This window comes from Oncorhynchus nerka, linkage group LG11 (assembly GCF_034236695.1).
Source record: "Oncorhynchus nerka isolate Pitt River linkage group LG11, Oner_Uvic_2.0, whole genome shotgun sequence".
Classification (NCBI taxonomy): Eukaryota; Metazoa; Chordata; class Actinopteri; order Salmoniformes; family Salmonidae; genus Oncorhynchus; species Oncorhynchus nerka.
The window spans coordinates 26,181,881-26,253,969 of NC_088406.1; the positions used below are offsets into that span (position 1 = coordinate 26,181,881).

At 45.0% G+C, this 72,089-nt stretch overlaps 1 pseudogene; it reads left to right on the forward strand.

Moving 5' to 3' along the window:
- Positions 1-6,729: 6,729 nt before the first annotated feature.
- Positions 6,730-28,227, forward strand: LOC115119986 (uncharacterized; annotated as a pseudogene).
- The last annotated feature ends 43,862 nt before the right edge of the window (positions 28,228-72,089 follow it).

A 72,089-nucleotide genomic window follows, 5' to 3' on the forward strand; every position in this document is an offset into this window, starting at 1 on the left:
TAACTAATCACACAGAATTACATATACACAGATTGAATCATACCTTGATTACAAATTATGTCATAAAGGAAAACGTCCCTAGCGGATGGAACAGATATGACAGCTGGTTACACAAAGAAAAGGGGTCTGAGTTTGAGTGAAAGAGCGGGAAGACTGAAGAACAAAGGGAGAAGCGATGTCTCTATTGGGCCGTAGGCAGCTACTCTATCGTAAATGCAGAATCTTATGCATTCTATATTACCGCCTATTTGGAAAAGGAAAATGCAATAAGTATTTACTCTGAGCTGCGCTTCAATAGGTTGGTGGTAGATGGAAGGCCATGTTGCCCAACAGAGTCATTTGTCCTTTGAAGAGTGTCTCTGGTGGTGAACGGGAAACGTTGTAGTGTCGTCGTTGTGTGGTAGACGGGATACTCTGTCTGTCCTCTCCTAGCCCACGTTTACAGCTGCCTCAGCTAACTCAACGGCTAGGAGGTATCACTTCTGTAGCGAATAAGTGTTCAAAGTTCATACCATTCGCAACCAAAGCTCACGCTGAGGTTGGCTTCGTTCTGTAGTTATTATCTGAATCCTTCTGACATCGGACTGTAGTCCTAATGTACCCGGAACAGATGTTACATTTTCATCAAGGGAGATGAGATATATAGTGGAGGGAAGGGTGTGTTTCATAGTTTATAACCAATGTCTCTTCACAGGGGCGGTCCACTGATTGAGCAGAGCCCTAACCTTATGAAAACCCAAATCTCTCATTTGGAAGCTAAAATTACATTTAATCTTTTCACAAATAATTTTATATTTAAACATTTGAATTGCACAACAATTCCATGTGAATCTGATAACTATAATGTGTATACTTTCCCAGATACAGATTAGGTCGTCCTGTCATCAATCATAATGTCTCAGATGACAACCGAACTGACATCATATTCATTAAGTACCAACGCATATTTTCAACTGGTTCTATTACCGAAATATGGATCCTTTCCCTCCACTTATTTGATGTTCCCAGACTCTCTATGTGTAACAAAGGCTATTCAAGAGTCCCTCTGTAGAGTCAAGAGAGAGGGAAGGGAGAAAGGTATTTATGGGGAGGGTCATAAACCTTACCCACAGGCCAACATGATGACATTGTACAACCTTCAATGTTATATCATAATTTCTTAAAATTCTGGCAAATTAGTTCGCAACGAGCCAGGCAGCCCAAACTGTTGCATATACCCTGACTCTGCGTGCAATGAACGCAAGAGAAGTGGCACAATTTCACCTGGTTAATATTGCCTGATAACCTGGATTTCTTTTAGCTAAATATGCAGGTTTAAAAATATATACTTCTGTGTATTGATTTTAAGAAAGGCATTGATGTTTATGGTTAGGTACAGTCGTGCAACGATTGTGCTTTTTTCGCAAATATGCTTTTGTTAAATCATCCCCCGTTTAGCGAAGTTGGCTGTCTTTGTTAGGAAGAAATAGTCTTCACACAGTTCGCAACGAGCCAGGCGGCCCAAACTGCTGCATATACTCTGACTCTGTTGCAAGAGAAGTGACACAATTTACCTAGTTAAAATAAATTCATGTTAGCAGGCAATATTAACTAAATATGCAGGTTTAAAAATATATAGTAGTGTATTGATTTTTAGAAAGGCATTGATGTTTATGGTTAGGTACACGTTGGAGCAACAGTCCTTTTTCACAAATGCGCACCGCATCGATTATATGCAATGCAGGACACACTAGATAAACTAGTAATATCATCAACCATGTGTAGTAACTAGTGATTATGATTGATTGATTGTTTTTTATAAGATAAGTTTAATGCTAGCTAGCAACTTACCTTGGCTTCTTACTGAATTCGCGTAACAGGCAGTCTCCTCGTGGAGTGCAATGAGAGGCAGGTGGTTAGAGCATTGGACTAGTTAACTGTAAGGTTGCAAGATTGAATCCCCGAGCTGACAAGGTAAAAATCTGTCGTTGTGCCCCTGAACAAGGCAGTTAACCCACCGTTCCTAGGCCGTCATTGAAAATAATAATGTGTTCTTAACTGACTTGCCTAGTTAATAAAGGTGTAAATATATATATATATATATATATATATATATATATATATATATAAAATAAAATAAATCAGCCAAATCGGTGTCCAAAAATACAGATTTCCGATTGTTATGAAAACTTGAAATCGGCACTAATTAATCGCCCATTCCGATTAATCGGTCGACCTCTATATGACAAAGTGAGTAATCAGTTGTAAAAGGGTTCATTTTGGAAATGATAGGACCAGAGTTTTTCTAACCAGGTCACATAGTAATAAAAAAACTCCTGAAAAAACTCCTGGCCCTAGGGAGAGTGAAAACTCTGTCTGAACTACTTGATGTACTTGTTCATATGTATAACATTTTAAAACAAGACTAACAGGGGTTTCCATTACACAGACACAACTGCGATTAGACAATAGAACTAACAGGGCTGCATCATAGGCCTATATAAATCTGTAATAAAACAATTACTGGTGCATTAACACAGTTTAATCTACTGTACCAGTCAAAAGTTTGGACACACCTACTCATTCCAGGGTTTTTCTTTATTCTTACTATTTTCTAAATTGTAGAATAATAGTGAAGACAAAACTATGAAATAACACATATGGAATCATGTAGTAACCAAAAAAGGGTTCAACAAATCAAAATATATTTTAGATTTGAGATTCTTCAAAGTAGCCTCCCTTTGCCTTGATAACAGATTTGCACACACTTGGCATTCTCTCAAGCAGCTTCATGAGGTTTTCACCTGGAATTGGGAGGTGAGAATTGTCTGTTAATTGAATGATTAGAATATTCCGCCCTGAAACATATAATTGTATGGAATTGATTAGAATGTATAAAATCATAATCAATAAATGTGTAGTCCTAGTCAGAATTAGGGTAAAACAATATGCCTTTATGGTATTTTAAACAGACTGTCTGAGCTTGGTGCCGACCTGACTAGAGATTTGGGAGAGAACGGGGAGTACGTCTCAAGGACAAAGTCCCTATCTCTGTCGGCTGGGAAGTGAGACAGACAGTGTGTGCGTAGCAGGACATGTGTGTGTGTCTGTTTGTGTGCATGTGTGTGTGGGTATGTGTGTATGTGCATCTGTTTGTGTGTGTGTGTGTGCGTATGGCTGTGTGAATGTGTGGGCGTGAGAAGTCAGTATAAAATGAATTGTTTTGTATTCTTGACTTCAGAACGTTCCGTGAATAAACCTTTTTGACTATTTAGCTGGGCCTCCGTCTGTTTCATTCAACCTGTATCTTACAAATTCTGGTTTGCAGACTGAGAGTAATATAATTACATTTGGTGCTGTACCCGGAGAACATAATTCTCTTATTAGGAATACATTTCAATTAACAGGTGTATCTTGTTAAAAGTTAATTTGTGGAATTGCTTTCCTTCTTAATGCATTTGAGCCAATCAGTTGTGTTGTGACATGGTAGGGTTGGTTAACAGAATATAGCCCTATTTGGTAAAAGACCAAGTCCATATTATGGCAAGAACAGCTCAAATAAGCAAAGAGAAACTACAGTCCATCATTACTTTAAGACATGAAGGTCAGTCAATGCGGAACGTTTCAAGAACTTTGAAAGTTTCTTGAAGTGCAGGTGCAAAAACCACAAAGCACTATGATGAAACTGTCTCTCATAAGGACGGCCACAGGGATGGAAGACACAGAGTTACCTCTGCTGCAGAGCATAAGTTAATTTGAGTTTTCAACCTCAGAAATTGCAGCCCAAATAAATGCTTTACAGAGTTCTGGTAACAGACACATCTCATCATCAACTGTTAAGAGGAGACTGAATAAATCAGGCCTTTGTGGTCAAATTGCTGCAAAGAAACCGCTACTAAAGGACACCAATAATAAGAAGAGACTTGCTTCGGCAAAGAAACACAAGCAATGGACATTAGACAGGTGGAAATCTGTCATTTGGTCGGATGAGTTTATTTTTCCAACCGCCGTGTCTTTGTGGGATGCAGAGTAGGTGAACGGACAATCTCTGCATGTGTGGTTCCCACTGTGAATCATGGAGGAAGAGGTGTGATGGTGTGGGAGTGCTTTGCTGGTGACACATTCATTTAGAATTTAAGGCACACTTAAGCAGCATGGCTACCACAGCATTCTTCAGTGATACGCCATTCCATCTGGTTTGCGCTTAGTGGGACTATCATTTATTTTTCAACAGGACAATGACCCAACACACCTCCTTGACTGGTACTGTATGTCATCACTTTTAGTTGATTTAATTTTTCCTGTCAATCATTTTTGATTGAAAAGGCCTAGGTAGCCTAGCCAACCAAAGTTTGAATGCAATACAATGCACACGCATATAGTCGGACAGGAATTCGACCATAGGCCATAGGCTACTAATTGTGCGCACGTTGACCAATCACGAGGCAACATGTTTGCTACCCCATCGTGGATTTGAGTGAAAGTGGTCAGGTGCTTCAGTCAAGTTGCGGTACAGAAACTTGGAGCTGTGTTCATGGGTTCTTGTCAAACAATTGGCTTTTTTCTGAGTTGGTTTGGTCTAAAGCCTGCTGTACTTTCACCTTTTCTGTTGGTTTCTCCTACAGGTTCTCTGCTGCTGTTGGTGAATAACTATGGCAGCTCTCCTGACAAAGACTTCATCCCACATACTGCACTGGGGGTGCTGCTGCTCATCATCGCTTCCCTTTTGGCATACTCTGGTAGCCTACCTACTGTTTATTACTCATATAAATGTTAACCATACTCTGTTACCCTTTCTATGTGCACTATTTCTATGCTTCCATTTCTTGAGTTTTGTTGTTGCGTCTCTTTCTTTCGGTTTTGTTCACCAGCGTCAAACAGCTTTAAATGCAATATATATTCACAGTGGTTTAGATGGTACAATGATTCTCTACACTATACATTTCTTGTTTTGTCATATAAACAAATATTAGGTGAACAATTTGAATTCTAGCATCCAGGAAATGGCGGAGCACCATTAACTATGCGAACGTGGACTAAGACATGCATTCATGATTTCATTGTATTGACTTTGTGTTTGAACGTGGTATCAGCCAGAGATCAATAAATGTTTTTCCCTCCCTCCCTCCCTCCCTCCCTCCCTCCCTCCCTCCCTCCCTCCCTCCCTCCCTCCCTCCCACTAGGGGTGCGTCGCAGCCTGTCCCAGTCCCAGTTGTTCTCCAGTGTGTGTCTGACCGTGTCAGCCTTGTGGTGTGGGTCTGGACTGGTCTACCTGCTCGTTGGGGAGGGGTTGGTGGGGACTACAGAGCTGAGGTCCTCTTTGGTCCCTGGCCTAGCAGCCTTCACCCTGGCCTTCCTCATACTGGCTACAGTATCTGTCCTCCAGAGAGAGGTGTGTGTAATTATCTACAGTATCTATCGTATCTATCTACATATATATCTACAGATGTACACTCTTAATTTGACCAGTTTTGTTGCAGGGAAATAATTCTGCAGCAACAGGATTTGAACATTTAGTCCATTTAAACAATTCCGCCGATGTACTGTTCCTCTATCGGTGGTTAGGCTATTAGCTGGCCAACATTAGGCTGCATGAAAAGTGCATTATTGTTTGTTTTTCTCAATCGCTTTGGCTCATTTTTTTAAACAGTCTTAAAATTCTCTGAACTCTAAGTGCAATTGTCACCACTGTTTTATGGGACATCACAACTCTATTGCATGTCTGCAAAATGTAGTAACTCACCCAAAATATTTAACTCATGCTTCAAAACCTAGTTATTGTGACAGTGAATTGACCAATGCCACCAAAATTAAAAGTTTTGTCATTGTGTGAGCCGTACTGGTCAAAATGTTTCAATATTTTTTCACCATAGCAGTCAACCCTGGAAACGTTTGTTATGTACAAATTTCAGTTTTGTTCAACTTTTTGGTTGACACTGACTGCTTACTGTGCTATACCAGAAGGTCAGTTTCGTCTAGCTGAATGCTATTGTGTATCACACTGAGCGTTTTAGATATCAATTTCAACAGTAAGGAAAAGTTTACTGGGAAAAGTCAAAACTGTACAATACTGTAGTACACAGAAAAAGGATATACACATTTGTATGTAAACAGTACATTTTTGTAACAGAAAATTCACATTTCTTACATGTAAAGTCATATATAGTGAACAGCAAATTAGCCACAAAATGACCACCCCCCCAAAAAAAACCTGCAACAATGAAAAAACCTGCTGTACTGTACCTCCTCACAGTATGTAACACTACAAGTACCTATCTTCTTGGTGGACATCCTGTCACTCTTGTTGGTCTGGCCAGAGATTTTCGTCAACATCACATCTGATGTTTTCCCTTGTGATGCACCGGGGGAAAAGTCTCCTTGCGTGGCTCAACCATCCTCTGCAAAGATCGCCTGTGATGTCCTCAGAAGCAGCATTCATGGCATCTAACAGAGACATCTGATCTTGTGCCCGATAGGCATATACTTTCCACCTCCACGCTGAACAAAACTCTTCTATTGGATTCAGGAATGGGGAGTACGGTGGAAGAACTCCATTGTTATCCTTTCATGCGCAGCAAACCTTTCCCTAACAATGTTGGTTCGATGGAAGCTGACATTATTCCACACAATTACATAATTTGGCAAATCTGGTCTAGCTAAACCTCTTTCGTGTTCTGGTATTAGGTCTCTGTAAAGTGTATTTAGGAAGGCCAGGAGAAGTTGGGTGTGATAGGGCCCAATGTGTGGAATATGTGTGCTCTCACCATTCTCAGAAATGGCAGCACACATTGTAATATTGCCCCCACTTTGGCCTGGTGTGGCAATTGTGGCTCGGTGTCCAATGAGATTGCGGCCACGTCTCCTGCCTTTGGCCAGATTGAACCCAGCTTCGTTCACAAAAACAAGAATGTGGGTCATTTCATGCCCTTCCAGCTCCATTATGCTCTATATAGTAACACAGAAACTAAATATAAAGTTAGTTTTACATAGCCTATTCTACAATCAGACAGTTTATTAAAGTATCATTTTTTTCTGTTCTTATGGGTATCTACAAATTTCAAGAAGTATATACAGGCATCATTGAAGTACAGTAAAACTTTCTGTACAGTATACCATGTGCAACCCAATGGTTTACCTGGACATACTTCACTCTGTCACTGTTCCTTTCAAATGGCATCTTGTAGAGTTGTTTCATAGTCATTTTACTTTTTTCCAAAACGGTCTATAGTGGAAATGCTGACAGAATTGATATTTGCGAAGATATTGTTGTCATTTATGATTGCACTTTAGATCTCTTAGCCTGATGGAATTGTTGACTATGACCATGTTGCAAATTTCTTGTTCTTGCTGATGACTGAATACTGCTGCTCTGTCATCAACATGAGGTTGTTGTGCAGTCCTATATATGACATGTAGAGGTCGTTGTGCAGTCCTATATATGACATGTAGAGCTGCTCTGTCATCAACATGAGGTCGTTGTGCAGTCCTATATATGACATGTAGAGGTCGTTGTGCAGTCCTATATATGACATGTAGAGCTGCTCTGCCACCAGCAAGAGGTCATTGTGCAGTCCTATATATGACATGTAGAGGTCGTTGTGCAGTCCTATATATGACAAGTAGAGCTGCTCTGTCATCAACATGAGGTCGTTGTGCAGTCCTATATATGACATGTAGAGCTGCTCTGTCATCAACATGAGGTCGTTGTGCAGTCCTATATATGACATGTAGAGGTCGTTGTGCAGTCCTATATATGACATGTAGAGCTGCTCTGCCACCAGCAAGAGGTCATTGTGCAGTCCTATATATGACATGTAGAGGTCGTTGTGCAGTCCTATATGACAAGTAGAGCTGCTCTGTCATCAACATGAGGTCGTTGTGCAGTCCTATATATGACATGTAGAGCTGCTCTGTCATCAACATGAGGTCGTTGTGCAGTCCTATATATGACATGTAGAGGTCGTTGTGCAGTCCTATATATGACATGTAGAGCTGCTCTGTCATCAACATGTTGTGCAGTCCTATATATGACATGTACATGCAGTCCTATATATGACATGTAGAGGTCGTTGTGCAGTCCTATATATGACATGTAGAGGTCGTTGTGCAGTCCTATATATGACATGTAGAGGTCGTTGTGCAGTCCTATATATGACATGTAGAGGTCGTTGTGCAGTCCTATATATGACATGTAGAGGTCGTTGTGCAGTCCTATATATGACATGTAGGGGTCGTTGTGCAGTCCTATATATGACATGTAGAGGTCGTTGTGTAGTCCTATATATGACATGTAGAGGTCGTTGTGCAGTCCTATATATGACATGTAGAGGTCGTTGTGCAGTCCTATATATGACATGTAGAGCTGCTCTGTCATCAACATGAGGTCGTTGTGCAGTCCTATATACGACATGTAGAGGTCGTTGTGCAGTCCTATATATGACATGTAGAGCTGCTCTGTCATCAACATGAGGTCGTTGTGCAGTCCTATATATGACATAGTTGTCTTTGCTGTCTTCGTATCCAAGATAATTGTGTAGTTTAGAGTGTGTAGTTTTAGAGTGATTATCTTAATTTACCGAGGTTAGCTAGCCAGCTATTTGTCGTCCTTAACGTAGGAGACACTGCTAGCTAGCCAACAGCTAGCCAACGTCTACCGAATAGAACTCAACAACCCGGTCGCATTCCGCCTCGCTCCACAGGTAGTATCACATTTTCATTTCATTTCATTACAGTACAACGGTTTGATTTGTTTGATCGTAGCTAGCTACATAGCTAGCTACATAGCCGTCTCTGTATCAAAGATAATTGTGTAGTCCAGAGCGATTTTCTAGGTTACCTAGCCAGCTATTGTCGTTCTTTTAACGCAACGTAACGTAATCAACACTGCTAGCTAGCCAGCTAGCCCCCGAATCAACAACGCAGCCACTGCCAGCTAGCCTACAAAGTCAACAACGCAGCCACTGCCAGCTAGCCTACTTCAGCAGTACTGTATCATTTTTAATCATTTTAGTCAATAAGATTCTTGCTACGTAAGCTCAACTTTCTGAACATTCGAGACGTGTAGTCCACTTGTCATTCCAATCTCCTTTGCATTAGCGTAGCCTCTTCTGTAGCCTGTCAACTATGTGTCTGTCTATCCCTGTTCTCTCCTCTCTGCACAGACCATACAAACGCTCCACACCGCGTGGCCGCGGCCAACCTAATCTGGTGGTCCCAGCGCGCACGACCCACGTGGAGTTCCAGGTCTCCGGTAGCCTCTGGAACTGCCGATCTGCGGCCAACAAGGCAGAGTTCATCTCAGCCTATGCCTCCCTCCAGTCCCTCGACTTCTTGGCACTGACGGAAACATGGATCACCACAGATAACACTGCTACTCCTACTGCTCTCTCTTCGTCCGCCCACGTGTTCTCGCACACCCCGAGAGCTTCTGGTCAGCGGGGTGGTGGCACCGGGATCCTCATCTCTCCCAAGTGGTCATTCTCTCTTTCTCCCCTTACCCATCTGTCTATCGCCTCCTTTGAATTCCATGCTGTCACAGTTACCAGCCCTTTCAAGCTTAACATCCTTATCATTTATCGCCCTCCAGGTTCCCTCGGAGAGTTCATCAATGAGCTTGATGCCTTGATAAGCTCCTTTCCTGAGGACGGCTCACCTCTCACAGTTCTGGGCGACTTTAACCTCCCCACGTCTACCTTTGACTCATTCCTCTCTGCCTCCTTCTTTCCACTCCTCTCCTCTTTTGACCTCTCCCTCTCACCTTCCCCCCTACTCACAAGGCAGGCAATACGCTCGACCTCATCTTTACTAGATGCTGTTCTTCCACTAACCTCATTGCAACTCCCCTCCAAGTCTCCGACCACTACCTTGTATCCTTTTCCCTCTCGCTCTCATCCAACACTTCCCACACTGCCCCTACTCGGATGGTATCGCGCCGTCCCAACCTTCGCTCTCTCTCCCCGCTACTCTCTCCTCTTCCATCCTATCATCTCTTCCCTCTGCTCAAACCTTCTCCAACCTATCTCCTGATTCTGCCTCCTCAACCCTCCTCTCCTCCCTTTCTGCATCCTTTGACTCTCTATGTCCCCTATCCTCCAGGCCGGCTCGGTCCTCCCCTCCCGCTCCGTGGCTCGACGACTCATTGCGAGCTCACAGAACAGGGCTCGGGCAGCCGAGCGGAAATGGAGGAAAACTCGCCTCCCCTGCGGACCTGGCATCCTTTCACTCCCTCCTCTCTACATTTTCCTCTTCTGTCGCTACTGCTAAAGCCACTTTCTACCACTCTAAATTCCAAGCATCTGCCTCTAACCCTAGGAAGCTCTTTGCCACCTTCTCCTCCCTCCTGAATCCTCCTCCCCTCCCCCCCCTCCTCCCTCTCTGCAGATGACTTCGTCAACCATTTTGAAAAGAAGGTCGACGACATCCGATCCTCGTTTGCTAAGTCAAACGACACCGCTGGTTCTGCTCACACTGCCCTACCCTGTGCTCTGACCTCTTTCTCCCCTCTCTCTCCAGATGAGATCTCGCGTCTTGTGACGGCCGGCCGCCCAACAACCTGCCCGCTTGACCCTATCCCCTCCTCTCTTCTCCAGACCATTTCCGGAGACCTTCTCCCTTACCTCACCTCGCTCATCAACTCATCCCTGACCGCTGGCTACGTCCCTTCCGTCTTCAAGAGAGCGAGAGTTGCACCCCTTCTGAAAAAACCTACACTCGATCCCTCCGATGTCAACAACTACAGACCAGTATCCCTTCTTTCTTTTCTCTCCAAAACCCTTGAACGTGCCGTCCTTGGCCAGCTCTCCCGCTATCTCTCTCAGAATGACCTTCTTGATCCAAATCAGTCAGGTTTCAAGACTAGTCATTCAACTGAGACTGCTCTTCTCTGTATCACGGAGGCGCTCCGCACTGCTAAAGCTAACTCTCTCTCCTCTGCTCTCATCCTTCTAGACCTATCGGCTGCCTTCGATACTGTGAACCATCAGATCCTCCTCTCCACCCTCTCCGAGTTGGGCATCTCCGGCGCGGCCCACGCTTGGATTGCGTCCTACCTGACAGGTCGCTCCTACCAGGTGGCGTGGCGAGAATCCGTCTCCTCACCACGTGCTCTCACCACTGGTGTCCCCAGGGCTCTGTTCTAGGCCCTCTCCTATTCTCGCTATACACCAAGTCACTTGGCTCTGTCATAACCTCACATGGTCTCTCCTATCATTGCTATGCAGACGACACACAATTAATCTTCTCCTTTCCCCCTTCTGATGACCAGGTGGCGAATCGCATCTCTGCATGTCTGGCAGACATATCAGTGTGGATGACGGATCACCACCTCAAGCTGAACCTCGGCAAGACGGAGCTGCTCTTCCTCCCGGGGAAGGACTGCCCGTTCCATGATCTCGCCATCACGGTTGACAACTCCACTGTGTCCTCCTCCCAGAGCGCTAAGAACCTTGGCGTGATCCTGGACAACACCCTGTCGTTCTCAACTAACATCAAGGCGGTGGCCCGTTCCTGTAGGTTCATGCTCTACAACATCCGCAGAGTACGACCCTGCCTCACACAGGAAGCGGCGCAGGTCCTAATCCAGGCACTTGTCATCTCCCGTCTGGATTACTGCAACTCGCTGTTGGCTGGGCTCCCTGCCTGTGCCATTAAACCCCTACAACTCATCCAGAACGCCGCAGCCCGTCTGGTGTTCAACCTTCCCAAGTTCTCTCACATCACCCCGCTCCTCCGCTCTCTCCACTGGCTTCCAGTTGAAGCTCGCATCCGCTACAAGACCATGGTGCTTGCCTACGGAGCTGTGAGGGGAACGGCACCTCAGTACCTCCAGGCTCTGATCAGGCCCTACACCCAAACAAGGGCACTGCGTTCATCCACCTCTGGCCTGCTCGCCTCCCTACCACTGAGGAAGTACAGTTCCCGCTCAGCCCAGTCAAAACTGTTCGCTGCTCTGGCCCCCCAATGGTGGAACAAACTCCCTCACGACGCCAGGACAGCGGAGTCAATCACCACCTTCCGGAGACACCTGAAACCCCACCTCTTTAAGGAATACCTAGGATAGGATAAAGTAATCCTTCTCACCCCACCCCCCTTAAAAGATTTAGATGCACTATTGTAAAGTGGCTGCTCCACTGGATGTCATAAGGTGAATGCACCAATTTGTAAGTCGCTCTGGATAAGAGCGTCTGCTAAATGACTTAAATGTAAATGTAAATGTATGACATGTAGAGGTCGTTGTGCAGTCCTATATACGACATGTAGAGGTCGTTGTGCAGTCCTATATATGACATGTAGAGGTCATTGTGCAGTCCTATATATGACATGTAGAGGTCGTTGTGCAGTCCTATATATGACATGTAGAGGTCGTTGACATGCAGTGCAGTCCTATATATGACATGTAGAGCTGCTCTTGTGCAGTCCTATATATGACATGTAGAGGTCGTTGTGCAGTCCTATATATGACATGTAGGGGTCGTTGTGCAGTCCTATACATGACATGTGTGCAGTCCTATATATGACATGTAGAGCTGCTCTGTCATCAACATGAGGTCATTGTGCAGTCCTATATATGACATGTAGAGGTGCTCTGTCATCACATGTAGAGTCATTGTGCAGTCCTATATATGACATGTAGAGGTCGTTGTGCAGTCCTATATATGACATGTAGCTCTGTCATCAACATGGTCGTTGTGCAGTCCTATATATGACATGACATGTAGAGCTGATCTGTCATCAACATGAGGTCGTTGTGAGGTCAGTCCCTATATGACATGTAGAGCTGCTCTGTCATCAACATGAGGTGCAGTCCTATATATGACATGTAGAGGTCGTTGTGCAGTCCTATATGACATGTAGAGGCTGTCCTGTCATCATGACATGTAGAGGTCATTATATGTGTAGAGCTGCTCTGTCAGTCCTATATATGACATGTAGAGGTCTGTTCAACATGAGGTCAGTGCAGTCCTATACATGACATCCTATATATGACATGTAGAGCTGCTTCTGTTGTGCAGTCCTATATGACATGTAGAGCTGCTCTGTCATCATTGTGCAGTCCTATATATGACATGTAGAGCTGCTCTGTCATCAACATGAGGTCGTTGTGCAGTCCTATATATGACATGTAGAGGGGTCGTTGTGTGACATGTCCTATATATGACATGACATGTAGAGCTGCTCTGTCATCAACATGAGGTCGTTGACATGCAGTCCTATATGACATGTAGAGCTCTGTCATCAACATGTTGTGCAGTCCTATATATGACATGACTGCTCTGTCATCAACATGTAGAGGTCGTTGTGCAGTCCTATATATGACATGTAGAGGTCTGCTGATCTGTCATCAACATGTCAGTCCTATATATGACATGTAGAGCTGCTCTGACATCAACATGAGGTCGTTGTGCAGTCCTATATATGACATGTAGAGCTGCTCTGTCATCAACATGAGGTGCAGTGCAGTCCTATATATGACATGTAGAGCTGCTTGCCACCAGCATGTAGGTGCTCTGTTGTGCAGTCCTATATATGACATGTAGAGCTGCTCTGCCACCAGTCCTATATATGACATGGAGCTGCTCTGTCATCAACATGAGGTCAGTCCTATATGTAGAGCTGCTCTGTCACATGAGGTCATTGTGAGCTGCTCTGTCATCAACATGACATGGTCGCAGTGACATGTAGAGCTGCTCTGCATCAACATGTCCTGTGCAGTATATGACATGTAGAGCTGCTCTGTCATCAACATGAGGTCACTGTGCAGTCCTATATATGACATGTAGAGCTGCTCTGCCACCAGCATGAGGTCATTTTGCAGTCCTATATATGACATGTAAGATTCACAAAGAGATCATTTTACAGATAGTATATTGTATTCAAATTGTACTGTATTACTGTATATTCCTCATACATATCTTACGGTACATTGTGATTTTCAGACTTGCATTTACCTTTACAATAGTTGCTGTATTGTTGTGAATGAGATGCTGTTTTCCCTACGGAATGTTTGCACTGATGACACTGTGAACCTGTTTACATTAGGCTGTGCTCTCCGACCAGCCTCTTCCATTGTCAGACCATGGTTTATGACATGGTCTACAATTGAGGCTCTGATTTCATCAGGGACTCTTATTCTTTCCCTTTTACCTCTTCCTCTATTAAGTCTTCCCCTAACAACACCATCATGCCTTCTTACACATCTCCTTATTTCTCTTCCACGACCATGTAACTGCTGTTCAGGTTTGTGATGTTCCTCCATGTTCAAAAATTATAGTGATTGTGCTGTGGGTTCAGTGGAACTGACATTATCCCACATAATTACATACTTTGGTAAATCTGGTGTAGCTAAACCTTTTTGGTGTTCTGGTATTAGGTCTCTGTAAAGTGTATTTAGGAAGGCCAGGAGAAGTTGGGTGTTATGCTTCCAAACTTGATTGGTTGATTAGTAAGATTGTGATTCCTATTTCATTACTATTTCACCTGGCAGGTAATTTGCCAATTTAGCAGACATCACAAACATTCCATGTCATAGATATATACATGTATGCCTGACAGATTTTGATAATTTAATGGATAATTTTGCATGTGATGGCTCACGCGATGAAATCATGTTTTTAGAAGTTGTGAAGATTATGACAATTTCACTGAGAATCAACTCATCGGTTTTGATCAGTCATGTGCATGTAGTTATTATGCAAATTGTAGACAATTGTACTTACTCTTTTGCACACGTGCCAAAACACATGCAATTTGCTTAAATGAATAAGAAATTCAAATCTGGTGTGAGCAAGAAACTAATTGTTCAGAGACTTGAACTTGTTGTTTTGGATAAAATAAATGTCATTTGAAAATTGAGCCAAAGCGATTTAGAAAAACTCTAACAACCAAGTGTTGATGCAGGTTTTCTATGAAGTTAGGTGAATCCTGTTGTGCAGGAAAATTCGCAACAATAACAGAGTGATTAAATTAGGATCCTACATCTGTATCTTTCTATCTATATAGCTAGCTAGCTAGCTGTCTATCAATTTGAATGGAGTTGAGAATCGAATAGAAGACACATTTTACATTGTTTGCTGTAACGTATGGAAAATAAAGTTGTATTGTTGTATTGTAGGTGGTCCTGTTAATCATCTCCCTGTCTATCAGCCTGGCCTGTGGGCACCAGATCGCCGGCCTCTCCTCCCCAGGGGTTCGGCCAGTCTGCCACGGCCGCCTGCTACCTGCTGGTCACCCTGGTGGGGGCTTACTTTGGCTGTGGCCGCCTGCTCTCCTTTATCACCCAGGGAAGGGTGGAGGCTCCTGGTACAGGGCTGAGAAGAGGGGCAGGGGGTCAGGGGTCAGGGGTCAGAGCTCCAGAGGACTGTAACGACGTGGTGCCTGTAGGCCTGGTGATGAATCTGCTGTCTGCTAGTGTAATAGCCTGCCCCCTACTGGCTGTGGTTCCTCAACTCGCCCCGGGTCACGTCCCCTGGCTTTGGACGGCTGCTGTATTCCAGCTAGTTGTGTGTGTCCTCTCCTACAGATCCATGGACTCCCTGACCGCCACCTTCTACGGCTTCACCTCCATTCTGCGCTTTGCTGAGGGCTACAGCGCTCTTCTCACAGCCTTCTCCATCCACCCCTCCTCCCCTATCCCCTTTCCCGTTGTCTTCGCTGTTCTATTCTTCATCCTGGCTCTGTTCAGCTGTCAGAAGAGTCTAGCTGAGGGTCTCTACCAGCTGTTCTATGTGGCATATACTATCGCCCTCGCAGCCCAGCCTTCCCTCTCCTTCCAGTCTGGGGCGCAGGGCGTCCAGGCAGCCATCTTTGTTGTGTCAGCCGTGATGTTACTGGTCACCTCCTACAACAACGTCTCGGCCAAAAGGATTCCTACGGGGAGGGCGTGTTCAAGGCCCTGGTGACACGTGTCAGCAGCCTGACTCTCCGTCCCCACGACAGACACAGCCAAGCTCCCTACCTGGGCTACTCCAGGTATGCTGACGCAGAGGTGTTAGGTCACGCCTGCTCTGTCCTCGCTGTCTTCTCCATCACGGCGTCCATGGGGGACCGGGCCCCTCTGGGCGTGCTGGTCCTGCCCTGGGCTGTCGTGGCAGGCGGCGTCCTCCAGCTGCTGGTCGGCTCCGTGGCCTTCTCCCGTGGTAAGACCTTAAAACTTCTTAGGGCTGCAATCCCGTTAAAGGGATCGATATGACAACAGCCAGTGAAAGTGCAGAGCGCCAAATTCAAAACAACAGAAATCTCATAATTAAAACATACATGTCTCTTATATCGTTTTAAAGGTAATCTTGTTGTTAACCTTCCTCGACAACATTCCGCTGAAATTCAAAAATATTTTTTTGAAATATGTAACTTTCACACATTAACAAGTCCAATACAGCAAATGAAAGATAAACATCTTGTTAATCTACCCATCGTGTCCGATTTCAAAAATGCTTTACAGCTAAAGCACAACATATGATTATGTTAGGTCATAGCCAATTCGAAAAAACACAGATATTTTTCCAGCCAAAGATAGGAGTCACAAAAAGCAGAAATATAGATACAATTAATCACTAACCTTTGATGATCTTCATCAGATGACATTCATAGGACATCATGTTACACAATACATGTATGTTTTGTTTGATAATATGCATATTTATATCCAAAAATCTCAGTTTATGTGATTTTGTTGGCTCAGTTGGCGCCTTACGTGGAGTAACGTTTTGATTCCAAAACATCCTGTGATTTTGCAGAAATACTCATAATAAACATTGATAAAAGATACAAGTGTTTTTCACAGAATTAAAGATAGACTTCCCCTTAATGCAACCGCTGTGTCAGATTTCAAAAAAGCTTTACGGAAAAAGCATAATCTGTGAACGGCGCTCAGAACTCAAACAGCCAGAGGAATATCCGCCATTTTGGAATCAACAAAGTTAGAAACAACACCATAAATATTAACTTACCTTTGATGATCTTCATCAGAAGGCACTCCCAGGAATCCCAGTTCGACAATAAATGAAGGATTTGTTCCATAAAGTTCCATCATTTATGTCCAAATAGCCACTTGTTGTTAGCGTGTTCAGCCCAGTAATCCATCTTCATGAGGCGCAGGCACTTCATCCAGACAAAAACTTGAAAAGTTCTGTTACAGTCCTTTAGAAACATGTCAAACGATGTATGGAATCAATCTTTAGGATGTTTTTAACATAAAACATCAATAATGTTCCAACCGGAGAATTACTTTGTCTTCAGAAAAGCACTGGAACGAGAGGTAACTCTGTCGGGAGCGCGCGTCATGAGACCAAGGCTCTCTGCCAAATCACTGACTCAAAGAGCTCTTATGAGCCCCTCCTTTATAGTAGAATCCTCAAACCAGTTTCTAAAGACGGTTGACATCTAGTGGAAGACGTAGGAAGTGCAACTTTATCCATATCTCAATGTGTATTCGGTAGGCCAAGCTTTGCAAAACTACAAACCTCAGATGTCCCACTTCCTGGTTGGATTTTTCTCAGGTTTTCGCCTGCCATATGAGTTCTATTATACTCACAGATATCATTCAAACAGTTTTAGAAACTTCAGAGTGTTTTCTATCCAATACTGATAATAATATGCATATATTAGCATCTGGGACAGAGTAGGGGGCAGTTCACTCTGGGCATCCAAAAGTGAAAATGCTGCCCCCTATCCCAAAAAGGTTAATCCCACCACAGTGTCCGATTTCAAATAGGCTTTACAGCGAAAGCACCACAAACGACTATGTTAGGTCACCACCAACTCACAGAAAAACCCAGCATTTTTTCCAGCCAAAGAGAGGAGTCACAAAAAGCACAAATAGAGATTAAATTAATCACTAACCTTTGATGATCTTCATCAGATGACACTCATAGGACTTCATGTTATACAATACATGTATGTTTTGTTTAATAAAGTTCATATTTATATAAAAAACTCTCAGTATACATTGGCGCGTTACGTTCACTAGTTCCAAAAACATCCGGTGATATTGCAGAGAGCCACATCATTTTACAGAAATACTCATTATAAATATGAATGAAAATACAATTGTTAGACATGGAAATATAGATATACCTCTCCTTAATGCAACCGCTGTGTCAGATTTCAAAAAACCTTTATGGAAAAATCAAACCATGCAATAATCTGAGAACGGCACTCAGAATTTTTTTTTTATCCGCCATGTTGGAGTCAACAGAAATCAGAAATAACATTATAAATATTCCCTTACCTTTGATCTTCATCAGAATGCACTCCCAGGAATCCTAGTTCCACAATAAATGTTCGTTTTGTTTGATAATGTCCATTATTTATGTCCAAGTAGTTACTTTTGTTAGGGCGTTTAGTCCACAAATCCAAACACTCGTGCAGGTCCAGCCAAACGTCGGACGAAAACTTCAAAAAGTTATATTACAGGTCAAAGAAACTTGTCAAACCAAGTATAGAATCAATCTTTAGGATGTTTTTATCATAAATCTTCAATAACGTTCCAACCGGAGAATTCCATTGTCTGTAGAAAAGCCATGGAACGCAGGTCGCTATCATGTGAAATGCGTGTGACCAGGACCTGGCTCTCTGCCAGACCACTGACTCAAAGAGCTCTCATCCGGCCCCACATCTCAGTAGAAGCCTCATTCAAGTTTCTAAAGACGGTTAACATCTAGTGGAAGCCTTAGGAAGTGCAACATAACCAATATCCCACTTTGTATTCAATAGGGGCTGGGTTAGAAATCGACCAACGTTAGATTTCCCACTTCCTGTTTGGATTTCTTCTCAGGTTTTTGTTATACTCCCAGACATCATTCAAACAGTTTTAGAAACTTCAGAGTGTATTCTATCCAATACTAATAATAATATGCATATATTAGCAACTGGGACTGAGGAGCAGGCCATTTACTCTGGGCACCTCTGGGCACCTTTCACCTCTGGGCACCTTTTTACTCCAGCAGCATACCACCCTGCATACCACTGCTGGCTTGCTTCTGAAGCTAAGCAGGGTTGGTCCTGGTCAGTTTCTGGATGGGAGACCAGATGCTGCTGGAAGTGGTGTTGGAGGGCCAGTAGGAGGCACATTTTTCCTCTGGTCTAAAAAAATATCCCAATGCCCCAGGGCAATGATTGGGGACACTGCCCTGTGTAGAGTGCCGTCTTTCGGATGGGACGTTAAACGGGTGTCCTGACTCTCTGAGACATGCCACAAGAGGTCTCTTCACGGTCCCCAAGTCCAGAATAGACTATGGGAGGCACACAGTACTACATAGAGCCATGACTACATGGAACTCTATTTCACATCAAGTAACTGACGCCAAACAGTAAAATTACATTTAAAAAACAGATAAAAAAACACCTTATGGAACAGAGAGGACTGTGAAGTAACGCAAACATTGGCACAGACACATGCATACTGTACACACACACGCGCTATATGTAACAGTACACCTTCCGTCCCTCTCCTCGCCCCTTCCTGGGTTCGAACCAGGGACCCTCTGCACACATCGACAACAGCTACCCTCGAAGCATCATTATCCATCGCTCCACAAAAGCGGCCCTTGCAGAGCAAAGGGAACAACTACTTCAAGGTCTCAGAGCGAGTGACGTCACCGATTGAAACGCTATTAGTGCGCACCCCGCTAACTAGCTAGCCATTTCACATCAGTTACATATACATAAACATGGATTTAGTACTGTAGATATGTGGTAGTGGTGGAGTAGGGGCCTGAGGGCACACAGTGTGTTGTGAAATCTGTGAATGTATTGTAATGTTTTAAAATGGTATAAACTGCCTTAATTTTGCTGGACCCCAGGAAAGCAGCAGCTAATGGGGATCCATAACAAATACAAATACAAATGTGTACATTTCCGGTAGGTAAGACCCTTGAGAGCATGGCGTTTGTCCTGTATGGTGTCATGTGGTCTGTCTGGGGGCTGACGCGGTACGGCGGGCTCTACGGGGACACACGGGGATTCAACCTGGCTGTGGGCATCATCAGCTTCCTGTTGTTCAACAGTCTGGTGACGGTAGGAGCGCTGTTCCTGAGCGTAGCCTGGGTTGTCTATGCCGCGACCTTTCAGCTCATTATCATCTCCTTCCTCCTGGACGCCATGGGAGCACTTCCTTATGGGTATGACATCGGGGTGTCGATCGTGTTTGGCCTGATGTCATTCTACTGTTTCCTGTCTGGTCTGGTCAGCCTGACCTTCCTGACACCCCAGTTGCCCCTGGGACGGGCGTTAGTCAGGCTGAGTGGGACGGGAGGAGGAGGGAAGGAAATCTGTCTTCATGTCCCTGCACGCAAGTCCACGGCCGTCCATCAGATAGCAGGTGAAACATAAGGGGGTACCTATCCTGGGCTCAGTCCCAAAAGGCACCCTTTTCTCTATCTTATTTAAAGTAGTGCTTTATGTTATAGGGCATAAGGTGCAATTTGAGACAAAGAACTGGTCACCAACTCTGCTATTGGTGAAATACTGTGGGTGCAGGGTTTTGCTTCATTCCAGTACTAACACACCTGATTCAATGTCCTGGTGAGCAGAATGCAGGGTCTCAGTGCTGGACTGAAACAGCAAATCTGCATACCCAGTAGCTCTTCAGAACCATGACAATCATTGGTCTAGTCTAATGCATCATTCTCATGAAAACACTATGAATAACAGGCTGTGTGTGTATATTTGTGTGTGTGTGTGTTGAGGCTGACAGGATCACTTCATTGCAAGTTCTTTAGGTCTTTAGTTAGTTGGGTTATTGATGTGTCTCAACCCAACTCTCACTATCCCTCTGTGTCTCCAGAGATCATGAAGAGTGGAGGTATATGTGGGATGCCCACTGACACGGTCTATGTACTGGTGGCAGCTTGTAACAGACCGGACGCTGTGGAAAAGGCCTACAAGTGAGTTTCAATTACACTGCATACTAGGTCGTTATACGTACATTGTAAAATATCATTTCATTAGATTAAATGAATAAACTTAGTACTCACAATGCTTCTATTTTAGTTGTCTCAACAACTCCTCTGTCACGACCAAGACAGTTCAAACAGATCAAGGACCAGGCTATCATACTGCATTTAAACTAACTATTCTCCATGTCTCTCCCTGTGTGCTGAAGGTGTAAGCAGCATGTTGTGGATGACCCTCAACTACTTTTCTCCTTGCCCCCCTTCTGACACCCAGGTGGCGACACGCATCTCTGTGTGCCTATCAGATATCTCAACTTGCATGTCGCCCCACTACCTCAAGCTCAACCTTGACAAGACGGACCTGCTCTTCCTCCCTGGGAAGTCCTGCCCGCTCAAAGACCTCTCCATCACGATTGACAACTCCACAGTGTCGCCCTCCCAGAGTGCAAAGAACCTTGGCGTGACCCTGGACAACACCCTGGCGTGACCCTGGACAACACCCTGTCGTTCTCTGCAAACATCAACATATTGACCCGCTCCTGCAGGTTCACGCTCTACAACATCCGTAGAATACGACCCTACCTTACACAGGAAGTGGCGCAGGTCCTAATCCAGGCACTTGTCCTCTCCCGTCTGGACTACTGCAACTCGCTTTTGACTGAGCTCCCCACTTGTGCCATCAAACCCCTGCAATTTATCCAGAACACTGCAGCCTGCCTGGTTTTCAACCTTCCCAAGTTCTCTCATGACACCCCGCTCCTCCACACACTCCACTGGCTTCCAGTTGAAGCTTGCATCCTCTACAAGACCATTGTGTTTACCTACGGAACAGCAAGAGGAAAGGCCCCTCCCTACCTTCACGCTATGCTGAAACCCTACACCCCAACCTGAGCACTCCGTTCTGCCACCTCAGGTCTGTTGGCCCTCCCACCACCCAGCTCCCACTCAGCCCAGGCCAAGCTCTTCTCTGTCCTCCCCCCAAAACGCCCATCTTCCGAAAACATCTGAAATCCTACCTCTTCAAACAGTATCTTAGATAATCCTCCTCCCCACCTCAACCACTTAACCAGCACTTGCACTTGGGCTCATTGATTTGAAAAAGAAATGCTGTGCTCTTGGAAGGGCATGCTTTGAGCACTACTGAAAATGTTATTTACATGTGAAAAATGAATACCATATTAGATTTTTTTTTAACACATTTTTATTTAACCTTTATTTAACTAGGCAAGTCAGTATATACTGAATTTGCTATAGGCCTATTGTTTACCTTTTTGTTGGTGACACTTTGATAACTTGGTCACATGCAACTGTTTAAAGGACAAATGATCCACAGATGAAACAATAACAATATGAACACCCAGCCTCTGTTTTGGTAAAAAGCAGAGGGATGGGCCTGGAGAAATGTAACCACTCTCAGATTAATAGACAGCTATGACTTCAAGGACTGACCATCCATGATATCAAATTATTGTTTTATGAGGCTATACAGGGTTTGTTTATGTTTACAATGTTTACAAACATTGGAGATATATTATAGGAGTGTGACAGTTGAGCTAAGCTCAAGAGTTATAAGTTATATTATTTAAGAATCAATGGATATACAGTACAAGTCAAAAGTTTGGACACACCTACTCATTCCAGGGTTTTTCGTAATTTTTACTATGAAATAACACATTTGGAATCATGTAGTAACCAAAAAAGTGCTAAAACAATCCCAAAAAGTTTTATTTTTGAGATTTTTCAAAGTAGCCACTCTTTGCCTTGATGACAGCTTTGCACACTCTTGGCATTCTCATGCTTCATGCTGGGAAAAGGCCTTAACCAACAATGCAGTTCAAGAAATAGAGTTAATAAAATATTTATGTAATAAACTGAAGTAAAAAATAATCAAATCAATCAAACAAAAAGTAACACAGGAAGTGTACATAACAATAACGTGGCCATAGACAGGGGGTACCGGTACCAGGTCAATGTGCGGAGTACAGGTTAGTTGAGGTCATTTGTAAAGTGACTATGTATAGATAATAAACACACGTGTAGCAGCAGTGTAAAAGCAAAAGGGGGAGGGGGGATCAATGTAAATAGTCCGGATGGCCATTTGATCATGGCTTGGGGGTAGAAGCTGTTAAGGAGCCTCTTGGTACCGCTTGCTGTGCGGTAGCAGAGAGAACAGTCTATGACGTGGGTGACTGGAGTCTTTGACAATTTTTGGGCTTTCCTCTGACACTGCCTAGTCTATAGGTCTTGGATGTCAGGAAACTTGGCCCCAGTTAGGTACTGGGCCGTCCAAAAAGAATGTAGCAACAACAGATTGTCCCTTTAAGTCTATCAAAAGTGTGCGAGCTTGAGCATGTGTCCATTAGGACTATGGATTTTTTTTTTCATCAGCATGAATTAGATTGAGCAATAAAAGCCCTACTTTTATTCCGTAGGCTGGGATCCGCGCTATGCAGCTGTTGCAAGAACACATTTTTCACTGGCTGTCCACTGGTTTCAAAAACAATGACTGATAGGCAGCTTAACCTTCTTGAATTCAACCATTATTGGGTTCAAATATACATTCAGATTTGTGAACAGCCGTCCACAACAACCACAATCCGTAAAATGCAAATAGCTAAATGAGAGCAGCAGTGTGATTCACATCAATGTGCTATGTAGATATCAATAATAAGTGATATCCGTATCACTGTAGACTACAACACTGCTGTCATCTTCACCTCCAAGCGTTTATTCAAGTTGGATGTTCTTTGGATGCCGACAGCAGTCGCACCATTGGAAGACATAGCTTGGACTGTAGCCTACAAAAGCCTATTCCTGCTCTTTTCCTGCGATCCATCAAACACATTCGGTGTGTCATCATAGTGGTCTCTGACTTGTGGTTAGACTCACTCAGGTGGAACAAATTTAACCTTGCGCCTTTTTTCAATGCTGATTTGAATGTCATTGAGAAAACAAAAATGTCAAAGATTTTTTTCGGCAAACATCCTTTCTGAATTTAAAAGTAATCCTCAAAGTGATAATTTCATTTATCAAAAGTATCTGTAATCTGAATACAATATATTTTGCTGGTAATGTAATGGATTACAGTAACTGTTTTTTTGTTGTAATCCCTTACATGTAACGGATTATATGTAAACCGTTACTCCCCAACCCTGTTAATAACTTATTCTACTCGTCTCTAACTGTGTGCTGCAGGTGTAAGCAGCATGTTAATAACATATTATACTTGTCTCTCCCTGTGCAGGTGTAAACAGCAGGCTCAGGACCGGCCCATGTCTCTGTGGGTGTCCTCTATTAACCAGTTAGAACCGGTCAGATCCCTGCTGTCTGCCCTGCTCTGGGACTTCATGAGCGCAGCTTGGCCCTCCTCTATCAGCATGGTCATAGCCAGGGGTGGGTTATTAACACTGTGTGTGTGTGTGTGTGTGTGTGTGTGTGTGTGTGTGTGTGTGTGTGTGTGTGTGTGTGTGTGTGTAGTGTCGTGTAGTGTATGTTAGTTATTATGATGAGTATGTCCTGTCTTCCCTCACCAGGTCCTTGGATGGAGATGTTTGGTCTGGGGGAATCAGCTAAACACATCGGAACCCCTCAGAGCATTGCTATCAGGAACCCAAACTGTGCTGTAGCTACTCATCTTATCAACCTGGTATGAACCCTAACCATGACTTCTATCCCTAACCCCTGACCTCTAACCCTGACCCTGATTGTGCTGTAGCAACACACCTCATTAACCTTGTACGATCACGGATTAATTACAAAAGATACAAAATATAGTACATAGATAATACATGAAATGTATTTTTATTTTTTATTGAACCTTTATTTTATATAGGCAAGTCAATTAAGAACAAATTATTATTTACAATGACGGCCTACCCCGGCCATACCCGGACAACGCTGGGCCAATTGTGCGCCGCCCTATGGGACTCCCAATCACGGCCGGATGTGATGCAGGCTGGAAACGAACCAGGGACTGCAGTGATGCCTCTTGGACTGAGATGCAGTGGCTTAGACCTCTGCACCACTCGGGAGCCGCTACATACATTATACAGTATCTAAATGGATGCTTGCCATTGTTGCCAGATAATATTATGTTCTGTTCTGTAGGTGGGTCCCATTGCTGTGACGTCAGCCAACCCCACAGGAGAAGCAGACACCACACACCACAACCAGGTGTATGCCAAGCTGGGAGACAAGGTGAAATAGGCACACAGACATATCATAGTTCAATTGAGTCAAAACTACAATTGGAAATGTAAAAAAAGATTGTGATTTACTCACTCACTCACTGTCCGTCTGTCCGTCTGTCCGTCTAGGTGGATGGTGTGTTGTGTGACGGCCCGTCCCCAGAGAACATCGCCTCCACTGTGGTTGACTGCACCAAGATAGACAGCGGCCATATTGGATTCTTCCGAGTAGGCCTCATTCCCAAGTCTCAGGTAAAAACAAGGCGGCTAAAATGACAAGAACCTCAAAACTGACACCAACCTGAAGCACCGACCGTTAACATGACATGACAGTAACACCACCTCATGTCCTGTATGTAATGGTTGTTGTGGTGTGTATGTGTGAGTGTGTGTGTGTGTATGGGCGTGCATGCTGGGCCGGCTCTTGGTTGGGGGCCCCCGCCAAACCCTCGAGTGCAAAACATTTTAGTGGGCCCCCCTTTATTGTCGGGGGAGAGAAGTTAATTTCCTGCAATTCTACACATTTTGCCATTGGGCGAAGAGAAAATGTTGCAGTTATAAAACAAGTTTTCTGCAATTCTACACATTTTGCCATGGGGCGAAGATACAAATTTGAAGTTTTACAGCTATTTTCCTGCAATTGTACACATTTTGCCATGACTTACGCCATGTTAATATGAAATCTGAGTTAGAGTGACTAACACAATCAATGGGGGCCCTCCGGAGGTCAGGGCCCCTGGGAACATGCACTTTGTGCTCGGTCTGTAATTGGGACATGATTACTACAAGTTTAGATAGTTGGCTAGACTAACTTACCAATCTAAACATTGTTTGCTGACATGTATTAATTGAGTGACTGTCAGTGACTGACATAACAAGAGGAAAACTGCTGATGAACAAACAAATTTCGAAATTGCACCTTGTTTTCGACTATTCTAAATTGAGACCCCCTTTTTTTTTAGGGGGGGTCGTGTTCTGCCTGTGTCGCTTATGTGTGTGTCTGTCTGTATAATGTCTGTAATGTTGTGTGTGTCTGTCTGTATAATGTCTGTAATAGCCTGTGTGTGTGTCTCTGCCAGGTGCTCCAGATCTTTGAGGAGGTCCAGAAGAGGCATTCTCACGGTCAGATTAACCCAGGGTTTGAAGCAGACCTCACAGAGCCTGACCCTAACCCTAACCTCACAGACCCTCAGAGGAACACAGAAGAAGACAACACAGAGTCTACAGAGTCCTCAACTGTTCCACCACTTACCCAGTCTCCTGCCAACATGGACACCTCTACACTAGCAACATAACCATGAGACTGCCCAAGCTACAACTTGTCTGGCTAACACATACTGTAACTCTCAAAATCCTCCAGACTTCATAGTCTGGAAAGGTTCTTTTGATGTTGTTGGCACGATGTGTTGATAATGAAGGGGATGTGCCCTCAGACTTCAAGGCAGCAGCCTATGCTGGTTGGATATCCCATTTTTGAAATTGAATAAATCATGATCTATGTTTTACTTAAGCACCGCCTCACGAAACCACACTGTCATGTGTCGCTCATCTGCTTCCTGTTTACATACAGTAGCTACAGCAGGGGAGCAGGCACGGGTGGGCCTGAGTGGACTAAGACTAAGCTCTCTACTTGTCAGTGTTCCAAATGGAACATTATTTGTATTTTTCCTAAAGATGCAAACACCGTCAGATAGAATTGATAGCAGTCAGTGCACTGGGTTAGTCAGATTTGATGAAATATAACGAATGATGTCTATAAACCCTGGATTGCTGATGCTACAGTATGTATTGGCCATTGAGAGGCTTTGAAGCCACCGGTTGGTCATATTGGCACTCCCCAGTAGGAGCAGTCCTCCATAGGAATTCATAGAATTCTACACTATTTATATTAAATGTTTCAAGGACATTTTTGTTGTAGTTGGGACAGTAATATTAGTTTTCTCAAAAAAATCATTCTTATTTGTATATATGTGAGATTTTTTTCTGTTTTATTTTTAGCTCACATAATATAATTTAAAAGTATGCATGAATGTGTCTGTAATAGAATAAATGTGACTAAAACTAATGTAGACATTAATAAATGCATTTCTATAACTTCCAAAATATTTTTTTTACAATGGTGGGGAGTGCCAAGATGGAGGCACAGTGGCTTCAACACAGCGCCCTCAATTAGTCATCTAGTGTATATGTAACTCATTGAACAGAACAGATTACCTGGAAGTGGAACTGACCCTGTATATACAGTAGCTTCCTTCTTTCTCGTGCTCTTCTTATTTCTTGTTTTTTATGTCTTGTGTGTTTTTGTTCCACTTTATGTTATTTTTAGTGCTGCGTTGATATTGATGACTGTATTGTTGGGTTTGGAGTTTGCAAGAAAGGCATTTCACTGTACTTGTGCACATTACATTGAACGTTTAAACTTGAAACTTGAATGACAGTCACTCTCGCAGGATGGTTTTCAAAAATAGCTAACTGAAAGCCACACTCCCAATAAGCCACAAATATGACCTTATTGAGGCACATGTCACTGTGCTTCTATGGCTATATGCACCATGCCACTGCGTATTTAATTTGTTAACTTTGCAAACAAGACAGCTCATAATCCAGTGCCTTTATAACAGTCAATACACCTATAGCGCATTCTGAAGATATTCAGTCCTCTTCCCATTTTCCACATTTTGTTCCATTACATCCTTATTCTAAACCCCAAAAAATCTCATCAATCTAAACACATTCAATCTCAATGTCTAAAAACAGGTTTTTAGATATTTTAGAAAATGTATACAAATAATAACAGACAAAATACCTTATTTACAAAAGTATTCAGACCCTTTGCTATGAGACTCAAAACTGAGTTCAGATGCATCGTGTTTCTATTGGTCATCCTTAAGATGTTTCTACAACTTGATTGGAGTCCACCTGTGGTAAATTCAATTGATTGGACATGATTTGGAAAGGCACACACCTATCTGAAGAAGGTCCCACAGTTGACAATGCATGTTATTTCTTGTATGCCTGTATGCGATCTGAAATAATAAAAATAAAGTTGGTCACAAAAATAAATGATCAAATATATTAAAGCACATTTGACTGCTATGATAGTTTTTGCATAAGCAAATGTTATTGTTTCCCATAGTTTAATCCAATAAAGTACTTTCTGTAGTGTCTTTTAATGTGCCTCTTTCAGTTTGCAGTTATATTACTTTATTTACTCAATATCTTACAGGTCTATCATTCAAACAAACACTTCTTACTCATTATGTTTATACAAATACACAACCTTCAATCAATCATTCACTGGTGTGTCATCCCAATATATTCCATTCAATTCTAGGTCATTGTACATACCATTTGTAGGTCATATGGCAGGATTTCCCAAACTAGGGGTCGCGACGATGGCGCCGGAGGAAGGGGCTGCCATCTTATTGGCTCTTGACCGCCCATGCTATTTCGTTTGTTTTTTCGTGTGGTTCGTAAGTTGTTTTGTACATAATGTTGCTGCTACCGTCTCTTATGACAGAAAAGAGCTTCTGAACATCAGAACTGCGATTGCTCACATCAAACAGGACAAAGAGTTCTTCTTTAATGAGTCGGATGGGAGGGACATACTACTACAGACACCCGACCAGGTCCAGATCCCCCAAGATTCGCTGGAGAAGGTAACTATGAGGTTTCTTGGAAAAAGATCAGGGTGATTTGCGAGGATCAGGCAACGAGTGGCTAATCTTCCCTTGCCTTCCGTCCTGCTAGCTAATGTTAAATCGCTGGAAAATAAATGGGACGAGCTGAAAGCACGTATATACTACCAACGGGACATGAAAACTGTAATATCTTATGTTTCATCGAGTCGTGGCTGAACGACGACATTAAGAACATACAGCTGATGGGTTATACACTCCATCGGCAGGACAGAACAGCAGTCTCTGGTAAGACGGGAGCCTATACATATGTATGAACAACAGCTGGTGCACAATATCTAAGGAAGTCTCAAGGTTTTGCTCGCCTGAGGTAGAGAATTGATAAGCTGCAAACCACACTATCTACCTAGAGAGTTTACATGTATTTTTCGTAGCTGTCTATATACCACCACAGACCGATGCTGGCACTAAAACCGCACTCAATGAGCTGTATTCCGCCATAAGCAAACAGGAAAACTCTCATCCAGAGGCGCTCCTAGTGGCCCGGGACTTTAATGCAGGGAAACTTAAATCAGTCTAATTTCTATCAGTATGTTAAATGTGCAACCAGACGAAAACAAATTCTAGACCACCTTTACTCCACACACAGAGACGAGTACAAAGCTCTCCCTCGCCCTCTATTTGGCAAATCTGACAATAATTCTATCCTCCTGATTCCTGCTTACAAGCTAAAATTAAAGCAGGAAGCACCAGTTACTCAGTCTATAAAAAAGTGGTCACATAAAGCAGATGCTAAACTATAGGACTTTTTTGCTAGCACATACTGGAATATGTTCCGGGATTCTTCCGATGGCATTGAGGAGTACACCACATCAGTCACTGGCTTTATCAATATCGAGGACGGCATCGAGGATGTCGTCCCCACAGTGACTGTACGTACATACCCGAACCAGAAGCCATGGATTACAGGCAACATTCGTGCAGAGCTAAAGGGTAGAGCTGCCGCTTTCAAGGAGCTCTAACCCGGAAGCTTATAAGAAATTACAGTGTGATCACGCTCTCCGCAGCCGATGTGAGTAAGACCTTTAAACAGGTCAACACTCACAAGGATGTAGGGCCAGACGGATTATCAGGACGTGTACTCCGCGCTTTCTCCAACCAACTGGCAAGTGTCTTCACTGACATTTTCAACCTCTCCCTGTATGAGTCTGTAATACCAACGTATTGCAAGCAGACCACCATAGTCCTTGTGCCCCAAAACACTAACGTAATCTGCCTAAATGACTACTGAGCCATGAAATGTAGCCATGAAATGCTTTGAAAGGCTGGTCATGGCTCACATCAACAACATTATCCCAGAAACCCTAGACTCACTTCAATTTGAATACCGCACCAACAGATCCACAGATGATGCAACCTCTATTGCACTCCACACTGCCCTTTCACACCTGGACTAAAGGAATACCTATGTGAGAATACTATTCATTGACTACAGCTCAGCGTTCAACACATAGTACCTTCAAAGCTCATCACTAAGCTAAGGACCCTGGGACTAAACACCTCCCTCTGCAACTGGATCCCTCACTTCCTGACAGGCCACCCCCAGGTGGTAAGGGTTGGTAACAACACTTCCGCCACATTGATTCTCAACACGGGGGCCCCTCAGGGGTGCTTGCAGAGCCCCCTCCTGCACTCCCTGTTCACTCATGACTGCATGGCCAGGCACGATTCCAACACCATCATTAAGTTTGCTGATGACATACCGACAACGATGAGACAGCCGATAGGGAGGAGGTCAGAGACCTGAACCTCAACAACCTCTCCCTCAACGTGATCAAGACAAAGGAGATGATTGTGGACTACAGGAAAAGGAGGACCGAGCACGCCCCCATTCTCATAGACGGGGCTGTAGTGGAGAAGGTTGAGAGCTTCGAGTTCCACAACATCAACAAACTAACATGGTCCAAACACACCAAGACAGCTGTGAAGAGAGCACGACAAAACCTATTCCCCCTCATGAGACTGAAAGGATTTGGCATGAGTCCTCAGATCCTCAAAAGGTTTTACAGCTGCACCATCGAGAGCATCCTGACGGTTTGCATCACTGCCTGGTATGGCAACTGCTCGGCCTCTGACTGCAAGGCACTGCAGGGGGTAGTGAGTATGGCCCAGTACAACACTGGGGCCAAGCCTCCTGCCATCCAGGTCCTCTATACCAGGCAGTTTCAAAGGAAGGCCCTCAAAATTGTCAAAGACTCCAGCTACCGCACGACAAGCGGTACTGGCGCACAAGTCTAGGTCCAAGAGGCTCAAAAAAATAGCTTCTACCCCAAAGCCATAGGACTCCTGAACAGCTAATCAAATGGCTTCCCAGACTATTTGCATTGCCCCCCACCCCCTCTTGAACGCTGCTGCTACTCTCTGTTATTATCTATGCATAGTCACTTTAATAACTCTACCTACATGTACATATTACCTCAATTACATCGACACTGGTGCCCCACACATTGACATTGACTCTGTACCAGTACCCCCTGTATATGGCCCAGCTATTGTTATTTACTGCTGCTATTTAATTATTTGTTATTCTTATCTCTTGTTTTTTAGGTGGGGCATTTCCTTAAAACTACATTGTTGGTTAAGGTCTTGTAAGTAAGCATTTCACTGTAAGGTGACACCTGTTGTATTCGGCACATGTGACAAATACATTTAGATTTGATTCGATTTTTTTGACCCCATGTGGGGTCACCTGATTTGATAATGGGTTTGCGAGAGAAATGGAAATAAAATAAATAAAATCGAGCCTGATTCATAGAATGTCAGTAACATCGGGTAGAATGGGGGGGAAAGTAAATGACCAATGATGATGTTCTTTTCTACACAGAAGATCATGCAAAATGATTGCCTGGTGATTTTCTGAACTTCCCAATATCATTCTGATGCATTTCTGAACCACTTCTTTCTGATTGATATACTGTCAAATGTACTGTCAGAGTCGAAGTCAGACTGATTTGTAGTAGACCGTCATACCCCAAATTTAAAAAACGAAATATTGATGATGTTGATTGCATCCCTTTTATTCATCACTTCTTTCAATTTGTTATTAATGGCAGTACCGTCTCTATCTCCTTTTCAGAAAGCTCCATCTCAGAGTTCCCCCCCACCGTTTCAATCAATAGCTCGGTTTTTTGACTTTGTAATGGAACTAGCTAGCCTAACTTTAACCCAGCTGGTGAAGGTAGGTAACAACACCTGTTCCTCAACCATACGCTGATCCCCAACATGGGGGCTCCACAGGCGTGTGTTGTCACTCCCCTCCTGTGCTCCCTGTTCACCCATGACTGCATGGCCACGCACCTCTCCAACTTAATCCTCAAGTTTGCTGACGATACAACAGAGGTAGGCCTGATTACCAACAATGAAGAGACCGCCTACAGAGAGGAGGTGAGTGCCTTGGCAGAGTGCTGTCAGGAAAATAACCTCTCCCTCAACGTCAACAAAACGAAGGAGCTGATTGTGGACTAACGGAGACAGCAGTGAGAGCACGCCCCCCATCCATGTCGACGGGCCGCAGTGGAGAGGGTCAAAAGCTTCATGTTGCTCGGTATGCACATCACTGAGGACCTAAAATGGTCCCTTAACACCAACAGTGTGGTGAAGAAAGGCTGAAGAAATGTATCTTGACCCTTACAAATGTTAGCACCCACCAAATTATTATTAATATTATTATTATTGCAATTTTTATTATTATTACAGATGCACCATTGAGGACATCCTGTCGGGCTGTATAGGGGGCATTGGGGGCACACTGTCTGTCCTCCAGGATGTCTACAGCAGCCGGTGTCACAGGAAGGCCAAGAAGATCATCAAGGACCTTAGCTACCCGAACTACGGCTTGTTCACCCCACTACCATCTATGTGAAGGCAGTACAGGTGCATCAAAGCTGGGACCGAGAGATTGATAAACAACCACCACTAGACGCCCTCCGCCCAGTACCCTGCCCTCTGCCCTCTGCCCTTCAGTCACTGTCACTAGCCGGCTACCACTCTACCCTGCCCTCTGCCCTTCAGTCACTGTCACTAGCCGGCTACCACTCTACCCTGCCCTCTGCCCTTCAGTCACTGTCACTAGCCGGCTACCACTCTACCCTGCCCTCTGCCCTCTGCCCTTCAGTCACTGTCACTGTCACTCTACCCTGCCGCCCTTCAGTCACTGTCACCACCACTCTACCCTGCCCTCTGCCCTCTGCCCTTCAGTCACTGTCACTAGCCGGCTACCACTCTACCCTGCCCTCTGCCCTCTGCCCTTCAGTCACTGTCACTAGCCGGCTACCACTCTACCCTGCCCTCTGCCCTCTGCCCTTCAGTCACTGTCACTAGCCGGCTACCACTCTACCCTGCCCTCTGCCCTCTGCCCTTCAGTCACTGTCACTAGCCGGCTACCACTCTACCCTGCCCTCTGCCCTCTGCCCTTCAGTCACTGTCACTAGCCGGCTCACTGCCCTCACCCTTCAGTCACTGTCACTAGCCGGCTACCACTCTACCCTGCCCTCTGCCCTCTGCCCTTCAGTCACTGTCACTAGCCGGCTACCACTCTACCCTGCCCTCTGCCCTCTACCCTTCAGTCACTGTCACTAGCCGGCTACCACTCTACCCTGCCCTCTGCCCTCTGCCCTTCAGTCACTGTCACTAGCCGGCTACCACTCTACCCTGCCCTCTGCCCTCTACCCTTCAGTCACTGTCACTAGCCGGCTACCACTCTACCCTGCCCTCTGCCCTCTGCCCTTCAGTCACTGTCACTAGCCGGCTACCACTCTACCCCCTGCCCTCTGCCCTCTCACTGTCACCCTTCAGTCACTTCAGTCACTGTCACTAGCCGGCTACCACTCTACCCTGCCCTCTGCCCTCTGCCCTTCAGTCACTGTCACTAGCCGGCTACCACTCTACCCTGCCCTCTGCCCTCTGCCCTTCAGTCACTGTCACTAGCCGGCTACCACTCTACCCTGCCCTCTGCCCTCTACCCTTCAGTCACTGTCACTAGCCGGCTACCACTCTACCCTGCCCTCTGCCCTCTACCCTTCAGTCACTGTCACTAGCCGGCTACCACTCTACCCTGCCCTCTGCCCTCTGCCCTTCAGTCACTGTCACTAGCCGGCTACCACTCTACCCTGCCCTCTGCCCTCTACCCTTCAGTCACTGTCACTAGCCGGCTACCACTCTACCCTGCCCTCTGCCCTCTGCCCTTCAGTCACTGTCACTAGCCGGCTACCACTCTACCCTCTGCCCTCTGCCCTCTGGCTACCACTTCAGTCACTGTCACTAGCCCTGGCTAGTCCACTCTACCCCTGCCCTCTGCCCTCTACCCTTCAGTCACTGTCACTAGCCGGCTACCACTCTACCCTGCCCTCTGCCCTCTACCCTTCAGTCACTGTCACTAGCCGGCTACCACTCTACCCTGCCCTCTGCCCTCTACCCTTCAGTCACTGTCACTAGCCGGCTACCACTCTACCCTGCCCTCTGCCCTCTACCCTTCAGTCACTGTCACTAGCCGGCTACCACTCTACCCTGCCCTCTGCCCTCTGCCCTTCAGTCACTGTCACTAGCCGGCTACCACTCTACCCTGCCCTCTGCCCTCTGCCCTTCAGTCACTGTCACTAGCCGGCTACCACTCTACCCTGCCCTCTGCCCTCTACCCTTCAGTCACTGTCACTAGCCGGCTACCACTCTACCCTGCCCTCTGCCCTCTGCCCTTCAGTCACTGTCACTAGCCGGCTACCACTCTACCCTGCCCTCTGCCCTCTACCCTTCAGTCACTGTCACTAGCCGGCTACCACTCTACCCTGCCCTCTGCCCTCTACCCTTCAGTCACTGTCACTAGCCGGCTACCACTCTACCCTGCCCTCTGCCCTCTGCCCTTCAGTCACTGTCACTAGCCGGCTACCACTCTACCCTGCCCTCTGCCCTCTACCCTTCAGTCACTGTCACTAGCCGGCTACCACTCTACCCTGCCCTCTGCCCTCTACCCTTCAGTCACTGTCACTAGCCGGCTACCACTCTACCCTGCCCTCTGCCCTCTGCCCTTCAGTCACTGTCACTAGCCGGCTACCACTCTACCCTGCCCTCTGCCCTCTACCCTTCAGTCACTGTCACTAGCCGGCTACCACTCTACCCTGCCCTCTGCCCTCTACCCTTCAGTCACTGTCACTAGCCGGCTACCACTCTGCCCTCTGCCCTCTGCCCTCTCACTGTCACCCGGCTCTGCCCTCCTTCAGTCACTGTCACTAGCCGGCTACCACTCTACCCTGCCCTCTGCCCTCTACCCTTCAGTCACTGTCACTAGCCGGCTACCACTCTACCCTGCCCTCTGCCCTCTACCCTTCAGTCACTGTCACTGTCACCACTACCCTGCCCTCTGCCCTCTACCCTTCAGTCACTGTCACCACTCTACCCTGCCCTCTGCCCTCTGCCCTTCAGTCACTGTCACTAGCCGGCTACCACTCTACCCTGCCCTCTGCCCTCTACCCTTCAGTCACTGTCACTGTCCACTCTACCCTGCCCTCTGCCCTCTGCCCTTCAGTCACTGTCACTAGCCGGCTACCACTCTACCCTGCCCTCTGCCCTCTGCCCTTCAGTCACTGTCACTAGCCGGCTACCACTCTACCCTGCCCTCTGCCCTCTACCCTTCAGTCACTGTCACTAGCCGGCTACCACTCTACCCTGCCCTCTGCCCTCTACCCTTCAGTCACTGTCACTAGCCGGCTACCACTCTACCCTGCCCTCTGCCCTCTGCCCTTCAGTCACTGTCACTAGCCGGCTACCACTCTACCCTGCCCTCTGCCCTCTACCCTTCAGTCACTGTCACTAGCCGGCTACCACTCTACCCTGCCCTCTGCCCTCTGCCCTTCAGTCACTGTCACTAGCCGGCTACCACTCTACCCTGCCCTCTGCCCTCTGCCCTTCAGTCACTGTCACTAGCCGGCTACCACTCTACCCTGCCCTCTGCCCTCTACCCTTCAGTCACTGTCACTAGCCGGCTACCACTCTACCCTGCCCTCTGCCCTCTACCCTTCAGTCACTGTCACTAGCCGGCTACCACTCTACCCTGCCCTCTGCCCTCTGCCCTTCAGTCACTGTCACTAGCCGGCTACCACTCTACCCTGCCCTCTGCCCTCTGCCCTTCAGTCACTGTCACTAGCCGGCTACCACTCTACCCTGCCCTCTGCCCTCTACCCTTCAGTCACTGTCACTAGCCGGCTACCACTCTACCCTGCCCTCTGCCCTCTGCCCTTCAGTCACTGTCACTAGCCGGCTACCACTCTACCCTGCCCTCTGCCCTCTACCCTTCAGTCACTGTCACTAGCCGGCTACCACTCTACCCTGCCCTCTGCCCTCTACCCTTCAGTCACTGTCACTAGCCGGCTCTCACCACTCTACCCTGCCCTCTGCCCTCTGCCCTTCAGTCACTGTCACTAGCCGGCTACCACTCTACCCTGCCCTCTGCCCTCTACCCTTCAGTCACTGTCACTAGCCGGCTACCACTCTACCCTGCCCTCTGCCCTCTACCCTTCAGTCACTGTCACTAGCCGGCTACCACTCTACCCTGCCCTCTGCCCTCTACCCTTCAGTCACTGTCACTAGCCGGCTACCACTCTGCCCTCTGCCCTCTACCCTTCACCCTGCCCTCTGCCCTCTACCCTTCAGTCACTGTCACTAGCCGGCTACCACTCTACCCTGCCCTCTGCCCTCTACCCTTCAGTCACTGTCACTAGCCGGCTACCACTCTACCCTGCCCTCTGCCCTCTACCCTTCAGTCACTGTCACTAGCCGGCTACCACTCTACCCTGCCCTCTGCCCTCTACCCTTCAGTCACTGTCACTAGCCGGCTACCACTCTACCCTGCCCTCTGCCCTCTACCCTTCAGTCACTGTCACTAGCCGGCTACCACTCTACCCTGCCCTCTGCCCTCTGCCCTTCAGTCACTGTCACTAGCCGGCTACCACTCTACCCTGCCCTCTGCCCTCTGCCCTTCAGTCACTGTCACTAGCCGGCTACCACTCTACCCTGCCCTCTGCCCTCTGCCCTTCAGTCACTGTCACTAGTCACTGCTACCACTCTACCCTGCCCTCTGCCCTCTACCCTTCAGTCACTGTCACTAGCCGGCTACCACTCTACCCTGCCCTCTGCCCTCTGCCCTTCAGTCACTGTCACTAGCCGGCTACCACTCTACCCTCTGCCCTCTCACTGTCACCTCTACCCTTCCACTCTCAGTCACTGTCACTGTCACTAGCCGGCTACCACTCTACCCTGCCCTCTGCCCTCTGCCCTTCAGTCACTGTCACTAGCCGGCTACCACTCTACCCTGCCCTCTGCCCTCTACCCTTCAGTCACTGTCACTAGCCGGCTACCACTCTACCCTGCCCTCTGCCCTCTACCCTTCAGTCACTGTCACTAGCCGGCTACCACTCTACCCTGCCCTCTGCCCTCTGCCCTTCAGTCACTGTCACTAGCCGGCTACCACTCTACCCTGCCCTCTGCCCTCTGCCCTTCAGTCACTGTCACTAGCCGGCTACCACTCTACCCTGCCCTCTGCCCTCTGCCCTTCAGTCACTGTCACTAGCCGGCTACCACTCTACCCTGCCCTCTGCCCTCTGCCCTTCAGTCACTGTCACTAGCCGGCTACCACTCTACCCTGCCCTCTGCCCTCTACCCTTCAGTCACTGTCACTAGCCGGCTACCACTCTACCCTGCCCTCTGCCCTCTGCCCTTCAGTCACTGTCACTAGCCGGCTACCACTCTACCCTGCCCTCTGCCCTCTGCCCTTCAGTCACTGTCACTAGCCGGCTACCACTCTACCCTGCCCTCTGCCCTCTGCCCTTCAGTCACTGTCACTAGCACTCTACCCTGCCCTCTGCCCTCTGCCCTTCAGTCACTGTCACCCTGCCCTCTGCCCTCTGCCCTTCAGTCACTGTCACTAGCCGGCTACCACTCTACCCTGCCCTCTGCCCTCTGCCCTTCAGTCACTGTCACTAGCCGGCTACCACTCTACCCTGCCCTCTGCCCTCTGCCCTTCAGTCACTGTCACTAGCCGGCTACCACTCTACCCTGCCCTCTGCCCTCTGCCCTTCAGTCACTGTCACTAGCCGGCTACCACTCTACCCTGCCCTCTGCCCTTCAGTCACTGCCCTTCAGTCACTGTCACTTCAGTCACTGTCACTACCACTCTCTACCCTGCCCTCTGCCCTCTGCCCTTCAGTCACTGTCACTAGCCGGCTACCACTCTACCCTGCCCTCTGCCCTCTGCCCTTCAGTCACTGTCACTAGCCGGCTACCACTCTACCCTGCCCTCTGCCCTCTGCCCTTCAGTCACTGTCACTAGCCGGCTACCACTCTACCCTGCCCTCTGCCCTCTGCCCTTCAGTCACTGTCACTAGCCGGCTACCACTCTACCCTGCCCTCTGCCCTCTGCCCTTCAGTCACTGTCACTAGCCGGCTACCACTCTACCCTGCCCTCTGCCCTCTACCCTTCAGTCACTGTCACTAGCCGGCTACCACTCTACCCTGCCCTCTGCCCTCTGCCCTTCAGTCACTGTCACTAGCCGGCTACCACTCTACCCTGCCCTCTGCCCTCTGCCCTTCAGTCACTGTCACTAGCCGGCTACCACTCTACCCTGCCCTCTGCCCTCTACCCTTCAGTCACTGTCACTAGCCGGCTACCACTCTACCCTGCCCTCTGCCCTCTGCCCTTCAGTCACTGTCACTAGCCGGCTACCACTCTACCCTGCCCTCTGCCCTCTGCCCTTCAGTCACTGTCACTAGCCGGCTACCACTCTACCCTGCCCTCTGCCCTCTGCCCTTCAGTCACTGTCACTAGCCGGCTACCACTCTACCCTGCCCTCTGCCCTCTGCCCTTCTAGTCACCCTCTGTCAGTCACTGTCACTAGCCGGCTACCACTCTACCCTGCCCTCTGCCCTCTGCCTTCAGTCACTTCAGTCACTGTCACTAGCCGGCTACCACTCTACCCTGCCCTCTGCCCTCTGCCCTTCAGTCACTGTCACTAGCCGGCTACCACTCTACCCTGCCCTCTGCCCTCTGCCCTTCAGTCACTGTCACTAGCCGGCTACCACTCTACCCTGCCCTCTGCCCTCTACCCTTCAGTCACTGTCACTAGCCGGCTACCACTCTACCCTGCCCTCCCTGCCCTCTGCCCTTTCAGTCACTGTCACTAGCCGGCTACCACTCTACCCTGCCCTCTGCCCTCTGCCCTTCAGTCACTGTCACTAGCCGGCTACCACTCTACCCTGCCCTCTGCCCTCTGCCCTTCAGTCACTGTCACTAGCCGGCTACCACTCTACCCTGCCCTCTGCCCTCTGCCCTTCAGTCACTGTCACTAGCCGGCTACCACTCTACCCTGCCCTCTGCCCTCTGCCCTTCAGTCACTGTCACTAGCCGGCTACCACTCTACCCTGCCCTCTGCCCTCTGCCCTTCAGTCACTGTCACTAGCCGGCTACCACTCTACCCTGCACTCTGCCCTCTACCCTTCAGTCACTGTCACTAGCCGGCTACCACTCTACCCTGCCCTCTGCCCTCTACCCTTCAGTCACTGTCACTAGCCGGCTACCACTCTACCCTGCCCTCTGCCCTCTGCCCTTCAGTCACTGTCACTAGCCGGCTACCACTCTACCCTGCCCTCTGCCCTCTGCCCTTCAGTCACTGTCACTAGCCGGCTACCACTCTACCCTGCCCTCTGCCCTCTGCCCTTCAGTCACTGTCACTAGCCGGCTACCACTCTACCCTGCCCTCTGCCCTCTGCCCTTCAGTCACTGTCACTAGCCGGCTACCACTCTACCCTGCCCTCTGCCCTCTGCCCTTCAGTCACTGTCACTAGCCGGCTACCACTCTACCCTGCCCTCTGCCCTCTGCCCTTCAGTCACTGTCACTAGCCGGCTACCACTCTACCCTGCCCTCTGCCCTCTGCCCTTCAGTCACTGTCACTAGCCGGCTACCACTCTACCCTGCCCTCTGCCCTCTGCCCTTCAGTCACTGTCACTAGCCGGCTACCACTCTACCCTGCACCTTAGGAACTGCTGCCATATGTACATAGTTATTGAACACTGGACACTTTAATAATGTTTACATACTATTTATTTATCTACTGCTGTACAAATTGTTTTAGATTATTGGTTTATTCTGAGCTTGTTGACATTTACTGCATTGATTGATAGTAACTAGGAACATAAGCATTTCACTGCACCTGCCATAACACCTGCTAAACTCTGAACACGATTGATTTGTTTACTTCATCTGTAGTGTGGGCGTAGAAAATTGATAAGGAAGTATGGGGCGTTGCACATGGAAGTAGCTTGCATATGAGAACCAATCAAAACATTTTCACAATTTCTGAGCAAATACTGCATTTACAACTGGTTAACTGTCCCGAAAAGTGTCACAGCTCTCCCTGCTCTGTGAGTCAATTGGGTCATGTCAGCCAGGCTAAGCTACAGCCCCTGGATCCTCAGAACTGAAGCCTCATAGATACTGTCTTAATTTATGAGAGCCAAATCCTGCTTGATCCGAAATTTGGTTGGAGACTCTGTATGGATGGTGTGATGCAATTGCGGAGCTTCCTGGGGCACGCAGAGGCCAAATTTAGCTCTGTAGCGCATCGCTGTGTGCCTCCCACATTTTGTAACAATGCAGAGAGCTCCATATAGCTCCGCATTGACATGATTGGTTGATGGTAGGTGGGGCGGAGGCCGGAGGTCCTGTATAAACACAAACTGCTCCATGAAGTGCAAGCAGTATGAATGCCCTGACTTCTGCATAGGCCTTATCAACATAAATGCTGCCCTGCCAATGTGCACGTTGGATCGGTCACTTTATACTTCGTTGTGTTTTATCTAACTATAATTTATCTTTATCTATCTCAAGCTAACCCTCAAATCCTTTCAAATAATGCTGTCAAATAAAGCAATGTAGTCCTACATAAAGAGTTAAATAAGCACTATGTGTAATACATATGCAATGAACGTGAGCTGGTAGAATAATTATACCTGATAGCTCATGAAGATTTCTTGATAGGCTAATCAACTACTTTTAGGCTGTTAATGGCAGAACTAATACAGTACATATGATATAGAACAAATACAGATGAAGTATGTGCATATACACAGTTGAAGTTGGAAGTTTACATAGACTTAGGTTGGAGTCATTAAAACTAGTTTTTCAACCACTCCACACATTTCTTATTACAGTTTTTCTCAATTGCTAAAACACTAAAACCCATTGGCTGAACAAAGTTCTCAGTTGCCTGGACTCATTTAGCTGATTATGCAGTCTGTTGTCAATACCTTAAACCATTTCACATGGTAAAACACAATTTGCAGATCTCACTTAGACTTTTCAGCAAAACACATTCTCATTCTCAAACACATTCTGCACTCTAATGCACATGTCATCCATACTGGTAAACACAAGTGGCAACAATCAAATACAAATAGAGAAGACATGTCATTGATTGAACACAACCACTCAAAATTGATTTAACCTGTTTCAAATGATGCGACACAACCAATATAAGCCAGTTCAGAGAGCAAACAGGTTGTTGAAGGTGGGAAGGAGAAAGTCTGAGAATGGATACTGTAGTACAGTGCATTGTAGGCTGTACACTGTACAATGGACAACTTGTATTGCCCTGAACGTTGTGCTTTCCATTTATTAACAGTACTGACTGCTCAATAGATTTTGACTGGTTGCAGGTTCATATCAACAAAGAACAAGAATTACAGTATCACAGAGACAAAGGACAAGTTTGTGAGATGCAGGGTACAGTACTGTAAAAATAGGGGTACAAGGAGGAGGAAGAACAAAAAACTAAATTGCAAAGAGCAAAGCAGAGTAGTAATTTCTGATCAATTTTGAGCTACTATGATAGAACATGTTTTCGTTCTTCAAAAGACAATGACGTAAAAATATGAATATTTTTTTTATTAAAAATGTACTTCTCCCTGAGAATTGTATGTTTTGAACAGTGTGTTTTCTATTTTTCGGTGTATTGTTTACTGCCTGCTTGAGAGTATATATCATTTTGATCACTTTGTTTATGATTTGAGAGCAGTGTTTGATTTTGAAAACAGGTAAAACTGTTTTGAGGCGAATGTTTCATTTTGCAAGAGGAGTCAGAGGTTATGTAAATAGTGCTTGAAGATGAGGTTTTTTTTTTTATTTCACCTTTATTTAACCAGGTAGGCTAGTTGAGAACAAGTTCTCATTTGCAACTGCGACCTGGCCAGTTTTGTGTTGAATGTTTTCAGGAAATGGAGCAAGGTTTCAGAAATTGTGTTTTAGCAATTGAGAAAAACTGTAACAAACTATAGTTTTGGCAAGTCGGTTAGGGCATTTACTTTGTGCATGACACAAGTAATTTTTCCAACAATTGTTTACAGACAGATCATTTCACTTATAATTCACTGTATCACAATTCCAGTGGATCAGAAGTTTACATATACTAAGTTGTCTTTAAACAGCTTGGAAAATTCCAGAAAATTATGTCATGGCTTTAGAAGCTTCTGATAGGCTAATTGACCAAATTTGAGTCAATTGAAGGTGTACCTGTGGATGTATTTCAAGGCCTACTTTCAAGCTCAGTGCGTCTTTGCTTGACATCATGGAAAAATCAAAAGAAATCAGCCAAGACCCCCAGAAAATAATTGTAGACCTCCACAAGTCTGGTTCAGGATAACAAAAAAAAACATTTGGGATAACAAAAAACAAAAACAAAAAAAAAACATTTGAAGACCGCAACAGGGACTGCATCATAAAGTTGTATTAGCTGTCAACTCCTCCTCCAATGAGCTTTGAGAGTGGGGTGAGGTATTGAGGAATCAAGGCTATTAGTTTTCAGAAAGATATTGTCACATTCATGATTTCCAAACAGGAAGAAGATTTTTGATTGCACAAAACAATTACATGAGCCTTCCTATTGGGGAAATTCAACTTAAAACCTGTTAGAGATAGGGGGCAGTATTTCCCCTTTGGATGAATTCCATGCCCATAGTGAACTGCATCAAAATCTGTCCTAAATTGCTAATATATGCATATTATTATTAATATTGGATAGAGAACACTCTGAAGCTTCTAAAACCGTTTGAATTATGTCTGTGAGTATAACAGAACTCACAGGGCAGGCAATCTTCCAAACTAGTTTTGAAATCCTGAAAGTTGGGGCAACTTTGACGTCATCGCCCCCTCCCTTCCCAACAAGTTATGGATCGGGAAACACTTCCTATGTCTTCCACTAGATGTCCTCATTCAGTAGAAAGTGTAATGGAGCATTTGCTGTGAACTTTGACCTAATGGGAAGGAAAGTAGTAAGTGTCGCCAAAGATTTCCATGTGCTTGAAGGCGCGTTTGCGTTTGAGTGCTTCGGCTGTTCCAATCAGCCCCAGATGAAAATGAGTGGTCCGGTTGGAATGCTATTCGATCTGTATGATTATAACATCCTGAAGATTGATTCTGCACTTAGTTTGACCAGTTTCGTCGACCTGTAATATGTAATTTGGAAGTTTTGATGCAAAGTTATCCTGGACCAGAAGTCATTTTTTGGGCATTACTTGGACACTAGAATTAAACATTATGAAACGAAACGATTTATTGTTGAACTAGGACTCCTTGCACTACATTCTGATGGAAGATCATCAAAGGTAAGGGAATATTTATGTTGTAATTTTGTATTTCTGTTGACTCCAACATACTGTTACGTCTGAGCTCCGTCTCAGATTATTGCAATGTTAGGCTTTTTCCGTAACGTAAAAAAAAGTGACTCAGCGGTTGCATTAAGAACCAGTGTATCTTTTTAATTATATGTAGAACATGTATCTTTAGTCAAAGTTTATGATGAGTATTTCTGTTATCTGGCGTAGCTTTCTATAATTCCTCTGGATATTTTGGAGAATTTTCTGAACATGGCGTCAATGTAAACCGAGATTTATGGATATAAAATGCATATTATCGAACAAAACATAGATGTACTGTGTAACATGTCATATGACTGTCATCTGATGAAGATTTTCAAGAGGTTAGTGAATTCTTTTTTTTTTAAATCCTGCTTTTGCCAATTTATATTTTGCTGGACAAAATGGCTACGTTTCTTCTTTGTTTTGGTGGTGGTTTAACATAAATATATGCTGTGTTTTTGCCGTAAAACATTTAAAAAATCTGACACGCTGGGTAGATGAACAAGGTGTTTATCTTTCATTTGAGGTATTGGACTTGTTAATGTGTGGAGGTTAAATATTTCTAATAATATTTTTGCATTCCCTGCGCCACCGTTTCAGCTGAACGGGGGGGTGGAGTTCCTGTAGGGGAACCTATAGCCTTAAGAAGTTTTAAAGGCCCAGTGCAGTCAAAATTAAGCTTTAGAAATGTTTTAAATCATATTGTACAGCTGAAGAAGACTAACACCGTAAAAGTATAGAAAAGTTCATCAGTATTATTTCCTCATAGTTGCTGGTTGAAAATACAATCTACACATGACCTAATCAGCAGGTTTGCATGGTGAGAATTTCAGCTTTCCAAGGTGAAATCACCATGCGGTAAATTGGTTGATAGACCAATATCAAAAGAGGGATCCAAACCTCTCTGCTAACAACACATGAGCACTCTGGAGCAGGTTTTCATCAAGGATCTCTCTTTACTTTGCTCTGTTCATCTTTGCCTTGATCCTGACTAGTCTCCTGTTCACTGCCGCTGAGAAACACCCCCACAGCTTGATGCTGCTACCACCATGCTTCACCGTAGGGATGGTGCCAGGATTCCTCCAAACGTGTTTCTTGGCATTCTGGCCAAAGACTTCAATCTTGGTTTCATTAGACCAGAGAATCTTGTTTTGGCAAACTCCAAGCGTGCTGTCATGTGCCTTTTACTGAGGAGTGGCTTCTGTCTGGCCACTACCATATAAAGGCCTGATTGGTGTAGTGCTGCAGAGATGTGCAACCTCCTTCTAGAAGTTTCTCCAATTGCCACAGAGGAACACTGGAACTCTGTCAGAATGACCATCGGGTTCCAAACGCCTGAAGGTACCACGTTCAATAGTACGCAAGTATTAACATCATGGGACCAAGCAGCCCTCATACCGCTCAGGAAGGAGACCCGTTCTGTCTCCTAGAGATGAACGGACTTTGGTGTGAAAAGTGCAAATCAATCCCAGAACAGCAGCAAAGGACCATGTGAAGATTCTGAAGGAAACGGATACAAAATAATCTATATCCACAGTAAAACGAGTCCTATATCGACATAACCTGAAAGGCTGCTCATCAAGGAAGAAACGACTGCTCCAAAACCACCATAAAAAAAAGCCAGACTACGGTTTTCAACTGCACATGGGGACAAAGATCGTACTTTTTGAAGAAATGCCCTCTGGTCTGATGAAACAAAAATAGAACTGTTTGGCCATAATGACCATCGTTATGTTTGGAGGAAAAAGGGGGAGGCTTGCAAGCCGAAGAACACCATCCCAACCATGAAGCATGGGGGCGGCAGCATCATGTTGTGGGGGTGCTTTGCTGCAGGAGAGACTGGTGCACTTCACAAAATAGATGGCATCATGAGGCAAGAAAATTATTTGGATATATTGAAGCAACATCTCAAGACATCAGTCAAGAAGTTAAAGCTTGGTCGCAAATGGGTCTTCCAAATGGACAATGACCCCAAGCACACCCCCAAATTTGTGGCAAAATAAGGACAACAAAGGTGTAGTAGGTGTTGTGGTAGTAGTAGTAGGTGTAGTAGTAGTAGTAGTAGGAGGAGGAGGAGGAGTAGTATTATGGGTTAGTAGCAGGTGGCAGAAGTAGTAGTAGTAGTAGTAGTCGGTTTAGTAGTAGTTGAATTAGTAGGTGTAGTAGTAGTGGTAGCAGTAGGTGTTGTAGTAGTAGTAGTAGGAGGAGGAGTATTATTATAGGTTAGTAGTAGGTGGCAGAAGTAGTTGTAGTAGTTGTAGGTTTAGTAGTAGTTGAATTAGTAGGTGTAGTAGTAGTAGTAGCAGTAGGTGTAGGTGTAGCAGTAGAAGTAATAGGTATAGTAGTAGGTGTAGTAGTAGAAGCAGTAGGAGGTGTAGTAGTAGTAGGTGTAGTGGGTGAAATAGTAGTAGTGGGTGTAGTAGTAGTAGTGGTAGTAGTAGTATAAATAATAGGGGTAGTAGTAGGTGAAGTAGTAGTAGTAGTAGTAGTAGGTGTAGTAGTAGTAGTGGTAGTAGTAGTATAAATAATAGGGGTAGTAGTAGGTGAAGTAGTAGTAGGTGTAGTAGTAGTAGTAGTAGTAGGTGTAGTAGTAGTACATTACATTACATTACATTTAAGTCATTTAGCAGACGCTCTTATCCAGAGCGACTTACAAATTGGTAGTAGTAGTAGGTGAAGTAGTAGTAGTAGTAGTAGTAGTAGTAGTAGGTGTCGTAGGTGTAGTAGAAGTGGTAGTAGTAATAGTAGTAGGAGTAGTATTATGGGTTAGTAGTAGGTGCAGAAGTAGGACAACAAAGTCAAGGTAAAGCCCTGACCACAATCATATAGAACATTTGTGGGCAGAACTGAGTGTGAGCAAGTTCTGACTCAGTTACACCAGCTCTGTCAGGAGGAATTGGCCAAAATTCACCCAAAGTATTGTGGGAAGCTTGTGGAAGGCTACCTGAAACGTTTGACCCAAGTTAAACAATTTAAAGGCAATGCTACCAAATACTAATTGAGTGTATGTAAACTTCTGACCCACTGGGAATGTGATGAAATAATTAAAAGCTGAAATAAATGACTCTCTACTATTATTCTGATATTTCACATTCTTAAAATAAAGTGGTGATCCTAACTGACCTGAGACAGGGAATTTTTACTAGGCTTAAATGTCAGGAATTGGGAAAACTGAGTTTAAATATATTTGGCTAAGGTGTATGTAAACTTCCGACTTCAAATGTACTTCATCACTTCATCACTTCATCTCTATCTGTTGTGGGTCTGTCACCAGAATCTTCCTTCTCTATGAGGTTTATAGAAGCCTTGAACAACCAGAACACTAAAGGAGGCCTGTAGCGCCTCACCTTAGAGCAAGGCCATTGTCATATTCAGATTGAGATTTAGGGGGCTCCCTAGTGGCGCAGCAGTCTAAGGCACTGTATCTCAGTGCTAGAGATGTCACTACAGACCCTGATTCTATTCCATGCTGTATCACAACCGGCTGTGATATAGAGTCCCATAGGGTGTTGCACAATTGACCCAGTGTTGGCCGGGGTATGCCGTCATTGTAAATAATAATTTATTCTTAATTGACTTGCCTAGTGAAATAAAAAAAATATTGATCCATCTTACCAACTGTATTCTTAAAGTAGAGAGACATGAAAAATGAAAGCTGGAAACGTTGAACACAAACATCACCATCATAACAGAAAATTGTACAATTCTGACATCCTCTAAAATAATTCCTCCTGTGTAGAAACACCTTCAACACAAAAGAGTGGCAAATCACCATGTTATCACCATGGAAACATTACATATCTGTTTTTCTGTGCATATTTGCTACATGTGTTTCCTACCAGCAGCACATTATGAAGTGAATCAATATCTTTACAAGGGTAATGAACAGACAATATGATATCTCTACAAGGGTAATGAACAGACAATATGACATCTCTACAAGGGTAATGAACAGACAATATGATATCTCTACAAGGGTAATGAACAGACAATATGAAAAGGCCACAGGAAACCACACTTCCAATGCCCTTTGTAGCTCAGTTGGTAGAGCATGGTGCTTGTAATGCCAGGGTAGTGGGTTTGATTCCTGGGACCACCCATATGTAAAACGTATGCACACATGATTAACTCGGATTGGATTAAAAACATCTACCAAATGGCATATATTATTATATTAGATAAGAACATGAGCAAAAACGCTGACTGCGTCACTTTTGTCATCCTGCAAAGACATACATCTATTTAATTAAGCTTGGCAGCTTGGGCTGTTAAAAGAAGCCACCGACCACCATACAGACTATTCAGCGTTAATGTGATTTAGTAGGGAATTTTGGAAAATGTTTATTTTGAGCCTTTTAGGAGCCAAGGGAAACATGTTACATTTACAAACCTTTTGATTGAATGATTTGTGAAGAGGTACAGTATCTATACTGTGATTGGATGCGTCTCACAGATGCACCTCTTATGATTAAAAAGATAAATATTTTTTGCCAATTAGCAGACATTCTCATCCAGAGTGACTTACATTAGTGCATTCATTTTAAGATAGCTAGGTGAGACAACAAGTCACAGTCGTAGCAGGTCCATTTTCCCTCAACTAAGTAGTTATCAGCAAAGTCAGTGCCAGTGGGAAAAGAGAAAGTACATTTTTATTATTATAAAAATGTGTTCATTATCTACCAATATTACATCTGTGCTGAAGCAAACACACACACACACACCATTATCCCCTCTGCCTATGGAGACTTTATTACATTTCACAGTGGGGAGCTCCACAGTTAATAACCCTCCTGACTGGTAACTATTCAGTCACACCATGTTCACCATAAGACCCAATACCTCTCCCTCTGGAAAAGAGGACGATGAAACACAAACCAATCCCTCACTCTCTAATCTGTTTAATCTACACCTCCATCAATCCATTTATTCTACCTCTCCTTTGTCACCCCCACTCTACCTCTAAATGTCCAATCTCCCCCTCTCTCCTCTTCCCTCTCTCCTTCTCTGCAGATGGAGTCAGTTCAGGGTCCTAACCCTTGTTCTCTCCATTCTATGAATCTTTTTCTCCCTCTTTGTAAAAACATAAATACCAGTTTTCTATTACATCAGCCTGATGAAGCCAGTGGCTGAGGCTATATTACATTCCCACAGAGAACAATAGTGATGGTCCAGAGTGTGAGTGTCAATCAATCCATCAAACTTTATTTGCTGTAGCACCCTCTGGCAAAGGAAACTGGGAGTGTGTATGTGCATTTTGGAGTGTGTGAGTATGTGTCTATTAGTAAAAACCAAGGGATTGCTTTAGTGTGTTCTCTCTCCCACACCACACACACACAGCAGCTACAAGCTGAGGTCTGATACCAACAGACTCAGAGACAGTTTCTATCTAAAAATCCATCAGTCTGCTGAACACTTGAACTGGACTGACCACCTACGTTGACTCTCCACAGAGACAGAGACAGAGACAGAGACAGAGACAGAGACAGAGACAGAGACACAGACAGACAGACAGACAGACAGACAGACAGACAGACAGACAGACAGACAGACAGACAGACAGACAGACAGACAGACAGACAGACAGACAGACAGACAGACAGACAGTCTGTCTGATAAATGGCTCCCTTCGTTAATAATAATTCCTTAGTTAATAATGATAATAATAATTTATTTGTAAACCGCTTTTCATTATACAGTAATAATCTCAAATTGCATAAAATTAAATAAAAAAAAGTTTATTTGATTTGTTTTTTAAACTATTTTTCTGTTTTTGTCTCTCATATGTATATCTAACCTTATCATGAAAGCAACAATCAAAGTCTAGGAGAAGGGTAGGCCAGCTGATGAGTCTTAAGGCCACAACAGTCTGAACAGCTCTGAGATTATCAGGGAGGGAGTTCCATAGGCATGGTGTACGGGAGGAAAAGGCACGGTCCCCCATTGTGTGGAGCCTGGTCCTGGGGGCATGGAGGAGTTTAGCGTGGCTTGAACGTAAGGGAGGTTCATGGGGGAGGGGAGGTCTGACAGGTAGGTGGGTCAGATGCCATTTATGTTTTATCAGACAAGGAGGAGAATGTTAATGTCAATTCTTTGAGGAACAGGTAGCCAATGGTGATCAAGGATGGGGGTGATGTGGGAAGACTTTTTTGTTTCTGTCAAGAATCCTTGAGGCAATGTTTCGGATGAGCTGTAGTTTATAAACTGAATCTGCAGGCAGGCCCCCAAGCACTGCATTCCCATAATCAATACCGGAATTGGAAGAAGTTGTTCTGCTTTTAAGATTGGACCTTTTCGAGATTTGAACTTTTCCAATTGGACAATGTTGACAGAGCAGATGTTGTCAGGCTTAGTTTCAGTGTACACATGTGTGTCGTCTGTGTAGCACTGAAATTGGATGCTGTGCTGTCTGAAGATCTGGCCAAGTGGGGGCACGTAGAGCAGGAAGAGGATAGGTCCTAGCACTGACTGTTGAGGGCAGGGCCTGATTACCAAATGGACATGCAGAGTTAAAAAATATCTATATATATTTCACCTTTATTTAACCAGAAAATGAACCTGTCATAATCAATGACAAAATGTGTAGAATTGTGTGCGCTCTCTGAGGTGCTGCAGTAGAATGGTGTGATTTACTGTGTCAAAAGCAGCACTGAGGTCCTGCAGCAATGAGCAGGTCATTTACAACCTTCACCAGGGCTGTCTCAGTACTGTGCATGGGTATAAAGCCTGAATGGAGAGCTTCATAAAGATGGTTAGCACTGAGGTGTGACTGAAGCTGTGTTGCTAGTATGTTCTACAGGACTATATAGAAAGGGGAGTTTGTAAATAGGCTGTGGTTTGACAGGTCTTGATCAAGGAATTGTTTCTTGTGCAAGGGGGCGATGGTAGCGATGCTGAACAGTGATAGCACCGTCTTAATAACACCTCTTGGAACCTATTCACCCTTTGGAATGGATCCCCACCACAAGCTATTGTCAGTGCATGTAGATAATTAGAGGGCTTTTTTTTTTTTTTTACATGTGTATGTACTGTACAGATGTAGGATCTTAATTTGATTACCCTTTTGTTGCAGTACATTTCAGGCACAGCAGGAAATGCTAACTTGTACTGCATTCAAGGTATAAAAGGCTTCTAATTTCCACTTTAAATTGTCAGACTTGATTCACCCCATAGGAATGACCATTAATTATAATCTACACAATAATCCACATTTCCTGTTGTTGTAGGATTAGTTTCCTGTTTTGAGAAGCATGGTTAAATTAAGATCTGTATCAATAAGAAATGACAATAAAAAATGACTCAAAAGCGCATCAGACAGCTGCCATCAGAACTGTGTGGTCATGTTTAACACAGTTCAAGTCAGAGCCATATACACTGAACAAAAATATAAACACAACATGTAAAGTGTTGGTCCCACGTTTCATGAGCTGAAATAAAAATCCCAGTAATATTCCATATGCACAAAAAGCTTCTTTCTCTTACATTTTTGCAGTCAATTGTTTACATCCCTGTTAGTGAGCATTTTTGTATTTTTGTATTTTTTGTATTTATCCATTATTTTACCAGGTAAGCTGAATGAGAACACATTCTCATTTGCAGCAACGACCTGGGGAATAGTTACAGGGGAGAGGAGGGGGATGAATTATAAACTGTGGATTATTAGGTGACCATGATGGTTTGAGGGCCAGATTGGGAATTTAGCCAGGACACCGGGGTTAACACCCCTACTCTTACAATAAGTGCCATGGGATCTTTAATGACCTCAGAGAGTGAGGACACCCGTTTAACGTCCCATCTGAAAGACGGCACTCTACACAGGGCAGTGTCCCCAATCACTGCCCTGGGGCATTGGGATATTTTTTGACCAGAGGAAAGAGTGCCTCCTACTGGCCCTCCAACACCACTTCCAGCAACATGTGGTCTCCCATCCAGGACTGACCAGGTTCATTTATCCTTTGCCAAGATAATCCATCCACCTGACAGGTGTGGCATATCAAGAAGCTGATTAAACAGCATGATACTTACACCGGTGAACCTTGTGCTGGGGACAATAAAAGGCCAACTCCAAAATGTGCAGTTTTGTCACACAACACAATGCCATATGAACTACAGACAACAAACACAATTGCATTTCATACATGGCAATTTGAATGCAGAGATACCGTGACGGGATCCTGAGGCCCATTCTTGTGCCATTCATCTGCCGCCATCACCTCATGTTTCATCATGATATCATCATGTACACAATTCTTGGAAGCTGAAAATGTTCCAGTTTTTCCATGGCCTGCATACTCACCAGACATGTCACCCATTGAGCATGTATGACCGGGTGTTCCAGTTCCCGACAATATCCAGCAACATCACACAGCCATTTAAGAGGAGTGGGACAACATTCCACAGGCCACAATCAACAGCCTGATCAACTCTATGTGAAGGAGATGTCCATGAGGCAAATGGTGTTCACACCAGATACTGACTGTTTTTCAGATCCACGCCCCTGTCTTTTTTTAAAGGTATCTGTGGCATGTCTGTATTCTCAGACAGGGGAAATCCATAGATCAGGGCCTAATTTATTTATTTAACTTGACTGATTTCCTTTATGAACTCTAACTCAGTAAAATCTTTGAAATTGTTGCATGTGGAGCTTATATTTTAGAATGTTGCTACAACTTTTAGCATTTAGAATATTGTTATACTTCTAAACATTGAGTTACATACCGTAGCATTGTTTAAATATTGCAGTCGTATTTTAATGTAATGTTCATGGGGAGCTAACATGGATGTCATAAAATGTTGTAGTGTTATGTAATATAAATGTATAATAATGTAGAAGACTCAATGTCCTAACTTTGTAAATATACCTGATTCAAGGTATCATCTAAACAGGGCTAGAGTCTATTTGATCATGTGTTTTATTACATTGTATTGCTTGTGACTCACGCCTTTGTGTATTTGATCGTTCTAAAAGGTGAGCAGTGGTGTTGACCTGAACTGATCGCCTCAAAGACTTCATACTCAGACATGTTCATTAGGCTCCAGATGAACAGAATGTCTGTAGTTGAACATTGTCTGTGTTTGTCTGTGTTTTAGATTTGCTTTATTTAAATAATTTAATTTGACTGTAAATTACATCTAGAAACAAACAGGCCACTGACTTACTGGTTATTACCTAACTGATAGGTCCAGAAGCAGTAAACTGAGATGGGCCTATCAAGAGCCAGGAAATTGGAGTCATATTTTCATGCTTCCATGCATCTATAATTCATTTTTCATGATTGACATTGTTGGCAATGAGAGAGGCTCTCGGGAATAGTATCTTCACGTAAAACGTATATAAAACATTTGATAAGTAGGTGAATTGTGATGAGAGGGAGATTGGTACCTGCAAAATGATGACAAGGAAACATGTCGAATGGTTGGCTATTGTGACGTTAAACATACGTGAAACATTTTGATGGGCATTCTTGATGCTCAGAATGGAGGGAGAAGATAGACGCCAGTGTAGAGTGTAACAGTGACATCACTTATACTATAAGGAAGTACATCTATCAGGTAAACTCATCATGAAACTGTGGTATCAGTTAAGGCTGGTTAAACAACTTTAACAACGTCCTTTGTTGGCTTTACTCTACCTGTTCTACTCTACCCGTGTGAAGACTGGTTAAGCACACAGAAGAGGAGTTCTTTGTTGAACATGGCCATTTCCCCAGATCCACTTTTCATTCTCTCCTAAATGTTTCCTTACCACTCTACTCAATCCTTATATTCCTTCACAGCCTTTGTTAAGGAATCTTCATCAGAGGGGTGAGAGAGGAGTGAGAGAGTCTCTGAGGTGTGAGGGAGGCAGAGGTGGAACCAAGTCACTCTTATTCGAGTCACAAGTAAGTCTCAAGTTGCAAGGTCAGAGTCTCAAGTTGAGTCCCAAGTAGAGAGGGTCAAGACTCGAGTCAAGTCCAAGTTGTGCATTCTAAGAGCAAGTCGAGTCACAAGTTTTCAAGTCAAGTAGAAAAAAAGATATACATTCAACACCTTGTTTAACTACAAATCTTTGTAAGCCTATGGTGAGAGAGGGGTGGGAGAGATTCTGAGGGGTCAGAAAGGGGTGAGAGAGGTTCTGAGGGGTGAAAGAGGTTCTTGGTAATGGTATCATCATGAAGAACCTATGCAATAGTTGTGTAGACTTTCACTAGGCAATGTACACAGCATACACATGTAGCAGGCTCAACTTGCCCGACTGCAATAAATGACATAAATTGTCTGTCTTTCACTTAAACAATGGGTAAGAACTATATATATCAATCTTAGGATACTGGAGTGCTTTGCAAGAAATCACCTGCAAAATGGGGCAATCTCTGAGCATTCCTTCACAGCCTTCGTTAAGGAATCTCCATCTAAGAGGTGAGAGAGGAGTGAGAGAGGCTCTGAGGGGTGAAAGAGGCTCATAGGATGGGATAATCAAGTAAAACCTACATAAATCAGTTTGATGAACATTCTTGATGGTCAGGATGGGTGAAGAAGAATTACTTGCAGGGCGACAGGTAGCCTGGTGGTTAGAGCGTTGTGCCGAGTAACCGAAAGGTTGCTGGATCGAATCCCCAATGTAAAAATCTGTCGTTTTGCCCCTGAAAGAGGCAGATAACCCACTGTTACCTGGTAGGCAGTCATTGTAAATAAGAATTTGTTCTTAACTGTCTTGCCTGGTTATATTTAAAAATACTAGTGAAAAATGATGTCAGTAACTGTGTCCGTCATTCATCTTCAAATCAAATCAAATCAAATCAAATGTATTTATATAGCCCTTCGTACATCAGCTGATATCTCAAAGTGCTGTACAGAAACCCAGCCTAAAACCCCAAACAGCAAGCAATGCAGGTGTAGAAGTACATCCATCCTTTGTTATGCCTGCTGGGTATTTCCCCAGATCAACCTTCTCATCTCTTTTGACGAACATAGAATATTTTATCATCTCCACCCGACACATCCCGAAGAAGACTGGCCACCCCGAAGAGCCTGGTTCCTCTCTAGGTTTCTACCTAGGTTCCTGCCTTTACAGGGAGTTTTTCCTAGCCACCATACTTCTACATCTGCATTGCTTGTTGTTTGGGGTTTTAGGCTGGGTTTCTGCATAAGCACTTTGTGATATCTGCTGATGTAAAAAGGGCTTTATAAATATGATTGGATTTTGTCTTTGATCCTCTCCTTTGTACCTTCACTTTCCTTACTGATTTTTATCTTATTTTATGTTCCTCACTTACCTAAAACATGTTGATAAGGAGGCTAATCTTGATGTGAGAAAGACTGGTACCTGTGAAGAGAGATGCCATCACATACATCATGAAACTATGTTAATACCTCTTCACCTAATTCCAGAAACTGGACCAGCTAATCACTTTATAGCTGTTGAAAGACTGGTCAAACAGGAGTTATTTGTTGGCCCTAGCCATGGACATTTCCCCCAATCAACTGTTCATTCTCACTGCCTCCTTTTAAAGTGGAATATGTCTCCATCTGAGGGGTAAGCAGAGGAGGCTGGTGGGAGGAGCTATATGAGGACGGGCTCATTGTAATGGCTGCAATACATGGAATGGAGTCAAATACAGTTTTCATATGTTTGATGTGTTTGAAAATGCTATATTTATTCTATTCCAGCCATTACAATGAGCCCATCTTCTTATAGCTCCTCCCACCAGCCTTCTCTGTCGTTGAGAGAGGGGTGGGAGAGGTTCTGAGGGGTCAGAAAGGGGTGAGAGATGTTCTGAGGGGTGAAAGAGGTTCTTGGTAATGGTATCGTCATGTAGAACCTGTGCAATTGTTGTGTAGACTTTCACTTGGCAATGTACACAGCATACACATGTAGCAGGCTCAACTTGCCCGACTGCAATAAATGCCATAAATTGTCTGTCTTTCACAAACAATGGGGAAGAACTAGATATCAGTTTTAGGCAACTGGAATTCTTTGCAAAAAAAAACACCTGAGCAATGGGTTAACTTCTGACCATTCCTTCACAGCCTCCGCTAAGGAGTCTCCATCTGAGAAGTGACCAGTGGTGGACAAAGTACATAATTGTAATACTTGAGTAAAAGTAAAGATACCTTAAAAGAAAATTACTCAAATGAAAGTGAAAGTCACCCAGTAAAATACTAAAAGTATTTGGTTTAAAATGTACTTAAGTATCAAAAGTAAAAGTATAAATCATTTAAAATTTCTTATATTAAGTGTCAGGACCCGGTTACGAACTCGGGTCTCCGGTGTGAGAAACAGTCACTTAGCAAACTGAGCCACTAATAGTCGGCAGAACCCAGAAGATGAGGCAGACACAGCAGTACTTGAGACGGGTGTTTTAATAAAGTAAAAAGTTCTTCAGGCAAAAATATAAATCCACAACATCAAAAGTAATTCCAAGAGAACAAAGGTAATCCTCCAAGTCAAAAAGGTAAATCCACAAGGTGCTAGGTACAGCAGAAAAAAGCCTCAAAAGATAATCAAAAATAAATAAACAAGAACAAAAACAGAGTACCACAAGAGAGTCCAACTGGCGCAACAAATGTTCACAGCATCACTGGGGCTGGGTGCTAACATTCAAACACAGAGCAAAGAACTGAGGAAAACTAAGGGTTTAAATACAATCAAGGGAAACGAGGCACAGGTGCAAATAATAACTGGAAACAAGGGAAAACAAAAGGGTCAAAAAGCACAATGGGGGCATCTAGTGAGCAAAACCGGAACAACCCTGGCCAAATCCTGACAGAATCCCCCCCCTCCTACCAGCTTTCTCGGGGTGGAAGGCCCTGAACTGTCGAATGAGGTCAGGGTCCAGTATGTCTTTGGCAGGAACCCAGGAGCGCTCCTCGGGACCGTAGCCTTCCCAGTCCACCAGATACTGCCAGGACCGCTGCACCCGGCGGGAATCCAGTATCCGATGGACGGTATAAGCCGGCTGGCCTCCGATGACACGGGGTGGAGGGGGAGGTCTGTCTGCCAGGACAAAGGGAGAAAAAACAACAGGTTTTAATAAGGAAATGTGAAATGTGGGATTAATTTTAAGGGATCTGGGTAAGTGTAGGCGATATGTAATGGGGTTCACTCTCCTGGCAACCTTAAAGGGACCGATTTATTTCTGGGACAGCTTGCGAGACTCCACCCGTAGCGGTAAGTTTTTTGTGGAGAGCCAGACTCTCTGGCTGGGGCGCAGGGTAGGCCCGGGACGGCGACGTCTGTTGGCTTGTTGTTGGTACCGCTGTGAGGAACGCAGAAGATTAAGACGGGTCTTCCTCCACGTAAGCCGACAGCGTCTGACGAACTTCAAGGCTGAAGGCACTCTGACTTCTCCCTCCTGGTCCGGGAACAATGGAGGGGCATAGCCAAACTGACTCTCGTGCGGGGACCTACCAGTGGAGGAGGAGCGCACGGTGTTGTGCGCGTATTCGGCCCAAACAATGAAGGACGACCATGTGGACGGGTTGTTAAGGGCCATACATCTGAGGGCGGTTTCCAGCTCTTGATTCATCCTCTCTGTTTGGCCGTTGGACTCCGAGTGGTACCCTGAAGATAGACTGGCAGTGGCCCCTATGAGTTGGCAGAAGGCCTTCCAAAACCTTGAGGCGAACTGGGGACCTCTGTCGGAAACCATATCTTGAGGAATGCCGAAAACTCTGAACACATGTCAGAAAACCTGTCGACGATGACTAGGATAGTAGTATTACCACGGGACGGAGGAAGGCCAGTAATAAAGTCCAACAAGATATGGGACCAGGGTTGGTGGGGAACAGGTAAAGGGTGAAGGAGTTCTTGAGGGCGGAGGTGAGAAGATTTGCCCTGGCAGCACACGGGGCAGGCCTTGACAAAAGTGGCAACGTTTTCTTTTATGGTGGGCCACCAGAACTTTCACTGGATGAACTCCAAGGTGCGACCTATGCCCGGGTGACAGGTGAGGCGAGAGGAGTGCCCCCACAGAAGGACCTGGGTCCTCGCTGCCTTGGGGACAAACACCAGATTGGCAGGACCTCCTTTCGAACCCGGTTCGATAGCTTGAGCTCGTCTCACGGTAGTTCACGATCCCCCACATCGTAGTTCCTCTCGGCCGGGGTAAGCCGGTGTGAGAAGAAAGTGCAAGGGTGGAGCTTCTTGTCTTCACCCCTCTGAGACAGGACAGCTCCAACACCAACCTCTGATGCGTCTACCTCCACCACAAAAGGTTCATCCGCAGTCGGTAGTGTCAGGATGGGAGCAGAGAGGATGCGCTGCTTGAGTCCTTGGAAGGCCGTCTCAGCTTCTTTTCCCCACAAAAACCTTGCGTTGTCACCCTTGGTTAAAGCTGAGAGAGGGGCTGCCACCAAGCTGAAGTTCTTGATGAACATGTGGTAAAAGTTTGTGAGGCCCAGGAAACTCTGAACTTCCTTAACGGACTTGGGGGTGGTCCAATCCGCTACCGCCCCTACGTTCCTGGAGTCCATTTGGACTCGACCGGGTTCCACCACAAATCCTAGGAATTAAGCAAACCAGACGACACAAATATCTTTTTAAATGTTTTATTTACGGATAGCCAGGGGCACAGTTCAACACTCAGACATAATGTATGATCGAAGCATTTGTGTTTCGTGAGTCTGCCAGATGAGAGGCAGTAGGAATGACCAGGGATGTTCCCTTGATAACTGCTTGAATTAGGCAATTTTCCTGTCCTGCTAAGCATTCAAAAGGTAACAAGTACTTTTGTGTGTTAGGGAAAATGTAAGGAGTAAGAAGTACATTCTTTTCTTTAAGAATGTAGTGGGGTAAAAGTAAAAGTTGTCAAAAATATAAATAGTAAAGTCAAGTACAGATACCAAAAAAATGAAAGCACTGAGCTAGGCTGAAATACCTGCATTGCAGAGCTGCCTTAGTCAAGAAGAAAAAAAAGAGACCATGTTTGTATGCGGCTTTATTAACATTATTATTTTTTTACATTGTTTGTAAACTGATATGTGATACGTATTAATGTCAAAATATATGATGCAAAACACACAATAAAAAAAACGGGTTAACGGTTGAAAAAGGGGTGACAGAGGTTTGGAGGGGTCAGAAAGGGGTGAGAGATTTGGAGGGGTCAGAAAGGGGTGAGAGGTTTGGAGGGGTCAGAAAGGGGTGACAGAGGTTTGGAGGGGTCAGAAAGGGGTGAGAGGTTTGGAGGGGTCAGAAAGGGGTGAGAGGTTTGGAGGGGTCAGAAAGGGGTGAGAGGTTTGGAGGGGTCAGAAAGGGGTGAGAGGTTTGGAGGGGTCAGAAAGGGGTGACAGAGGTTTGGAGGGGTCAGAAAGGGGTGAGAGGTTTGGAGGGGTCAGAAAGCGGTGAGAGATGTTCTGAGGGGTCAAAAGGGGTGAGAGAGGTTCTGAGGGGTCCGAAAGGGGTGAGAGATGTTCTGAGGGGTGAAAGAGGTAGAACTTGTAGAACTTGTGCAAGCTATAATTGAACCAGCTCGTTGTAATGGCTGGAATGCAATAAATGGAATGGAGTCAAACGTGGTTTTCATATGTTTGATGTGTTTGAAAATGCTTCTTTTAATCTATTCCAGCCATTACAATTAGCCCATCCTCTTATAGCTCCTACCACCAGCCTCCTCTGGCGTTGAGAGAGGGGTGGGAGAGGTTCTGAGGGGTCAGAAAGGGGTGAGAGATGTTCTGAGGGGTGAAAGAGGTTCTTGGTAATGGTATCATCATGAAGAACCTGTGCAATAGTTGTGTATACTTTCACTAGGCAATGTACACAGCATACACATGTAGCAGGCTCAACTTGCCCGACTGCAATAAATTACATAAATTGTCTGTCTTTCACTTAGAAAGAAGTAGAACCAGATATATCAGTTTTAGGCAACTGGAATTCTTTGCAAAAAAACTACATTAATAATATCATATCTATGGGCTCTCTACTCTGCTTAGTTCAAAACACCTCTCCATTCAGAGGGTGAACAGTAGGCTTTGTTGGAGAGTTGAACAGTGTGTGTGTCCGCGTTCATGCTCCAATGCCCCACCCTGACCCCGACTGTGGCGTCATGCTGCTATAAAAAACCCTGTAAATCAAAACATTGCAACCCAATACGCTTTTATGAAAACAGAGAGAGAGAGACTGTTGGTATATATAGAATTCTCAATTTTCCCCAAAACCCTCAAGTATTCTAAGAGTAAGTATCCTGTTTTGTTTTGTGTTTTGTGTCGACTGGGTGACTCATGTAGACAGGACAGTACAGCCACACCTCAGAATCCCACCTCAGATCTTTTGGCAAGTCAGAGTTCTTTTGAAGTGCTTCTGTAGCAGAAGGGCGTGTGTGAAACTCACTCCTCAGCCTGAAGTGACCCTACTTGTGCTGCCGAATAGCTAGCTTTTGGGTGGCATGACTTGGTAAGAAGCTTAAGGAGGGCGGTTAGGTCCTGGCTAGAGGCTACTAGAACCCCAGCTCAGAGATCTATTGGAATGTCCCAACTTCGTTGGAGACCATTCTGAGTGGTGATGGATGTAAATGAATGATTATTTATTGATTATTATGGAATATAATTATTGTGACGTTCTACAGCCTACATGTACCTCGAAATGAATGCATGGATTGATATGGGAGCTAAACATATTCCAAACAGTTGATCTCCAAAATTGAAATGACACAATTTACATTCTTTTCCTTTACAATTTATTTGAATGTATACATGTATATACTGATGTTTTTGTAAACCAATTTCAAAATTCACCTCAGATCTCTACTGGAATGATCCATTTCTATTGGAGACCATTTTGAATGTGAAGGTTTCATATATCTTAGCTGTGCTTCCTCAGGTCCAGAAGTAATTGCAAATGAGAATTTGTTTTCAGTTGACCAATTAGGGAGGTTGTATGAAGCAGCATGTACAGCATCCTCTAAAATTAGACCCTACTCCATGTTCATAGTCCATAGACATTGTTTAATACATGGAGATCCTTTAATAATGTTCTATTTATTAATGTGTTTTTTTATCTCTTCAGATGCTGGGTCTTGTGGTGGATACAACTTATTTTAGGCTGATTATTGAGACTTGTTCATTCATTATTAAGACATGATAAATATTGGTTACGGTATTGAAAACAGATCAAAACTGTGGATATAAGTGTAGTTGAGTTTTAATGTGAAATAGATTTAAACAATGACAGTATCCTTGGAAAGTATTCAGACCCCTTGACTTTTTCCACATTTTGTTACGTTACAGCCTAATTCTAAAATGTATTAAATATGTATTTTTTTCAGTAATCTACACACGAAAGCGAAAACAGGTTTTTAGAAAATGTTCCACATTTATTAACCCTTGTGTAGTCTTAACATTCTGTATACTCCCCTTGTCCTAAGGGTAAAAAATGACACGCCTTCACTAAACTCCTAAAATAAAGCAGCTTAATTTAATTTTAAACCCCAAATCTATTTTGCTTGAAGAAACAACCTGTCATTCATCACAAACTTTGTGAATATCTAGGTTCTCTCTCTTCACAATGCATAAAGACTGCATTTAATCAGTCGACACAAGTATAGATTTATTAGTATTATTAGTATTTCTAAAGGTACTGTGTAGGTGTAAACATACATTCTTTAGCAAGAGATAGCACTTGTATAGTCTAACAAAGTAGAAGAAATGTGCAGAAAGTAGTTTTGAATGCATTTTATTGAAGGAAACAATAAGTCTTGAACTTTTTTGGCAACATATTGATATATTCTTATATACTGTACAATGAGGAATTCAACTACAAAATACTTCTCCCATTTTTTAACCATTGCCCCCTCCCACAAGGTGTATAAACAACAACAATAAATAAGAATAAAATAAGATAATAGATACAAAACAAAAACATGAACATGAATAAATAAACTCTAATTAGCACATGTAGGACAGTATGCAAGTGTGTGTGCGTCACTTGAGTGGGTTGAGTCACTGATGTGATCCCTTGGGTTGTGCCGTGGCGGAGATCTTTGTGGGCTATACTCGGCCTTGTCTCAGGATGGTAAATTGGTGGTTGAAGATATCCCTCTAGTGGTGTGGGGGCTGTGCTTTGGCAAAGTGGGTGGGGTTATATCCTTCCTGTTCGGCCCTGTCCGGGGGTGTCCTCGGATGGGGCCACAGTGTCTCCTGACCCTTCCTGTCTCAGCCTCCAGTATTTATGCTGCAGTAGTTTATGTGTCGGGGGGCTAGGGTCAGTTTGTTATACAGTGGGGCAAAAAAGTAGTTAGTCAGCCACCAATTGTGCAAGTTCTCCCAGTTAAAAAGATGAGAGAGGCCTGTAATTTTCAACATAGGTACACTTCAACTATGACAGACAAAATGAGAAAAACAATTCCAGAAATTCACATTATAGGATATTTAATGAATTTATTTGCAAATTATGGTGGAAAATAAGTATTTGGTCACCTACAAACAAGCAAGATTTCTGGCTCTCACAGACCTGTAATTTCTTCTTTAAGAGGCTCCTCTGTCCTCCACTCGTTACCTGTATTAATGGCACCTGTTTGAACTTGTAAAAAGACACCTGTCCACAACCTGACACCTGTCAACAACCTCAAACAGTCACACTCCCAACTCCACTATGGCCAAGACCAAAGAGCTGTCAAAGGACACCAGAAACAAAATTGTAGACCTGCACCAGGCTGTGAAGACTGAATCTGCAATAGTTAAGCAGCTTGGTTTGAAGAAATCAACTGTGGGAGCAATTATTAGGAAATGGAAGACATACAAGACCACTGATAATCTCCCTCGATCTGGGGCTCCACGCAAGATCTCACCCCGTGGGGTCAAAATGATCACAAGAACGGTGAGCAAAAATCCCAGAACCACACGGGGGGACCTAGTGAATGACCTGCAGAGAGCTGGGACCAAAGTAACAAAGCCTACCATCAGTAACACACTACGCCGCCAGGGACTCAAACCCTGCTGTGCCAGACGTGTCCCCCTGCTTAAGCCAGTACATGTCCAGGCCAGTCTGAAGTTTGCTAGAGAGCATTTGGATGATCCCGAAGAAGATTGGGAGAATGTCATATGGTCAGATGAAACCAAAATAGAACTTTTAAGTAAAAACTCAACTCGTTGTGTTTGGAGGACAAAGAATGCTGAGTTGCATCCAAAGAACACCATACCTACTGTGAAGCATGGGGGTGGAAACATCATGCTTTGAGGCTGTTTTTCTGCAAAGGGACCAGGACGACTGATCCGTGTAAAGGAAAGAATGAATGGGGCCATGTATCGTGAGATTTTGAGTGAAAACCTCCTTCCATCAGCAAGGGCATTGAAGATGAAGCGTGGCTGGGTCTTTCAGCATGACAATGATCCCAAACACACCGCCCGGGCAACGAAGGAGTGGCTTCGTAAGAAGCATTTCAAGGTCCTGGAGTGGCCTAGCCAGTCTCCAGATCTCAACCCCATAGAAAATCTTTGGAGGGAATTGAAACTCTGTGTTGCTCAGCAACAGCCCCAAAACATCACTGCTCTAGAGGAGATCTGCATGGAGGAATGGGCCAAAATACCAGCAACAGTGTGTGAAAACCTTGTGAAGACTTACAGAAAACGTTTGACCTCTGTCATTGCCAACAAACGGTATATAACAAATTATTGAGATAAACTTTTGTTTTTGACCAAATACTTTTTTTCCACCATAGTTTGCAAATAAATTAATTAAAAATGTAAATAAATTCATTTACAATGTGATTTTCTGGATTTTTTAATCTAATTTTGTCTGTCATAGTTGAAGTGTACCTATGATGAAAATTACAGGGCTCTCTCATCTTTTTAAGTGGGAGAACTTGCACAATTGGTGGCTGACTAAATACTTTTTTGCCCCACTGTACCTGTGTCTTCCGTAGCCACAGTCTATGCAAGGGGACATCAAATTCTCTTTGGAGCCAGCTAACACACCATTAGCCAGGTGCTCTCCTGGTCTTTCCCACACTTGTGGAGTCAAAGAGTCATTGGTTTCCAGTTCAAGATGTACATTTCTCTCAGGAGGATGTGTGGAAGAACCCTAGGACCCGACTTGGCATTCTGACTCAAGTTGAGTGTGTTGACAGTGATCAATGTGAGGTGTGGTTCGAGCGTGTCTCTGCTGACAGAAGAAGTGACTGTTGACAGAAAAGGTCAAACATCTGACAGTGACGTTCAGTTGATATTGGACAGCGTACATATTGGTGGAACAGGAAGAACAAGCTACGCTGCTCTTTTGGCCAGTTACTCAGAAGTGTTTGCATTCCAGGATGAGGACCTGGTTACACTGATAAAGTCAAGCACGAGATTCATTTGTTCGATGACATACCAGTAACACAGCCCTACCGCCGCATTCCTCCTACACAGTACAAAGAGGTTAGGGATCACATCATCAAACTTCTGAAGAAGGGTGTCATCCAGGCGAGCTCCAGCTCATACGCTTCCCCTGTGGTCCTAATCCGTAGGAGTAATGGGAGTCTTCGTCTATGTGTTGAATATAGGTGACTGAATGCAAAAAACAGATGTGATTCTTTTCCTTTGCCTTTGCCTTGACAAACGTTTTGATGCACTTCACGGTGCAAAGTTATTTTCAACTATTAATCTTGCGAGTGATCATGGTTGCAATACATGAAACTGACAGACACAAGACTGCCTTTACAACTCCTTTTGACCTATGGGAGTATCTTAGAATGCGGTTTGGGGTTTGTAATGGCCCTACGACATTTCAATGACTCATGCAAGTTAATACTGTTAGTATGCTTGGATGACATACTTGGGTTCCCTCAGACATTCCAGGACCACTAGGAGAGACTTGAGAGAGTGTTGAAAGTTAATTTTGTGAAGTGCCATTTCCTTCAGCAAGTCCTTCAGTTTCCTTGGATCAGATTTCAGCAGAGGGTGTTGGGACAGACCCAGAGATGATCACCTCCGTAAAACAGTGGCAAGTCCCTAGTACACTCAAAGATCTGAGGTGGTTTCTTGGCTTCTGTAGTTACTACAGGAGGTTCACTGAGGGTTTTTCCAAACTGGCTGGCCTTCTCCGTGACATAGTCAATGCATGCCTCAGAGTAAATAGCCCTGCAAAAGCTAAACATTTTTTTGAAGGTTCATGGACATCCGAGTGCCAGGCTGCTTTTGTGCTTTTGAAATTGAAACTTACTCCTGGTCATGTGTTAGGTTATGCTGATTTTACTCGTACTTTCATTGTCGAGGCAGATGCAGGTGGCCAAGGATTAGGTGCTGTTCTCTGCCAGCAGTAAGGAGATAGGAAGAGAGTAATAGCGTACGCCAGCAGGATGCTCCGTAATGCTGAAAAGAATGACAGGAACTACAGCAGTATGAAACTTGAGCTCCTCGCCCTCAAGTGGGCTGTTTCAGATGTAGTGTTCCCATGAGTGACAGAACACTGAGCCAATCACGGCGCAACTAGAGAACATTACCAACCACTACGCTCCGTATCAAGAAAGCAAAAAAAGAGACCATGTTTGTACGTGGCTTTATTAACTCAATTAACTCAGGGCAGGTGGGTCGCTGACGGGTTGCCGCTGTATATGTTTGTACACTTACCATTAGAAAGTACCATAATGATTGGGTGTCCATATACTGTAGCTGTACCACGATGTTTGCACTGCTATTGAGTAAACCTCTAACTGTTCTCCACTATTCCACCTGCTAAAATCTCCCCCCATCCCAAGTTGTGTTGTCATCCCAGTGACTGGCAGACCAACCCTGACCACCTGGATCCTAGGGCCTTTGAGAGATTGGGACACATCCTTTGAAAAGAGCACGCAGTGCCACCCACAGAACAGAAGCAGATTAACGGCAAAATCATTTCCAACGCCCTCACCTCGATTGTACTATATACAGTTATTTAAAAATATATATATAAAAACATATATATAATATATATATATTTCCACAATGAAGTAATAATAAGCGTAATAATGTATGCAATTCATGCTAAGGATGCTAAGGGTTGGTCTGGCAGCCATGATTTTACACTACAGTTATCTTCAAGAGGGGGTGGTTAGAGCATTGGGCCAGTAACTGAAAGGTTGCTAGATCGAATCCCCGAGCTGACAAGGTCAAATCTGTTGTTCTGCCCCTGAACAAGGCAATTATCCCACTGTTCCTAGGCTGTCATTGTAAATAATAATTTGTTCTTAACTGACTTGCCTAGTTAAATAAATGTTAAATAAATAAAAACATTTTTTTAAAAGCGAACACTCTTCATTGGCTGGTGGCCTGAGATGTGTGTGTCCAGTATCTGATCTGAGTGTCATCATTGGTGAACAGAGGATGGTGGATGGATTTGAGAATGGAGGAGAGAGGGAAGGTCCTCCTCACAGCATACTGCTCTTCACCCTCTCAAAGATCTGTTGGATCTTGATAGCTGGGACACAGCCCTCCCTCATGATGCTACTTGTACCTAGGGGAGGAGGAAACAAGACTGAGGAAGTGATCATTGACACACAAGGGACCATGGGGTGAGACTACGGTTGCAAAGTCCTGGTAACTTTAACTAAATTCCTGGTTGGACTATCCTGAAAATTCCTACTTAAAACCTTCTGAAATCCAGGAATCTTCCAACTGGGATTTCTTGAAATTTGGGGAAAGGTATTGGAATGTTCCATCCCCAGGTGAGACAACCCACAGCCTAAGGGGTTAGTTATGACATCATACTTTCATCTATCTTGAGGCAGTTGACCACTGTGGAGGCTACAACCTCGTTGGAATCCGAGTCACACAAAACACCCTGGATCTTATGGCCCAGACGACTGAAACACACACAGATAGAGGAGACAGTGTCACTATCTGTACTAGGGAGACAGTATCAGAGTAAATTCAGCTTCTGGTTCAGAACTGCATAAAGAATAAATAACATCTACATTATGGCCTAGTAACCAGTAGAGGACTAAGACATTAGCATAACTGTATGTTTACACAGCAGGCTGACTGATATGAAACCAGCCTGACAGGAAAGATCAAACCGCTCTATAACCAGCCTCCTGGATGCAGAAATACTTCAATACTGACGTTTCTCTCAGCATCACATCAAATAGTGCTCTGTAGGTTAAATAGTCATCATTTGATGAAACCCATATAAAAGTAGCATAGCTGTCAAAACGTTGGTATCTAATAATTACATTGGTGCTGCAGTGTGCACCATTTATTTAATTGTATAAATGTGATCATTTACCACTATAAGGTTTAATAAGTAAGCACCAACAGTCTTAAATACTGGTGAGTATTTTGATAGACTGTTACCTGATGACCATGTTGTGGTGCATGCTTTCGGGTTCTCCGATGGGATTGGCAGAGGTGATGGCAAGTTGACCGGTGACATCACACAGGTGTCCGGTGACTCGGTCAGGGACTCGGGACTCAGAATGGAACAGAACCGAATGCAACGGAATAGAAATGGAAAAGGAGTGTGTTGCTCTCACAAGTGGCGGGGCAGCAGTCACTGAGAGAAGGTACAGTTGACCAGCGATACCAGGGCTCCATACACACAGATGATAGAGAAGACCGCTAGCATGGCAAGAACGCCAGGGCAATGTTAGAACAGTAACATTTAACTGACGTCTAGGTATCAAAACACTGCGTATACGATGCAATGTTTTGAACAGAAAGCATACATGGTCACTGTGGCAGAGATACTGTGAGGTCTGAGACAAGTGCTGTAAGAGCTGTGTAAATGGAATGAGGTGAGAAACTGGTTCCTTACTCTCCAACTGGTAGGGGAGCTGTTGGAGGGTGGACAGGAGGAAACAGACCAGGACCACCTCCATGACCGTGGTCAGAGAGAAGAGGACCAGGTTCCCATACACAGCTGGGGGGGGTGGAGAGATGGAGAGGTGGAGCAGAGACATGCAGAAAGTTAGGAATACAGGATGAATATACTGTCCCTAATGACCCCCTATGCCCTATATCAGGCTTCCCCAACGGCGGCCCACAGGCGATTTTATTTGGCCCCTAAAATTTTCAGATCAAAATAATTTGTTGGACATAAAAGACCGGAAAACACCAGCAAATCAGCTCCAAGTGATTTTAGTTTTGGGAATCTGTTCCAAAGTATTCCCACACATAATAGAGAGATATATGTGATCATATAGAAATGACTATGTTTTAGTCAAATGTTATATCTGTTTGGGCTTCCTGCGGTCAATTTGCAGTCTACAAATGATTTGTAATCAACCCTCGACTGAATATAGTTGATGGTCCCTGCACTATATGGTGAAGCATTCGTTTTTTTTTACCAAGGCCTATACGGGTATAAGGAGTAGGGTGCCAAACACAACCTCAGTTTTCACTCTTTTTATCTGTTGAAGCAGGTGAAGAGGTAGATTTTGGTCATTTCATGAGCATGAGGAAAGCGTTCAAGTCCAGAAAAGCGATGACTCCAGCTGTGAACCCTATGGACCCTGCTGGAGAGATCTGTAGCATGAGGTCTGAAAATAGATAAGAGAGTACTGGTTACTAAACAGGTCACAGAGCATGGAGACGACAACAACAACAGCAACACTGACTCATTTTGCTGCAAATCTCCTTTTGAAATTATTATATGATTAAGGCTAAACTTAAAGGCACATTCTTCCTGTTAGGATCTGTCAATGTGTGAAATGTGTGTGCATGTCAGTGCCAAAGATACATTTTCGTTTTGGGTAAACCTAATGGATAATAAAGTATTCTAATCTTTCAGGGTACATCCCAAATGGTACCCTATTCCCTATATAGTTCACTAAATTTGACGAGAGCCCTATATAGGGAATTGGGTGTCATTTAGGAGGCAGCACAAGTCAACCGTGTACCTGCGAAGCGATACCATGTCCATGTAGCCCAGACAAGAAGGGAGGAAGATAGGATGACGGACCCAAACCTCTGTCCTCCCCTGACCTGCAGTCTGCTGACCAACCCCTGTACCACTGTTCCCAACACCAGCACCCACGGAACGCTCAGCCGCAGGAACACCAACCGCTGACTGGACAAGGCTGAGTGGTGCGCCGAGAGAGCTGGTAGAAGAGAGTGTCAGTGATCTGAATGGTCAGTGGTGATGATGACAGCACCCCCTAGAGTTTCCCTGGGGAACATCAGCATCACAGGAAGGAGCGGAGGCGGTAAGAGGAGGTGAGCTGAGGACCCACGGGGATCAGAATCTTCTCAGAAATGGAGTTGATGAGGCGGCAGAACTTCGCGTAAAGCGAGGAGAAGGGAAACAGGGGGGAGGACACCCCAAAGAACATGTAGTGCCCCTGGAGGGGGATCTGCGGGACAGTGGAGATGGACAGCAGCAGGAACAATGCATTGTGGGCAACTTCCAGGGCTTCGTTACTCAGACTCACCACTAGGAGGAGCAGCACCGCGGTCACGAAGAACCATTCACCAACCATCGACTGTCTCCCAGCAGCCACCTCTCCTTTCGACACAATTACGGGCGTCAACACAAACTCCTCCTATGCCTTGGTCAGCCAGTAGGTGGCGTGCAGTCCAGCCTAGATGGCCAGGTAGCCGTCATGGCGCAGGTGAGCTTAGTAGCTGGAGAAGAGCTGAGCAGCAGAGAGGATGGACACCCACACGGGCCCCAGGGAGAAGGATGTGACATAGCCGAAGATGTAGAACAGCAGGATGAAAGGAGACACAGTGTCGCAAAAAAAGAACTGAGCGCCTGGGGTTCAGTGTACCTCGTGTTCTTCTTCTTCTCCTGGCAAAGGCTCTGAGCACTGGCCAAAGGGATTTGATTGGTCCCAAGTAAGAGCACGTTTAATAGGGGGGTGCCGAACTCTTTCAGGATGTAGCACTGTGCCAGGCCTTTCAGCAGGCGAGAGGGAGGATGAGGAGTTCTAGAATACCGGAGACAATCAGTGGCCAGGTGGAGGACACTCCCAATACCGCAACCTTGAACAGCAGAGTCAGCGTGATGGCGACAAACACGATGACATTTACCATGGCTGAGCAGAAGGCCAACAGGAAGGAGAGGAGGATGTAGGGGAGTTCAGCTGACAGGGATAGATTGGTTATGAAAGAAGTGGGCATTGTCATGCTGCTCATTAGGTCATGTGACAGAATCAAGTTGGTAGTGATTGGTTGGGAGACACCCTGGAAGATGCATGTGGTGCCGTAGCTCCCCCAGAGTGGTGCCGTAGCTCCCCCAGAGTGGTGCCGTAGCTCCCCCAGAGTGGTGCCGTAGCTCCCCCAGAGTGGTGCCGTAGCTCCCCCAGAGTGGTGCCGTAGCTCCCCCAGAGTGGTGCCGTAGCTCCCCCAGAGTGGTGCGTAGCTCCCCCAGAGTGGTGCCGTAGCTCCCCCAGAGTGGTGCCGTAGCTCCCCCAGAGTGGTGCCGTAGCTCCCCCAGAGTGGTGCCGTAGCTCCCCCAGAGTGGTGCCGTAGCTCCCCCAGAGTGGTGCCGTAGCTCCCCCAGAGTGGTGCCGTAGCTCCCCCAGAGTGGTGCCGTAGCTCCCCCAGAGTGGTGCCGTAGCTCCCCCAGAGTGGTGCCGTAGCTCCCCCAGAGTGGTGCCGTAGCTCCCCCAGAGTGGTGCATAGTTGATGAAGGCAGTGCTGCTTAGAAGGCTGGAAATCAGCTGACACATTCCACCTATCAGGATCAGGTGAACACCTGCAAACACACATTTACATTTACATTTAAGTCATTTAGCAGACGCTCTTATCCAGAGCGACTTACAAATTGGTGCATTCACCTTATGACCTCCAGTGGAACAGTAGTGCATCTAAATCTTTTCAGGGGGAGGGGGGGTGAGAGGGATTACTTTATCCTATCCTAGGTATTCCTTATTCCTTCACTGTTAGTGATGTTGAACAAACACTTAAAACAGACAACAGCAAAAACAAAGAGTAGAGTTAGTCATTGTGATAGTAATCATGATGGATGGATTGATTAGCGTACCTGCCATGATGTTTTCCATCCCGTGCGCCTGTACTCCGGTTCTAGTGGTGTTGAAGTGTTGCATTAGAACCAGGAACGCACTGATCCCATTGGATAACATGCCCAACACCCCCAGCTCACCATAGAAACTGGCATGAAAACCATCAGAGGTTGCCATGGCGTCTGTCGTTTTAGCTACAGCTGTAAAGCAACAGAGACAGTAATAATATTATGTGAACATGAGAGAGAGGACAGCGAAGAAAATAATAAAAGAGAGATGGATGAATGATGAACATACAAGCTATTCAGTACCCTATTATTCCAGCATCAATCTGGGTTGAAGTGTTTAACTATAAGCCTCTAGGCTGGGGTCCCAAATGGCACCCTATTCCCTATGGGCCATGGTCAAAAGTAGTTCACTATATAGGGAATAGGGTGCCATTTGGGACGCAGGAACCCTAGACTGGTGTGGTTAGGCTGTTCTGTCTGTCAACACTCTCCTCGAACCCAGGGCTAAGTCTACCTCTTGCTCTAAATTTAAACCCAACATTGTCTCATTCCTGTCCTGACAGTTTCTTTATTCTGTGGATTGGAAATAAAGTATAAATGTGTTTCTAGTATAAATGTGTTTTGGACATTAAAAAACCAGAGGATATATTTGCAGAGTTGATGATGTCACTGGCCCAGTCATGGAGATATAAATATTATGTTGACTGGGACAGATGAGTTGACACAGGTCCTTCCCAGACAGAGAAAACCAGGCATCATTGGAGCTTACTGTCTAGAAAGGGCTCAGGTTAAGATTCATCTCGATACTTTGTGTTATTTATCACTGAACATAATGATCACGTCGCCATCTATATGAAAAACAATAATCTACTATTTACTTTTTATCAAAACACATTTGTGAATTACCACATCCCTCCCTGCCTTTCTCTCTCTTACTCACTTTTCCCCTCCCTCTCTCTCCCTCCTCCCCGTACTTACTCAGCAATCCCTCTCAAAGAGCCCAGCAGTACCTCTACTCCCTGTCCTACCTAGAGTCAGATATGTGCTGAGTCTCATATCCACACACTCCCAATAACAAACACAGGAGTCATAGTGCAGTAAGGGTGACTGGAGGGAGCCAGTGTACAGCCGGTGCCTGTGCCTAGAGATAGGAGGCTGCTGCCTAGAGAGATAGGAGGCTGCTGCCTAGAGAGATGGGAGGCTGCTGCCTAGAGAGAAAGGAGGCTCCTGCCTAGAGATAGGATGCTCCTGCCTAGAGAGATAGGAGGCTGCTGCCTAGAGCGATAGGAGGCGGCTGCCTTGAGAGATAGGAGGCTGCTGGCCAGAGAGATAGGAGGCTGCTGCCTAGAGAGATAGGAGGCTGCTGCCTAGGAGCGATAGGAGGCTGCTGCCTTGAGAGAAAGGAGGCTCCTGCCTAGAGAGATAGGATGCTCCTGCCTAGAGAGATAGGAGGCTGCTGCCTAGAGAAATAGGATGTTGCTGCTTAGAGAGGCTGTTGCTGCCTAGAGAGAAGGACGCTCTTGCCTAGAGATATAGGAGGCTCCTGACTAGAGAGAGAGGATGCTCCTGCCTAGAGAGATGTGAGGCTACTGCCCAGAGAACTAGGCGGCTGCTGCCTAGAGAGATAGTAGGCAGCTGCCTAGAGAGATAGGAGGCTGCTGCCTAGAGAGATAGGAGGCTGCTGCCTAGAGAGATAGGAGGCTTTTGCCTAGAGAGATGGGAGGCTGCTGCTTAAGAAGATGGGAGGCTGCTGCCTAGAGAGATAGGAGGCTGCTGCCTTGAGAGATAGAAGGCTGCTGCCTTGAGAGATGGGACGATGCTATCTAG